Below are 62,573 nucleotides of genomic sequence, written 5' to 3'. Positions count from 1 at the left end.
TTCATTGTATATGCGTGGTTGAGTTTGAGACCCTAACCCCCAAATTATAGGAAGAACACAAAAAAAAAAAAAAACTCATCTCCATAATCAATTTTGCTTTGTTTTTGGGTAAATCCATTTATTATCGATATCCATATTAAAAATACCGGCTTGATTTTAGTTATCCGCGTGAGATCTTCATGCGTTAAAGATTATTATTTCAGCGTTACATGGGTTAATATTAATATACAATGTTTAATTAATAACACAATGACAATACGTGCTATTATCGCTTAGCTCAGTTGGTAGGGATATTGCATATTATATGCAGGGGCCGGGGTTCGAACCCCGGACACTCCACTTCTCCACAATTAAATTGTGTGAGCTCTAGACACTAGGCTACTTGACAAAAAAAAAACAATACGTGCTACATATTATGTATAAAAGCAATGAATTTGCCATTTAATTAATGTTTATATAATAAAAATAAATAGTCGACAATCTAACCCGTGCTTGGCACGGGTGTCCAAACTAGTAATATAAATTTATCACCTATTCCAAGCCTCTTCTCTCCTTTTCTTGACAAGTGTCACTATTTTTAAAGGTTTTAAGGTTTCATTCAAAGAGCGACATGTGGCGCTCTAATTTTCTTCTATTCTAATATTTTATTTATGGAAATGTTATAATTCAATGTTTTTTTTTTGGAAGACCAATTAAGTTGTGTTATTATATGTTATTTTTTTATGGAAATGTTACAATTCAATGTTTTTTTTTTTGAAGACCAATGATATTGTATTATTATATTATTTGTATAATCGTGTAATGTAGTGTTTAGTTATCATATATTTTATAGTTGGTATTAAGGAATGAAATTTTAACGAGATTGTTTTATATAATATGATATTTCAATTATAACATGAAAATACGTGCAGAATAAATAAAAAATATCGTTGAAAATAAAAGGTTAACTCATGCTGATATTTATCCCTGTGCTAAAATAAATGTTAAACCTTCTCTAAAAAAAAATTAGCCTTAAACCAAAAAAAATACAAATTTGAGATTAAATTTTAGAAATCAATCATTTCGAATTCAAAAAATACAAATTTTAATCAAATAATTTAATTTTTTTTAATAAACAAATAATTTAAATTAAAATATTTGAATGCAGAGATTAAAATAAAACAAGTAATGGAATAATTATTTAAATGTTAAAGAGATAAATAATTGATGTATGTCAAATAATAAAAATATGATTTGATAAGAGTGTAACTTTTTAAAATAATTTTAATTAGATTTGGTAATAACCATTAATTTTTTATATAATTTGAATTAACATGTTCTTTTTTAAGATAATATACTTTTGTTTCTATTTTCAAATGTATATTGTATAATAATAATACCGTATAACAGTGTTTATTCAAAACAAAACAAAAATAATGTTATACATTTCTTAATTTTTATTTTTGTAATAATAATAATCATGATGTTGGACAAATTATTTTTTTTACAAATGATGTGAAACAATTGATTTGGTTGTAATTATGTCAAAGATATTTTATTCAAAGTGGCATTAAAACAATTAAACACAATATGATTTGATTTTCCTTAATAATAAGGAAAAACTTCCCCTCAAAAAAAAAAAGGGAAAGACCATATGTAAGAGATGCATATAGAAGTCGACCGAAAAAATAGCAAATCGATTAAAAAGGGCAGGAAAAAAAATAGTAAGACTTATGTTAGAGAATATATGTAACCGAAAATTAAAAACGATCGCGTGTAATTACTCTCATGCCAAATTAGATCCATTTAGTTTACCAAATTACCCTCTGGAAATTACTATAAATTAGACCTATGGCTTCACCAATTTTCACATCACAAATCACAACCTTGCCTCTTTTTCTGTTTGTTTAGTTTTTTCCTTTTTTTTTCGTTGTTCATCTTTTTGTTTGTTTTATTATTTTTTTGATTCAATCGAGTATGATGCTCATTGAATTCGTTGCTGATATATGTCGTTCACATAAAGAAATTTGAAGTATCAATGATCGAATCATGTGGTTGATTTTCTTAGAATTTTTTTTTTGCTTAAATTTGTTGGATTTATTATTTATACCTTAACATAATGTTTACATCGGGAACAAATTTATTATATTTAGTACTTTTAGATTAATTCAATTGTAGCAAACTCCATTTTTATCATAATTGTTCTATTGCCCTATTATATATTATTATTCGTACCTTAAATGTTTTTTTATATAGACTGCAATAGTTGCTCAAAAAAAATATAGACTGTACTAATATAATATATGATATAATCCCATAAAATAGTGCAATTATTTAAGTGCATTAATGAAAGATGGCTGCAAATAAGTAATACTAAGTAGTAATATAAACCGGTAACAAAAAAAAGTACTCTGTCCCATTTTAAATGACATAATTTAAAAATATATATTGTTTACATAATATAATTCGATCATATTTTTGTACTAATATATAAAGACAAAATATAGTATATAAGATGTTGAATTTGTCTCGATTAATATTTTTAAAATATCAATTTTTCATAATTTTTTTAATAGATTATTATAGATATTTACGGATGGAGTAATATAGACTGTTTCATTAAGCAAAAGCCTACAAAATATCTTTGTAATTTATTATCGCCGAATAAAACAAATAAAAGGCTTTAATGACATTTTTTATTTTGTTTTGACATATTAATGACGTTGTTATTACTACATTAAAATCAGTACACCTTCACTACCAAAAAGATCAGTACACCTTTCGTCTCATTTTTTTTATGATATTAAAGCAAGGATGTTAAATTTTACTTGACAACATGAGCTATGTCGTTTTTACAATTAACTAATATTAGTCAAATTATTTTCTACATTCATGAAAAAAAAAGTATACATTTGGTTTTTGAACACATTTACATTTTTTCACACATTTAAATAAGAAAATTAAATAGATATGTACATCATGAGTATTTTTTTTAATAAAGATGTACCTCATGAGTATTTGTTTCCCCTAAATAAATCATGAGTATTTTTTTTCTTTCTAATTTAATCGTACAAATTGTTGATAATTAATGTACCATTTAATTGTCAATTACTACATCCATGAAAAAAAATTTGTGATTGCTTCATACATGTTGGCTATAAATATTGTGTTTGAAGCTCACACTTTTTACACCATTTTAAGTTACAACTCACAATTTTCATATCACTACTATACATTGTGCTTTTTGGTTTTAACATTCTCACTCAATTTTGAGATTCATACTAAAATTTTGAAAATTTTCTCGAGATCATTCTTTAATTTTATTCATTTTTACTTCTTTTTCTCTTTTTTTTTCTTCTTAGATCTAATTCTTAAGACTGGATCAATTTCTAATATTTTTTCATAGGTACAACAATTAAACAAATTTCTCTCTGTTTTTCTTTGTCAATTATTCTTGATCTTTATTCACTTTCTATTTAGTTGTTGCAGAATTGGATCTCAAACGTTGAATGTGATGAAAGAATCAACATATGGTTTGAACTTTGAAGAAATTGGATTAAACACTTTGATTAGAATGGATGTATTTTATTAGTTTTTTAAGCAATGATTATTCTTTTGTACAACTATTCATCTAATTAGTTTTAGAGATATAATCTGTTTTTGTAAATGATAGATATTTCACATTCCAAATAGTAGTTTTTCTATAGATTAATGATTATGTTGTACTTTCAACTTTGATGTGCATCTATGAAAAAATGTTGTAAGAATTGTCATATGTTCATTATGAGTTTTTTCTTAATATTATAATATTGATAAGATCTTATTGTATATTATAGAAATTTGTTATTTGCTTCTTTGTAATTTGTTATTCAAAGAAATTAATGAGCACCAAAATACAATTATAGATCTTCTTTTTAAGAGACATGGAACATCGTGGTTCAAATCTTTCGCCTATGACTTTGTGTGGGACATGAATAGAGACAAACTTTCTAAATCTTTAGAAATGGTTTTAATGAATCAATAAAATTGGCTTGCAGTTTTGATTTTTAATTTTTGAACTTTTTAGTAGTTTACATTAATGGTGATTTATTCATTTTTTTTTGTTAAATTTTAGATTTTTTAATGATTTTCGATTTTAGTTTTTTACTAATACTAGCATGGACACCCGTGCCAAGCACGGGCTAGAATGTCGTTATATTTGATGGAGGGAATATTGTGATGTATCATGTGTTACTTAAAATTTTAGATGGAGTTTTGGTTGTATCATTATCACTTGTGTGATTTCTCTTTATCCAAATTGTCGATCTACATCAACGTAGGCTCCCACAAAAAACCCAACGGTGGTATCACATCCGGGTTCGACGTTGTGGGGGATCGAGAGTTGTTCTTGGTGGTGGACTACAGACACAAAGATCCTAACACTTAATGGAGAGATGTTAATGTCTCAAGTGTGAGTTAAAATTCCGTATTGTATGCAAGAGTAGATGTGAGAAACATATAAGTGAAATGACTCATATACATAATGCCTTAAGACTTTGAAAGAAGATAGGATGTGAATCTCACTTCTGTGATTGATCTTAACTTAATGTGATAATACAATCCATTGTAGGATCCTAGCCTAATGTGATGATTTGTTTCGTTATTTTTTGAGTGTCATTTGTTTAATTTTTCATCTTAAATTTTAGTTATTGAATGTGATTAGCTTTCATATGCACAACAAAAATAACCTTTGTCATTTCAAATTCCTTCACTTATGGTATTTCATGGGATCTTGCAATGGAAAAATGTATATGTATGATGAGTTGACAAAATACATATTCGTTAGACATTTTAAAAAGATGTACATATTTTCAATAAATCTAATATTTTGGTAGCATAATTGCCCAGTAATATTCAACTTCTTCAACAAATCCATAAAATCACCAGCAATTCATTATGTTTCCTATGCTCTCACGAATAAAACGCACACTCCTTATTTTTTTTTTCTCTTTTCATTTCTATCAAGTTCAAATTCATTTTTAATCTTCTTTTCTTTTATAATTTACTTTATCTCTTCTCATGAAAGAAAGAAACAAACACCCCTCTATGAAACTGCCGTCAACCCACTTTTTTTTACCATGTCGTGACTCTGACCTTATGTGATATCTCACCAGATCACATACATAATAGTCTCACACTTAAGGGAGAGATGTTTATGTTTCATATGTGAGTTAAACTTGTGTGCAATAATATACATTGAGTAACATATAAGCAAGAAGAACAATATACCTAATGTCTTAAGATTTTACGCAAAGATGTGATGTCAATCTCACTTGTGGAGTTTCTCATAGTCAAATGTGATGGTCCAACCCATTGTAGACTCCCTCAGAACTCTAAACATTATAGTGAGTTAAACTTGTGTTCAATAATATACATTGAGTAACGTATAAGCCAGAAGAACAATATACCTAATGTCTTAAGATTTTACGCGAAGATGTGCTGTCAATATCACTTGTGGAGTTTCTCATAGTCAAATGTGATGGTCCAACCCATTGTAGACTCCCTCAGAACTCTAAACATTAATTTTTTTTTTTTTTAGTTTTTGAATTTCATTTGTTTAACTTTTTATATCAAGTATAAGTTTTTGGATGTCATTTGCTTTCATACAATTTTTTTATCCAATGAATATTATATCAAATACCTCCATATTTGGTCTTTGGGTGAACGAACATGCGAATGGAAAAATACAAATGTGTTATGCTGAATTGAAAAAGTACATGATTATTAAACATTTTATAAAGATGTGGCGTTTTTTTAACCGAGTCTATTTTTTTGTGGAATATTTACTCTTAAATTTCCAACACTATTTAACTGACCCATAAAATTGTCAGTAACTCGCTATATTTCCGATACTTCCATGGACAAAACACACACTATTTTTTTCCCTTATCATTTCTTTCATGTTCAAATTTCTTTTCATATTCTAATTTAATTTTATTGTTGCTAAATTTATTTCTCTCGTTTCATGAAAGATGGGAACACAAATTTCCCTCCGCAAAAACACCATTAATCCATTTTTTTTAACCATGTTGTGCCTTCGCCTAACCTTATTTGACTATCAACAAATTACAGACGCATTGAGTCTCACACTTTAGAGATATATGTTCATGTGTAAATTGTGACTTAAAGTTCCACATTATTGGATGCCAAAGTAGACGTTGAGAAACATATAAGTAAGATGACCAATACACCTAATGCCTTAAGGTTTTGGATAATGATGTGATGTCAATCACAATTGTGTGGTTTCACTTAGCCTAATGTGATAGTCCAACCTACTGTAGACACCCTTAGAACTCTCAACATTACGATAAACGGTTTCGTTAGTTTTGGGATGCCAATTATTTAATTTTTATATCAAATTTATGTTTTTGGGTGTTGTTCACTTTCATGCAATATTTTTTAATCAATCTCTAAGATATTAAATTCCTTATCCTTTGATCTTTGGTGGAATTTAACCATAGATAAACACTTAAGTGTTATGCTGAGTTTGAGTTCAGTTAATAATAAATTTTGTCAAAAAATAACTGTAATAATAAATTAATAACCATTAGTTATATTTATAAAAAAAGTTCAGTTATTAAAATTCACCTCACAGAATAAATTAAATATGATTCTTTCAAAAAAAAATCATGAACTTTATCCAAACAATTTATAAAATTATATCATTAATCCCTTTAGATAATTATTCGTTTATAAAACATCTTACAAAAATATTTAACATGAAAATTTAAGATTTTTTTTTAAAACATGACTATGAATATAATATTTTTGCATATTATATTTTATTTATTTTGAAATATTTTATTTACTATAATTTAGGATAAAATAATTTTTATTAAAATATAGCTATCAAACACCATTTAACATAAAAAAGTTTTTTAAAATAGATAAGTACAATTTTTCTCACCTTTCAATTATTTTTTTTACCAAACGACTTTAACTTTATTTTTAAAGCTCTTATTTTTAACTTTAAGCTCAAAGAAGCTTTTACGTTAAAAAAAAAGCTGGGCCAAACGCAACCTTAATATAGGATGCGCGACCTTGAACTGAATATATAGATAGGAAACTACTTTGTTCTCAATATTATAAAGGTCTCTGTAAAATAATGAACACATTGTAAACAAAACCGATAAAAGAAATTTCAATAATGTTGAGTTTCCTCCCAATTAGAAGAAACACAACTAAACTGGAAGGAATTAAAGTCGATTAAACTGAGATATACTTTAGTTATAAATCCGATAAGTTCTTTGTAAATTTGAGGAACATTGAGTAGCAATATGGTCATCCGTAAACAAATATATGGGAAAATAAATATGTTACATTAATAGCAAAAGAAATTTAATGAATAAGATCATATCGTTATATGATGAAAATAATGTCTCAAATGAAGCATTTTCAAAAATGATATATGGTAGACAATTATTTGGAACAAAATATAAATCATGAGAGAAGATTCAAGATCCCTTTCGTTTATGCCTTTCTTCAGCTTCAAAATCAATTTCTCAACAAATTATTTGATAACTAACATTCTCCCTCTTATTTTCTCCTGTACAGCTAAAAATCCAATTATTAGCAATAAAATCCTAAACCATGGTCACAAACCATGATGAAGGGGAACAGTCTGATGCAATCAACAATAAAATTTGATGAAATTGTAGGAACTAAAGGTGTTCTTGATCTTCTTACCGTTCTCAAAACCATTTTTGAAAAATAGTAATAGTGATGAGAATAGGATAGGAGATAAATATCTGAGCTATTTTATTTCCTTTTTGTGACAAAAAGAATCATTACTTTTCACTATTTTATTTTGGTTTTAATTTGATTTTAATAGGCGAGAAACAATTCAACGATAGTCTTGAATTAAACCAATTGTCAACATTCTTTTTTAGGACTGTTATAAGTGTTGAATAATTTGAATTTAATTTCATTAATTGGCAGTTGATAGTTTCTTGTTTGATTTTTTTATGGGCAGTTTCTTGTTTGATTTGATATCAGGCAATTAAATTTCCAGATATCATTTTGATCATAATAATAAATCGAATGATTTCTTAAAATAGAGGCAGTATGTGTTGAGACTGAAATAACAGGTGCTAAGCATATACCATGTAATGGAAATTTGAATTTTTCTATCATTAATTAGCCTGACATTAATTAGAATGAGACTATAACATGCCACATGTACTTTTGAATGAAAATGGTTTCACTTGTTTATATTGTAGATGTAGATAAGGATACGGATAGAGATATTGATAGTTTATCCGAGATTGTTGTCTTTTTTTTTAATATAATTTTAAAATAAATAAAAAAATATGGGTATGAAATAAAGGCAAATAAATATTATCGATGTTGATGAGTGACTCAAACAACCATAAGTATGTGTTTTATCATGCAATTTGTAAAAAAATTAACAAAGAAGTTTGAGTATGTGTTGATGGCAGAAATAAATAAATATGGGGAGATAAAAATGGAATGCTTGATTAGGTGATAAAGAGTATTTGATGCATGTGAACTAATTTATCAAATGAAATGAATGGATGGGATTTGATGTTAAAATAATTTATGTGAAATAATATATATCAACGCCATGTTTAGTGAAAATGAGTGATTGACAATAGAAACGAAAAAACTTAATAAATTAAGTCAGTTCTTTTGAATAGGAGCAAATGAAAATAATAAAGAAAATAGTGAGGATTAGATAAAATTCATTGAAAAAAAATAACCAAAATAAATTTTCTACATTTTCGCAGGGGTCGGTCTTGTTCTACAACATACATGAATAGTTTGCACCACAAAAATGTAAGATAAAAATATAATATCTTGAGAACAATCAACTAATATGTTACCAAAAAATACTTGAGAATTCTCTGTTTTTTTAAGGAAGAATTCTCTTTTATATGCACAACTTCAACGTTGGAAGAACAAAACATTGACATGCCTTTCACATATCTCTCATTATTAATAGTGGCAAAAAAATAGTTTTGGAATGAAGAAATCTGATTCAAAACGTCTTTCAATTACTTCGCTTCAAATTAATAGAAAAATAATAAAATTCATTAAAACGTGAAGCAAACTTTTTCAAAAGGTGTAAATATATATGGGGATGAAAACCCTAAAATTAACAGAGCCGACAGCTGAACCTATAAAAGGGAATCAAAATTCGGAAGGAAAAAAAAAGGTGCCTAAATCAATTTGATAATAATGAAATCAATAAAATTGAATTGGTCAGGAGATAGAAATATTTGCATTTCAAATAAATGATATTATAAACAATTTGTATGAAAGGAAGATGCATATACAAATGATGAAAGACAAATTGACTATATATAGAAAAAAAAATCAAGACTGGCTAACTTAATATGATGATGTGTTGATTACAATTTGATTGGATGATAATTAAGAATTATGTATCAACATGTAATTGGTACATATCTTGTCATAAGCCGTTAGAACTCGAGGGTATCATAGGATGAATATGTGAATTTGAACAAAAATACATGGATATATACAACATGTAGTGGAGTAATATCATAAATTGAATCAATTTTTGAAATTAGAGTTATGAAAAAAATTCGTTAAGAAGAAAAGTGTTTCAATAAAATAAAAGAGAGATTTTGAGAATAATTTTAAAATTTTATTATGAATTCTAAATGATGTGAAGATGTTTGAGACGGACAAATAATATTTATAGGAAAAAAGAAGCAAGTAAGTCACATCAATTATGCCATTAATTTAGTAATGAAATTAGTAACACATTAAATAGCAAAAATAATTTGAATAAAATATTCCATTTATTTTTTTGTCATTATAAGCTTTTTAGTCAACTTGCATAATCATGTTAATTACATAAGTCTTGCACAAATCACATAAATGCACCTTTCAATATAAGGATGCCATGTGTACTATCAAAATAAAATAGTGCAAATATATATAATAGAGATTTGACTTTAAAATTGAAAAATGTTCCATCTATAATAAAAATTATCAAGATTGGTTTTTTTTTTCCCATACCATTTTGTTTCATCCGATGGTAATAATCTTCAAAGAAATGAGAAAAATAATATCATTAAAATAAAACAATATAAAATACTATCCTTCAACAAAAAAAGTTATTGAACCGTTTTTTTTGTCAAAAAATGTTATTGAACCGCTTTTTTTTGTCAAAAAGAAGTTATTGAACCGTTTATATTGAACCGTTTTATGTTGATTTTTTTTATAACTCAAGAGCAAAATGAGTTTTATGTTGAAGTAAAATGAACTATCCATTTATGTCGAACTGTTTTATTCATAATGATATTGATAATCCATGTAGGATATATGGTACACGTTAAATGTCCATTTTTTCTCATGGCAGTGCTATCCATTTAGCAATTAAAATATACCCATATAACTTTGCATTTTAAGTTAAATCACAATGAGCACAATTCCTTTAAAAATAATTAAAGCACAATTATTGCATTATTGTTAACCACAACTTTTAAAGCTAATATTTTTTCCAAGGAAATGATTAATAAATATTTACTATTCAATAGACATTATTATTGATCAAAACTTTTAATGCGGTTGAAGTGTTACATATATTTTCAGACACTGTTTTAATTTTAATAAATAAAATAGAAGATGGTATATTTTTTTAAAAAAAAAACGAGATTAAATTTATCATCGACAAAAACCATAGACATTTGTTGTTTGTTATAAGAACCAAATAAACCTCACCCTTTTATATCATAAACGGATTATCCTACGATTCAAAATATTCACCCTTCAAAGTATTTTTTATAATATAAATCCTAAATTAATCGATATATGTACCATTCTAGGTATATATTTTACATTAATATTTTTTTATTAGTTTAATTTTTTTTTCCAAGTACCAAAATTTATAAGGAACCATTGTTTTAATGGACATTTAATGAGGAAATATTCACCATTCAATAGGCATTACCATTGCCATGGTCCTTTAATGAGGAAATATTCACCATTCAATATGCATTACCATTTTATCTGTTGAACAAATATAAATAAAAATACTTTGATTTTTCTAAAATTCAAATCATTTTTAATCTAAGGTACATGGTTAAAATGATTTTGATATTTATTTTTAAATTTGTTAAGATTTTAAATATTATAGTTATATAATTTTTTTTTTCATATTAAAAGAAACCTATGAAGGAAGACAAATATCTAAGAGAATCATAAGCAATTTAAATGATATTATCAAATTGTAATATTTTCAATAAATATTAATTTTAATGAATACTTTCCTTAACGAGTAATGATGTTTTTCAAATAAGGACATTCTCATTATTGTCAAATTTTAATAATTATAATTATAATAATAAATAAAAAATTCAATTTTTTATAACTATAATTATACATTAATAGATTAAAATATTAAGTATTATTAAAATAAAAAGGGAAAACCAGTCCATTTTCATTTTATCACAAGTTGATATAATTTGTTGATTTCTCTTTAATGTCCAAGATCTATCTTTTTACCACCAGACCAAACATTTACAAATGTATTACATTAATATATTAATTGTTGATTTTAAAAAAAAATTATGATATTTTATATCATTCTTATGAGTGTGTGTGTGTCCATGGGCAGATGCACCATGTGGTTTGGTGTGACTATAATCACACCAAATTTTTTCTAAAAATACTTACATGTGAAAGATATCTACAAGATAACTGCAGAATTGCAAGTTTAGAAAATTGGTCAAACCATTTGTGATTATATATACTTGGTGTTTCATACATGTTGTTGCATCCACGCCTATAGGTGTTCACAGGATGGATCGGTTTTCATTGTAATCTATTACCTGATACAATGAAGTTTCATTAGGTTGGATCAATAAATAATTACACAAACTTTTTAAAAAAAAATCTTAAAAAGTTACAAAATATCACAAAAGTATGGATAATATTTAGAGACTTGCATGTTACATATTAATATATTTTTACATTCGGTACGGGTTCGAAGTGTGTATCTATATCTTTAAAGACTTGCTAATCATAATAGGAACATGGGCTACCATAGACCTTATAGGAAAAACCATTTTCAAAAGGTGAATTTGACAATAGTAAATATTTATTTTTTTAAATGTCAATGTAATATATTCTTGGGGTAAATATTATCATGTTGGAGGGATTCAAACAATTGTCCTTTTTCTTATGACAAATGTTAGTAATTAGTTGTTAAATTAATATTTACTCTGTCGTTTGAGTTTGACCCAGTACCTTCAACTCCTTATTCCTTAACTCAAATCATTTGAACTACTCAACCCCCGAAACAATTTATTAGTTAGGATAAAAGTATTAGTTTAAAATATATATATATATATATATATATATATATATATATATATATATATATTTGTAAACTAAAATATATATATATATTTGTAAACTACATATATAAACTTTATATTTGTAAAAGTAAATATCTTAATACAACTATATAATATTTTTTACAAATACTACCAATATTACAAGTTATAGTTTTTGTCAAAAAGCTTTATAATTTATATTAAAGATATTTTAAATTTATATTGATTTATATATCAAATAACTTAAATACTCGCTAACTTTGTGTAAATTAGTTTTGGATTTAAAATAGTATTTTATAAAACATTAATAAATACGTTAATTCCTTGAGTAAAAAAAAAATAAGTACGTTAATTTCCCGTGCTTAGCATGGGTATCACACTAGCTTATCATTGAGAAACATCGATCAGGCCAATGGAATGTGTAATGGTACGAGGCTGACAGTTACACATCTAGGGAAGAGCACGATAGATGCTACAGTAATAACAGGAAAAAGGGCAGGTACCAGGGCATTCATTCCCAGGAATGGATGAATCTTATTCCGAGTGATCCAGGACTACCCTTCAAATTCATGCGCATACAATTTCCATTGACACTTTGTTTTGTAATGACAATAAATAAAAGTCATGGTCAATCTTTATCTCAAGTGGGAGTTTATCTTCCTAACCCGTGTTCATGGATGGACAACTCTATGTCGCTGTCTCTCGAGTTAATTATAGAAAAGGTTTGAAGCTGCTCATCTTGGATGAAAATAATAATGTTTGCAAGGAGACCACAAATGTTGTGTATCGTGAAGTTTTTTCAAAAAGTATGATCATTGATTATGTTTTAGAATTGTTGTTGCTATAATTTAGAAAACTAAAGTTGCGTATTGTTTGGAAGTCATTTTTTTTAATTTCTTTGTAAGGCGTACTGGTCATTACAAGACATGCAATTTCTATATAAGCAGATCCTCCTACCATTGACTTTTAATTGATGCACTTTTTAGGTATAACAATACGCGGAACTTTTTTTTTTTCTACATCGTTGTTACCCTAAAATACAATATTTACTAGACATGGCAACAAACCCAGCCCCCGCCAGACCCAGCCGCCCCCGCCCCGAATTTAACGGGGAAAATCCGATTTAACCGGGTGCGGGTGTGGGGGAAATTTGGAGTTTTAGTACGGGGGCGGGGCCGGGTGCGGGGGATGCTTACACCCCGCCCCGCACCCGCTTTTTAAAAGTTTGTTTATTAAATTTTATAATCTTATTTCCATAAGCACCAACCTATTTTAATATATTATTACTATTTAGAAACATATTTATAATAATTATTTTGCTCTTTTGAAATAAGTTTATTAGATAGAAAATTATTGATATAATTATTGTGTTTTTGTTGTTATGAAAAAATGAAAAAATATGCATTTTTTAAATATTTTATAAAAAATAAAGTTTTCGCGGGTGGGGGTTGGGGCGGGGCCGGGCCGGGCCGGGAGACCCGTCCCCATTGGGGGCGGGGTTGGGTGTTCAATTTTTCCCCCGATATGGTTTGGGGACGGGGACGGGGATACACAAACCCGCCTCCGATCCGCCCCGTTGCCATGTCTAATATTTACATTAGACCATTGGTTTTGTAAAAAATAAAAACAAATAACAATCGGCGTTTCTGTAGCCCAAACTATATTTATACACACCCGTAAAAAAATAACGGGTTCATTCACAGACTAGGTGTATACATCTGACACTGACTACGATATAAAAAATACAAATTTTTTAGTTTTTATGATTAATAAAATACATTATGTCAACAAATAATAATATACAGTACGTCGGTGTATTTTTGCAAAAATATTACATATGCTAATTTTAACAATTAGTACATCTTATACTACAAATAATTAGTATAAGTATAAATCCAAATACTTTAATCGTTATGTGCAATGTTTAGATATTTCAAAATATATACAAAATTAACAAAATTAAGATGATATTTTTTTCCATATCAAATTTGAATTATGGAAAAAAGTTTTAATGAATAGATTTTATAAACAAATAAGTTTTAATGAAAAAATTGTGTAATTTACTTAACTTTAAGATAACATAATATAAAATCTATACATTTGATCAAAAAAGTTTTTTATTTCCCGTGCTTGGCACGGGTCACTATACTAGTTAAGTAAATTACACAATTTTTTCATTAAAACTTATTTGTTTAGATGTTTAACCAGTGCTTCACTGGTTGGCATTTTTCTTCCGAAATAAGATTATCTTTGTGTCATGCCCTTTATAGAATGTGAAGTAGATGCAATTATACGTAGGTTATTAATAGTCAAATCTCAAGTGATACAGAGAGTTGATTTACTTCTGCATGTGCTTCTTACAATAATTATCTGAATCATGTACCGATTATTACGGTCGTCCATTCCTCTGATAACATGATGATTAAGACAAAAATCTTCATATATCATCATTAATACTTACCAAGCTACTTACTGACAAGTCCTCATAGACAGGGTCCACATCCACAAAAGCTCCCTAAGTGGTCAAATAATTATTGTGATTCAAAGAAGATCTCGTGATGAAGATACATAGTTGCTTAAAATTGACACTTTGGTTTGGTAAGAATTTGATGGATAATGAAAGAGGAGGGACACACTTACCTGCTTTGGTCACTACATACACATGAGCACAAAGTTCTTTTTGTTTGCCCTAACTACCTTGAAGAAAATTCTTGTGTATTCTTGCATGTTCTTTGAAGCTCAAATCAGTAAACAAAATGGTCCTAATCCTACCCCTTTTCCATTTGCAGCACTTTCACCACAAAGATGTTGTGGGTCCATTTTCCAACTAGGGTTTAATGCTTGGGCCTTTTCCAGCTCATTCACTTCAAATGATATTTCAACAATCAGCATGCAAAAGGAAATCACAAATTAATGGGAAAAACTGCCACATATATGTTGTGAATATTGTGATCGCATGTTGTGCTGGCTTCCACTATATGATCATGATTTATGGTGGTTTCAATTGTGAAATAAACTGCGTAATAATCGCATTGTTTAATAAACAAAATCAATAAATAATAATATTACATGCACATAATAACAAATCAAATCGATTAAGTCTTGTGTGAACATAAGATCTAGTCGCGGCATAAAACGAGGGAAATGCTAACGGTGTTTTCGGAGCACTGGTTAAAGATAATAACAAAGGAAATTATATAATATTTATTGCATTGAATATTATGTAATTAATCTATAAAAAGTCAAAAAAGTTTCCCCTCTAAAAAAACATATAGGCACACATAAAAAAAAGGTAGAGAGAAATAATTAAATAATATATGTTTTAAAATTATTAAATGATGTTTCCTGAAAAATAAAATATTACATGTGTATTTTATGTTTTTGGCTTTTTATTTGAGGTTATGACAAGTATCTTACTTACTAAAGCTTGTCAGGTCAAGCTAACCCTAACTCTAAAATAAACCTAGAATTTTCCCTCCCATTTCTAACGCATTAATTCCAGGTTTGACCTTCTCACCCTTAATACACACCATAAATACATTTAAATTCAGGTTGTTTGGCAATTCATTTCATTTAAACCCTTAATACACGCCATAAATTCATTTAAATTCAAGTTGTTTGGCAATTCATTTCATTTAAGGACACAGTTGTTTGGAAAATAAAATAATATGGTTGCAACATTTCAATAATAGAACACGGTTGGAAAATAAGATAATATGATTGCAAATTTTCAATAATATGGTTTCAAATAAAAGAAATGCATTAAATAATTTTTTTTAAAAAAATAAACGATATTGCAAATTAAAATAATATAGTTCAAGTCAAATTATCTTTGTTTCTAAAGCTTGTCTGGTCAAGCAATCCCTAACCCTAATTTTTATCTAGCTTTTTCCCTCCCATTTCAACGCAATAAATTCGCAGATTTGACCTCCTCACCCCTTTGTCATGCAATAAATGTCATTCATTTCAAATTCAATTGTTTGAATTTCTCATTTAAATGTCCTTAAAGCATTTCGAATTCTCACATTTGACCTTCTCACTCCTTTGCCATTCATTAAATGCACTTTTACCATTTCATATCAAATCTGAAAATTCTCTCCTCGTTTAAATGCAATTGTTTGACATTCTTATTTAAGATCAATCTTTTAAATGCTCCTTTGTCCTTGTGAGCGTAGCTCAGTTCGTATAGACAATGCATAATATATGCAAAGGTCCGAGGTTCAAACCCCGGCCACCACAAAAAAAAATCTTTTAAATGCTTCATTTACCACATAATAAATTATAACATTTGACCTTCTCACCCCTTTGCCACGCAATGAATTTCATTCACATCGAATACAAAAAATTTATCCTCATTTAAATGCAATTGTTTGACCTTCTTCTTTAAGATCAATCTTTTAAATACTCTTTTACCACACAATAAATTCTAACATTTGACCTTCTAACCCTTTGTCACGCAATGAATGTCATTCATTTGCTCACGTCTATCTCTTATTATTAAAGCTTAACCCCTCAGCAGAAATCATCTTCACCCTCTCACGGGTCAGCATAGTCAAGGAAATGTGTTTTTTTTTTGAGGTATTTTAGATACACCATATTTTCTTTGAGTCAATCCATGTTTTAGAAATTTGTAATTGGGGTTTTTCAAGTTGTAGATAAAATAGAATTTTAATTGTATTACATGAGATTCAGATGTGGTTAGTTCTATGTATTTTCTTATATGTTTTCAAGTTGTTTCTGTTTTTAATCTCAGACTTACCAATGATGATTTAGAGTTGTATTTTTGTTTTATGTTTTCAGTAACGTGTAAGATGTTTCCTTATCCTCAGAAAATCTAATGAATATGTCTTTTTTTGCGTTAAGTTATATGTCCACCTTTATTTTGATGCAGTATAATATAGTGTATTTGCAAATTATTCCATCTAATATAGTGTTAGAAGAAAATATAAAAGACAAAAAAATTTATGCGCTGACATAGCGTAAACAAAATTTAAATAAGTTAAACAAAGTTTGGATACGTCGTTAACACTCAAATTTAAATAAGTTCAACTTATTTTATGATTTTAAGAGATAGAATCAAAGTTATAAGACATCAAACAGGTTGAGATAGAAGCAAAGCTACAAGTTAACAATTATAGGACATCACATAATATATAGTTTAAGCAGGTCACCTACATATAAATTTAGAGGATCTAAAATACTCAAATTTGAACAAGTTCAACTCAGTTTGGATACATTAATAGTACGATCAAGTTTTAAAAAGTTCAACTTATTTTATGATTTTAACATGCATCCATATGGAATTTCAATCCTAAAATGGCCAAGATACTTTTCTATCATTAATTATCCTTTCTTAATGTAAGTTAGTTGGTAATATGGTAAAGCACACCTAACTATGATTGAATGTATATGTTTGAAACCATTTATTTTAAGTAACATAATGTTGAATGAACGTGTAACCTCTCTTAAGCCTTAGAGGTTAGCATCTCTCAAACATCTGACCTCCACTATCTTCATTCTCATTTAGAGTTTATAAAAATCAAAGATAGTTATATATTCTAATGTAGTAAAAATTTGCTTTGTAAATTGTCCATGTAAATCCAAGAACGTGTTTGTATAAATTGTTCATGTCTCTTATTTGTACTTTAATGATGTCATACTCTAACGATGTCAACTTAATACTAATTATGTAATACATCATATTCCTTATGGAACTATTAAATTACAACCCAATTAGACGATATAACTTATTCGTCGCTTTTCTTTGTTGGTTGGACCCGTGCGTCGCACCGGTCGATGTTCTAGTTTTTCAAATTTCATGAATGCGTTGAATGTCAATGAATATATACTTGTCCCTGATTTTATAGAACATTCTCAACGAGCTATAGTCTATGAGATTATGAATATTTAAAAAAATCTCGGACTCTATTTAACTTTCGAAATGGTCATTATATTTGATCACTTACTATCAATTACTAGATTCCTACAATTTAACAACTTACTATCAATTTGATTTCTATATTTAACCACTTACAATCATTTTAATCCCTATCATACTCACAAAAGAACTAATATGCATCAAATTTGATGGAGTAAGATATTTTTTTGAAATATTTATAATCTTAGATACATATTTGAGAGCATTGTACAAAGTCAGATGCTAGTTTGGTGGTTTACTATTCAATCATTATTTACATCTCGATTGTTTAAATTACTTATTTTACTTGTTGAAATTACTTTTCACTTTATTAGAGAAATAAAACTATTTGTCATGTTATTTTTCTAACATGAAATGGATTGTCTCTGCGGTGTAAAAGGCCAAGTTCTCATAATTCCTCTACAATCCAACTAAATCTCAATAGTTGGATTCAGTTGTGGCTCAATTCTCAAAATTTGGCTAAACAAGTTATGGAGAATCCAGATTACACCCTTAGTTACCTTTTTTTTGAGGTTTTTCGTATCTTCTTTTTGTTCTAGATAAAACAAAGACAAAATCATTACCATGGTCTCTTAACTTAATCAGGTTATGGAGAATCCAAATTACACCCTTAGTTACCTTTTTTTGAGGTTTTTCGTATCTTATTTTTGTTCTAGATAAAACAAAGACAAAATCACTACCATCGTCTCTTAACTTAATTTCAGATAACGATTTCATCATTTATCTTTTGTTATGTCATTTTCGTCCTTTTGGTCAATTTTCATATAAATTTTCAAGTTTTAAATCATGATTTTATTTCAATATAAACTCTTAGAGTTCAAATATATGATCTTTCATTCATGTAATGAATGTTATATTTGGTGCTTGAAAATAGATAAGCAAACAGACCAAAAGGGCAAAAATAATATAAAAAAAGATAAAACACAAAATTGTTACCTTAAATTAAGTTAAGGGACGTTGATACTCATTTGACCTAAAACAAATTGTTCAGCTTATGAAGACTTTTCGTAGTTAATTTTTTTAAAGAGTACTATATCTTAGATAAATTTTAAAACATGAATTAATATTCTTAAACATTGCTCACTTTGTCATTTGCACTCAAATGTCACAAAGTTGATTTTTTTTTTTAATGAAAAGTTGATTTTTTTTTTATTTGGGTATTGACCACACATAAATAAATACACACATTAAGAGAGAATAATGTGGTGGCTCGAGCTCGAATCCAGAATTTTACATCAAATATTTTCACATCAAAATCACAAGCATGCAATTAATACAATGGACTCACAAAGTTGATTTTTTTAATGATAATTACTATTAGTAGTTAATTGTTAGATTAAATATGTATTTCTCCGTCCAGGTTTAAACCAGGACATTCAACTCCTAGTTGAGCTACCCAACCTCCCATAAACTTGAATTGTTATTGACTAGTTTTCTCAAGAGTTAATGTTGAATTTGAAAGTATTTATATGCTTAAATTTTGTAAAGGGGTCGTTGGAATTGTGGTTCAACCAATATTCTAGAGCTCAAAATATTACAGAAAAAACTGAGAGACTAGAAGTGAAAATGGAGGATCGAGTCCATAGATTTAAGATGAACATTGACCTACCACATAAATGTGTGCCTTTTATTTTATTTCATTTCATTTGGTATTTGGTTAGTCCGTTAAAGTTTAATTTTCCAAACTACTTAAGTTTTTTTCTTGTACAAAAGAGGTCCAAAGGCCCAAAAGAAAACTAAGAAGTTAACCGAACATTCCTAGGCATAGAAGCGTCAGAGATGTCATCAAAAAGAAGTCTACGGAGCTCACTGGATGAATTCTCTATTCTTATACAATTAAAATAGTCTAGAGAAAAGTTAAAGTTAGTCAACCAATCAGCACATCGATTACCCTCCCTCCAAGTATGACGAAATTGGACTCGCCAATCCAAAGCTAGGAGTTTTCGAATGTGTTGCACCAATATGTGAACTGAGCCACTAAAAAGATTTTAGAATCACTTTCAACAATGAGTTGCAGAATGTGCTCTCGCCAAGCCATCTCCAAACCAAGATACATGCCCCACATTTCAGCATGAAGTGCATCACAAACTCCAATTTTCGAATGTAGCCTTTTAGCCATCTCCCTTCAGAGTAGCGAAAGAGGCCACCACAACCTGAATATTCTCCACCTCCTTTGCAAGCACCATCGTTATTGAGTTTAATCCAACCTTCAAGGGGTTTCTTTCAACCTATGTAGATTGTCTCCTTCATTTGAAAATTACGATGAAGCTGTTGTTTCTCCAAAAGTTGGTAAGGATGCGCTCCTGAACTGCCAACCAAATGAAAGTTTGTATACGGTGTGGTGGTCCTTTCCAACCCCACAATGATTTCCAATCGCCGTCTAGAGCATAGAATGTGAAGTGGGTACAATTATACGTGAGTTAATATGTGTCCACGCGGTTGATGGATCAAAACTTATATCATATTAATAGTCAAATTTTAAATTATAAGAGTATTGACCTACATTTGCATGTGCATCTTACAACAATTATCTGAATCATGTACCGATTATTATTAGCACTTACCCACCTCCTCATTGACACTTAATTGGTTTGGTAAGCATTTGATGGATAATGAAAGAGGGGGGACACACAAACCTTACATGCTTTAGTGCTTTGGTCACTACACATGAGCACGACGTGTTTCTTTGTTTCCTCTAAATACCTTAAAGAATTTTTTTGTGTATTCTTGCATGTCCTTCGAAGCCAAAACTAGAAAACCAAATGGTCCTAATCCTATCCTTTTTACTACATAGATTTGACGGTCCATTTTCCAACTAAAGGCTAATGCTTGTGCCTTTTCAAGCTCATTCACTTCAAATGATAGTATTTTCAACATCTTCCTGCAAAAAAAAAAAAAACGACAAATTAATGGGAAAAACTTGCACGCTTGTATTCACGTCCTCAATTTTGATGCCACATCTATGTTGTGAATATCGTGATCACATGTTGTGCTGGATTCCACTATATCCGATCATGATTTATGTTTTGAGTGTTAAAATTTGACTCATAAGCACATGAATAAAATAACTTTTCATTCATTTCATTGATTTCCATACACTACAAGAATTCCCCAATTTACTAACCAATTCAAAATTGCATTACTGAGGGATTTAGACCCCCAGTAATTACTGACGGTTTAAACCCTCACTAATACACAAAAAAACCCTCAATAATATTACTGGCGGAATAAACCCTCAATAATTCCGAAAATTACTTTACTGACCGATAAATCCCTCAGTACTGCTAATGACCAAACTGTCTTGTATTAGTGGCAGATTTTTTTTGCCAGTATTGATCTTGAACATGCTGCCAGATTAAAAAATCCGGCACTACCCCTTTATTTCCGCCAATAGCCCAATTAATTCAACTTATAATTAAAAAAAAAACAAAATAAGAAAATGAAAACAAGCAGAAACTAAAACCACATGCATTCACACATCTGGGTTTCCATTCAAACATCTCAATCGTTCCTCTCTCTTTTTCCCAATCGAATTTCATTTTTTTGGATCTAGAAGAAGAAGAAGAAGAAGGTTTCGGCATCGGCGATGGCGATGTCGGGTTTGAGAGGACTCTCCGTGTTTATAAGCGACATACGCAATTGCCAAAACAAAGAACAAGAGCGTCTTCGTGTTGATAAAGAACTCGGCAATATTCGTACTCGCTTCAAAAACGAAAAGGTGCGTTAATTCCTCACTTTCATCTTAGGGTTTTTCACTTCAATTCAAGCTTTTTTTTACTCATTCTTATGCTTCAAATTCGAGATTGATTTATGAAAATTGATGGAACTAGCTTACATTTTGACCTTCTTTGATTATGGAAACCGTCAATAGGACTTGAACTCGTATACAATGAGTTAAACTAGCACATGAACCTTCAATTTATGCTGGTATATGAAGGTGAGAAAAACACAAGAAGGGGGGTTGAATTGTGTTTTGAAAAATTCTTCAATTCTTCTAAAAACTGAACACACTGATCAGGAGCTAAGTGAGACAGCTTCTGAAGTGATGGTCAGAATCTAAATGCAGCGGAATAAAACAGAGAGAGAGAGAAGAAGAACGACACAAAGCAATTATACTGGTTCCTTCCACAATCCGGAAGTAGTCCAGTCCCCCTTGCACTTCCAAGGAGATTTCACTAAGAGTAATATCTGATTACAAATGCTCAAGCACACAAGCAAGAGACTTCCTTTGCTCAAGCACACAAGCTAGAGACTTCCTTTGCTCAAGAACACAATCAAGAGACTTCCTGCTCAAGCACAACTGCAAGAGACTTCCTAACTAAACAAAATTACACAGAAAATTGTTTAAGGTTGAACACTTGATATACAATCAGAGGTGCTCACAATATAAATCAGATACAGACTCAAAGGACTTAAGAATTTCTAAGATATGACTTTGAGACACAGAAATTCTAAGTGAATGCAGAACAATTTCAGCAGAGGTTTGGCACTTGTAAAAATGTTGTGAGTCTTTCGTTCAGCGTTCTTGCATTACCAAAACTCTAAGTCTTCACTCCTTTATATAGAGGTGTGAAAGAGACGTTGTGAAATTGCCAGCACACCAAAGAGTCGTTGTTGAAACTTGATCTTTCACCAATGATATTTTGCCTGATTTGGTTGTTGTCCTATGAAGAACAAATTTGAAATCCATTCCTTATCCAAAGGAACATCTATGCAGGCGAAGCCGTATTCTGAAGCTGTTTTCTTGTCTTGTAGCGTGGACACAAAACAGAGTAGTGGAGAAGGTGGTTGTACAGTTTGTACAATAGTACAATGTCAACGCTTTCGTCCAAATTGCAAGCACATGCCTTCAAACACCTTTGAAATGACCGTTGCAAAGTTCCACTAATTTTCTGCTGTGTTTTCAAGTCCAATAAACAGCTTTTGCAGTGTAGATTCTTCAATCTTTGAATCTTCTGCAAATCCAGTTGATCTTCAGCTTCTGGTGAAATGACTTCAGATGAGGCAGCTTCTGATGATGCAGCTTCTGCAGCTTCTGATGATGCAGCTTCTGATGATGCAGCTTCTGATAATGTGGCTTCTGGACCTCTTGTCTTCAGGAGCACTATTTCTTCAGGAGCGCGTTCCACTTTCAGGAGCGTATTGCCTTCAGAATCGTCTAAGCTTCATTTCCATTTGCTCTTTATTTGCTCATTCAGAACCAATTAATGATGTAACTTTAACTATGGTCCTGTACACTTGAACAAATATTAGCTAGTCCAATTTACAATTTTTTAATACCTTGTTATCATCAAAACTCTTCGAGGTTCATTGTTAAACACATTTTGTTCCAACAATCTCCCCCTTTTTGATGATGACAAACAATAGTATTTAAAATTGGTCAATTGTTGTTAATCTAATTAACGAGTTAACTTTGGGGTTTCTGAGGTTTGTAAGCTCAGAGTCTGAGGTTTGTAAGCTCTAACTCCCCCTGAGTCTGATAGTCTTTAAGGTGAGGTTTGTAAGCTCCCCCTAAGTTCTATCCAGGTTAATTAAATTCATTTTTCGCACAATAATATCAGAGCTTTAAAAATTTGAAAGAATTGACTTATAGATAAGAAGAATGGTTCAATTAATTTTATTTGAAATTTGATACTTCACCCTTTTTGATACACCCTTTTAAAGGTAAAACAAAAAGATAGAAATTTTTTTCAAAATTTTCAAATATTATTAATGGGGCTCAGAGCCTTTAAATACTATCACATATACTCCCCCTTTTGTCATTAGCAAAAAGACATAAACAAAAAGAAGAGATGAGAAAAACATACGATTAAAGGTTCAGAGCATAATTCAAATAATTTTAAAGCATATTAACCATCTTCAAAGATTAAATAAACAAGCATAGCAAGCATTATTATCAAAGCAAATAATAACACACAAGGTATGAACAGTTAAAGATTTTCAGAAGCAAGAAGAATTCAGAAGCTTATAATATCAGAAGCGAAAAGAACTAAATCAGAAGCAGAGATGATCAAAGAATATTAAAAGCCTAAAGAGACAAAGAAAATAAGCTAAAAGTGTGCAACTAAGGGTTTGGCTTATTTCTCTAAAATCTTCTTCAGAAGCTCTTGAACATCAGCATACTTCTTGTCCATATCTTTTCTGTAGTTGTCTTCTCTGATCTTGGCTTCTTGCATATCAGCTTCCAATTTTGATATCTTCAGCTTCTGCTCTAGTAGCTCTGTTTCAAGCCTGTCATTTTCTTCTTTGAGCACCTTGTTCTCCTGGGCTAGAGCCAGGTTAGGTGCATCAATCTTCTCCAGGATCTCAGAAGGAATAATCAGATGCAGCTCCTTAGGCAGGTATTCATCAGGTTCTTTGCCTCTGATACTGAGTGGATTCTTCACCCAAGTACCAAGAACTTCAACATCTCCAGTATTCTCTTCTATTCCATTCAACCAATCTTCCAGCTTCTGCTTGGCTTGCTCTTGAGCCTCAATGCAGGAATCATGCAAAGCTGAAATCAGGTTGACGACCCTTTCTTTTATCCTTCTCCATTGCTTCTGATAGCTAACTTGATGACCTAAGTCATTTCTTCCCGCTATCAGTCTGAGAACTTCAGAAGCAATATCTTCCCACACATCTTTTAGTACTTGAGAATCCAGGTAAATGGTGGGAGGTGAAGGTTGTTTAGAGGGTTTTGGAGGGGCTAAGTGTATAATGGGTAGGTTTGATGATGATTGGTCATTTGTTGTTAAGGATTGGCTAGTTGATGGTTGGTCAGGAGTGGGGTCAACTACCATATCAGAGGCATGATCATTTTGATCATCCTCAGAGTCTGTGTCCATATCACATACACCAGTATGATGAGTGATCTTGATAACTTGTACTGGTGAAGGAGTTATGGAAGCAGAGGTTAGCTCAGGAACAATGTGTTCAGGAGCGGCAGTTTCAGGTTCAGGTTCAGGAATGGGTTTAGCAACTGGTTGTTCAGGAACAATATGTTCAGGAACGGTCTTTTGAGGAGTGACTTGTTCAGGAACAGATGGTTCAGGAACAGTTGGGGGTGAAGAAGTTGTAGGGGGTGGAAAGGCTTTTTCTGGTGAAGGTTTTTGTTGAGGGGGGTCTTCTGAAACAACTTTATCAGAAGCAGCTGCTTCTGGAGTTGTCTCAGAGGCTTTCTCTGAGGTTGTGTTAAAGCCAGATTGGGGTAGTTCACCTAGATAATGACTTTCTAGGTGATCTAAAAGAGAAGTGTCTTCAGAAGGAATAGAGGATGTGGTACAAGATGTGTGAGAAACTTGAGGTACCTTAGATAACATTGCAGAGTTATCTACTGCTTCTGAAGTTCCAAGATTCTGAACTTGCTCTTCATTTTCAGCATCAGCTTCATCCACGATTAGCATCCTTTCTCCTTCCTCTTCTCTTCCAAGTTCTTTCAAGGCTTTCACTTCTCGCCTATTAGCTAAAAAGTCATCAGAATGCTCCTTCGCCATTCTCTTCATGACTGGAGTCACTTGAACCATAGAGCTTTTCATATCAAGTGGAGCCTTCTTTCTTTTCAGCTTAGGCTCAGCTTCTTCCTTTTCTATTTCATCCAAGGCTTCATCCAGTTTTTCCTTGTGATAAACTGTTTCAGCTTTTCCCCTCTTTCTTTTAACGTTCTTCTTTTGCTTGCCCTTATCAGTAGCTGCTTCTGATGCAGTAGCACTCTTACCCTTCTTCACTTTAGCAGGAACAGCTTCCTCCTGAGTGCTTGCATCTTCTTCCAAGACATACTCAGCTACTGATTTAGCCAAGATTTCAGGATTACTTTCCTCAAAGATTGAAGGAAAGTTCTTGATAATCTCAGTTTCTTCTGTGGTCATCTCCAACCACTTTTCATCTTCAGGAGCTTTCTTGATAAACTTCATAGAGACTAGGCTCCTGCTACTGATAGTCCTTTCAGCAGTAGATACTTCAAAGCATTTATCAGAAGCACTCCTTGTATTTCTCAAGAAGTTCAGCACTCTTCCTTGATGAAAGATCTCAGACAATAATCTTCCATAAGGTACTTGTTTTCTTCCTTTAGTAGTGCCTTCATTTATAGCCCAGCAGAGATGATCCATTACATATCTTGGGATGTTTATCTTTTCCAGATTGGTCATGAAGTAAATCGCTAGTTTCTGTTGGTTGTTGGGTTGATCAGACCCACCTGCTCTTTGAAAGAAGCAGTCGTTACTGAATTTCACCAACATTCTGTTGTGAATCTCCATTTCAGATGGCTTAGCATCTTTGTTTCCACCCAGAAGAGTGTTGTAGTAGCTTTGCAGCAGGACATCTTCCTTCTTGACTATTTCTTGAAACCTTCCTTCTGCATTCATTCTACAAGCTTTAGCTATAACACCCTCAGTGATGGTTATAGGAATGCCCATCACTTCAGACCTTATTTCTAAGCTGTCAAATGATGTAGGATTCATATTCATGGTCATTTTCCCTTTCTTTGACCCAGCTTGTTTGCTTACAACTTTTGCAGGCTTTTCATTGTACACTTCAGCTTTTAACCAAAAGTCCTTGACCAAGTTCACATATGTTGGCCCATTTAGCATCTTGAAATACTCAAACAGCTTCTGAGTTTCTATCAATCCTTCCATGTTCACTTTATACTTCTTAAGTGAAGCGAAGTCCACCGGTGACTCTACTTGAACTGTTAAGGATTTCCATGGAATATCCATAGTCTTCTGTTTGTAGACGGACCCAGATTCTGGTGCGCTTTGCATGTTTGAGGTAGATTCAGAAACTTTTGAGCTTGATGACGCCATTTTGATGATGATTGAAGAAGATTTAGAGAATATAGGGTTCTAATGTTTTTGCGCTTACTTCGCAAGAGGTTTGAGAGCAAAATGTGTTTGTTGTGAGTGAGTAGTGTGTGAATTGAAAAAGTGTTTAAGAGTAAAAACGTTTGCAATTCAAAAGAGACAAACAAACATAACATTAATGACAAATTGGGGGCGCGTGAAAAGTACTTTCAAAGCTATTAACTCATCATTGCCCTTTTTGTTATACACCAACACATACAGGCCATGTAAGAAGTTCACAGAGTAACTACCAAGTTAGTGGGCCAGAAGTTACTTTTAAAAAGTAACTCCCAACGTTTCCACTAATTCAACTATTCGAAAGCAATAAATCCAGCTTCTGGACTTCAGATGCTGACGTCATCATTATCAGAAGCGAGTTTTCCTCAGAACCTCAATAAAGAGCTTCTGATGGACTACTGCTTCTGAACTAACTTCAGAACCTAAAATCCTATTCAGGAGCAAGCAACCTTTAATCAGACACGTAGTGCATGTTCAAATTTTTCTTTATAAAATCAAATCTTTCAACAGTTAAAGGCTTAGAAAATATATCAGCCCATTGATTTTCAGTATCAATGAATTGTATATCTAAAATTCCTTTTTGAACATAATCTCTGATAAAATGGTGTTTGATTTCAATGTGCTTAGCTCTTGAATGCAAAATTGGATTTTTAGACAAACAAATAGCAGCAGTATTATCACAATAAATGGGAATACTGTTAGCAATTATCTGATAGTCTTCCAACTGATGTTTCATCCAAAGTAGTTGTGTACAACAACTTGCAGCTGAAATGTATTCTGCATATGCTGTAGACATAGCAATAGTTGTTTGTCTTTTGCTAGCCCAGGATATAAGATTATTACCCAGAAATTGACAATTGCCACTGGTTGACTTTCTTTCAATCCTATCACCAGCATAATCAACATCACAGAATCCAATTAGCTTATAATCTAAGGATTTCCTATAAAGGAGTCCAAGATTAGTTATTCCTTTCAAATACCTGAAGATTCTCTTGACAGCAGTCATATGAGATTCTCTAGGATCTGATTGGAATCTTGCACACAAGCATACACTGAATAAAATATCTGGCCTAGATGCAGTAAGGTATAACAAAGAACCAATCATACCTCTATACAGCTTCTGATCTACTTTAGCTCCTTCATCTTCTTTGCTTAAGGTGCACGTAGGGTGCATTGGAGTGTTCATCACTTTACAATCTTCAAGTTTGAACTTCTTCAGAAGCTCTTTTGTGTACTTTGATTGATGAACATAGACTCCATCTTTGCATTTATTGATTTGAATGCCAAGGAAGAACTTCAGCTCTCCCATCATGCTCATTTCAAATTCATCCTGCATCAACTTAGAGAATTTCTTGCAAAGAGATGCATTAGTAGAACCAAATATTATATCATCAACATATATTTGCACAACAAGAATATCTTTCCCAAGGGTCCTTCTGAAGAGTGTTGTATCAACCTGTCCTCTTTTAAAATCATTTTTGATTAAGAAATTACTTAGTCTATCATACCAAGCTCTGGGAGCTTGTTTCAAGCCATATAGTGATTTCTTCAGTTTAAAAACATGGTCAGGATATTTAAGATCCTCAAATCCAGGAGGTTGCTTGACATACACTTCTTCTTCTATGACACCATTTAGAAATGCACTCTTGACATCCATCTGATATAATATTATGCCATGATTAACTGCATAGGAAAGAAGTAACCTGATTGCTTCCAATCTTGCAACTGGAGCAAATGTTTCAGTGTAATCAATGCCTTCTTGTTGACTATACCCTTGTGCAACAAGCCTGGCTTTGTTTCTTGTTACTTCACCTTGCTCATTCAGCTTGTTTCTGAATACCCATTTTGTTCCAATAATGTTCTTGTGCTGAGGTTTGGGTACCAGATCCCACACATCATTTCTTTGAAATTGATTCAACTCTTCTTGCATAGCTAGGATCATCCATCGTCTGAGAGTGCTTCATCAACTGTTGTAGGTTCAGTCATTGAGATTAGTCCAATCATTGACTCTACTTGTCTGAAATGTGATCTTGTTCTTCTTGGACTATCTTTATTTCCAATGATTAGCTCCTCAGGATGTGAAGACTTATGTTTGAATATGTTTCTGGGAGGATCTTCTTGATGTGAGCCATCTTGTGCTTCATCAGAAGCAGTTTCATCTTGTGCTTCTGATGTGGGTTCAGCTTCTGGACTATCTTCAGATTCAGCTATCTGATCAGGTTCTGGAGTAACTTCAGGAACCTGTATCTCTGCAAAACTTTCATCTTGCTTTGAAGTTTTATCTTCAAGCTCTTTGTCATCAAATCTGACGTGCATAGATTCTTCAACACAGAGTGTCTCTGAATTATACACTCTGTATGCCTTTGACCTTTCAGAGTAACCTAAAAAGATTCCTCTTTGGGCCTTGGCATCAAATTTCTTTAGGTAGAGCTTGTTGTTCAGAATGTAACATGTACATCCAAATTGATGAAAGTAAGAGATATTTGGTTTTCTTCCTTTAAAGAGTTCATATGCAGTTTTCTCCAAAATAGGTCTAATATAGATCCTGTTTTGAACATAACATGATGTATTCACTGCTTCTGCCCAAAAATGTTTAGCCAAATTGTTTTCATGGATCATGGTTCTGGCCATTTCTTGTAACGTTCTATTCTTTCTCTCTACAACCCCATTTTGTTGTGGAGTTCTAGGAGAAGAGAATTCATGGATGATTCCATGTTTTTCACAAAAAGCTTCAAATGGCTCATTTTCAAATTCTCCACCATGATCACTTCTGATTTTCAAAATTTTTGACTCTTTTTCAGTTTGAATTTGTGTGCAGAAGTTACTGAATACCTCATATGCATAATCCTTACTTTTCAGGAATTTCACCCAAGTCCATCTGCTGTAATCATCAACAATGACTAATCCATATTTACTTCCATATAAGGATGCAGTACTCACTGGTCCAAATAAATCAATATGGAGTAATTCTAAAGGTCTTGAGGTTGAAACAATGTCTTTGGTTTTAAAAGATGATTTCACAATTTTCCCTCTCTGACATGCACCACAGAGTGCATCTGAATGATAGTCAATGTCTGGTAGCCCTTTCACAAGTTGTAACTTACTAAGCTTAGAGATTAACCTCCAGTTAGCATGTCCCAAACTTCTGTGCCACATCCATTTCTTATCATTCACTGATAGTAGGCAAATCACCTTCTGATCAGCCAGTTCAGAAAAATTGATTTTATAGACATTGTCAACTCTCTTTCCTTTGAACACAATGGATTTGTCTTCCTTGTTGATTACTGTACAGTTGGGTTTTTCAAAAAGCACATCATAACCATTATCACAAAATTGACTAATGCTCAAAAGGTTATGTTCAAGACCATCTACCAACCATACATTATTAATTGAGGTAGAGGAATTACCAATAGGCTGAGGAACATGGACTTGTCTCCTGTCATGTGTCTTGAGCAACCGCTGTCTAGGTACCATGATCTTTGCTTTGGCACTGCTCTTAGACATACCTGCATCATTGACATTTTTAGATTTAGGTACCCATTGTCCTATGGGTCCTGGAAGGTTAGTACTTAAGGCTTTACTCTTCACTTCTTGTACCTTGTGTTGTGAGTTGGGTTGCTTCTGATTAACCATCACCTTAGGTCTTGGTACTTCAGAAGCAGTAACTGTCTTCTTCTGAAACTTAGACTTCAGAACCCCAGATTTTGGTTTCACCAGACTCTGAGGAATAGGTTCTGATCTTTTCAGGATCCTAACCTTTGAAGTCTTGGAATCAGATTTGATCATAGCCTTTGACTTAGAGTTCTTTGGCTTTGAAGTAATCTTAGCCTTAGAACTAGAAGCTTCAGGTTCTGATTGAACAACAGTTTCCAACTCAGCCCCTTCTGGTACAAAGAAGGTTTTCAGACCTTCCTTGATGCATTCACAACAAGATTTTAGATTGGTTTTCTCAAGTTTCACTTCTGGAAAACCAATTCCTCTGCCATTGTTCTTGTAAATGCTATAAATCATAGAAGCTACTCTGCTTCTGTCAATGCCAGATATAATAAAATCTCCAAGAGCAATTTCATGGTTACTTAAAGGTTTTTCATTACACTTTTCTTGTAGCTTCTGACATAAGACCCTGAGCTGATCTTCATATGTTTTACACATGAAGTCAAAGCCCCTAAGTCCTTGTTCAGAAGCTTTCAGATCCAATAGAGTTGATTTTTGCTGTTGTACCAAATCAGCATATTTTTCTTTTAAATCCTTCAACTCATTGGTTCTTACTTCAAAGTGCGTAAGAAGTTCTTTAAGTGACTCAACAAGTTCATCTCTGGGAATTTTGGAATATACCTCGTTTTCATCTTCTGAGTCTGAATCTGATCCAGCTTCTGAAGTTGCTGTTGCTACTAACCCAACAGCTACCTTTGCATCTTCATCAGCTTCCTCTTTATCAGATCCAGATTCACTACCCAAATCATCCCAGGTTGCCATTAAACTCTGCTTAATCTGCTTTTTGAATTTGCTTGGTTTGAATGTAGACCTCTTTGACTTGTCCTTTGACTTTTCTCTTTGAAGATCAGGGCATTCAGCAATGAAGTGTCCCGGCTTCTTACAGTTGAAGCATCCCTTCTGATCTTCTTTCCTTGAGCTTCTGGAGTTACCCCTTCTGGAGAGAAACTTTCTGTTCTTCTTGGCCAGATATTGAAGTCTGTTTGAGAGCATGGCCATTTCAGCAGCATCTGGTTCAGAATCTGAACTTGACTGTTCTTCCTCTTCAGATTCAACCACTTTGAGAGCTTTTGATGACTTGCCTTTGGATGAAAGAGCTATTGATTTACTCTTCTTAGTAGACTCATGTTCATTAAGACTTAACTCATGAACTTTGAGAGAACTAACAAGATCTTCGACACTTAAAGTGTTTAAATCTTTAGCTTCCTCAATGGCAGTCACCTTTGGTCTCCATCTGGCAGGTAAGCTTCTGAGTATCTTGCTTACATGATCAGAAGCAACATAGCTCTTCTTTAGAATCTGTAGACCAGAAACTAAGGTTTGAAACCTTGAGTACATCTCCTCAATAGTTTCATCATCCTTCATCTTGAATAACTCATACTGATGTACAAGCAGGAGAGCCTTTGCTTCTTTGACCTTCTTGCTCCCTTCATAATTTGAACAGAGAGAAGCAAACATAGCTTTCACAGTGGATTTGTCACTCATCTTCATGTATTCTGCTTTGGGTATGGCAGTGACAAGGGCTCCTCTGATAATATGATGCTTCTTGTAGAGTTTCCTCAGTTCTGGAGTATGTTTCTTTCTATCCACAGCAGCTCCTTCTTCATCAAGGACTAAATCACCAACACCATCTTCCAGAATATCCCATAATTCTTCATCTAGGCTCATGATGTAACTGTAAAAGTTGGTCTTCCACCAAGAGAATTCTTCAGCATCTCCATTGAATTTTGGAATCTTCCCAACACTGGATTTCTTACTATCACTATAATCATGTGAGACATTTTTATAGATAGTATCACTAGAACCAGTAGGAGGAGGAGTAGACATGTTTTTCTCAGATCTTTGACTGTTACACGGTTAAGTGTTACACAACAGACCAAGGCTCTAGATACCAATTGAAGGTGAGAAAAACACAAGAAGGGGGGTTGAATTGTGTTTTGAAAAATTCTTCAATTCTCCTAAAAACTGAACACACTGATCAGAAGCTAAGTGAGACAGCTTCTGAAGTGATGGTCAGAATCTAAATGCAGCGGAATAAAACAGAGAGAGAGAAGAAGAACGACACAAAGCAATTATACTGGTTCCTTCCACAATCCGGAAGTAGTCCAGTCCCCCTTGCACTTCCAAGGAGATTTCACTAAGAGTAATATCTGATTACAAATGCTCAAGCACACAAGCAAGAGACTTCCTTTGCTCAAGCACACAAGCTAGAGACTTCCTTTGCTCAAGAACACAATCAAGAGACTTCCTGCTCAAGCACAACTGCAAGAGACTTCCTAACTAAACAAAATTACACAGAAAATTGTTTAAGGTTGAACACTTGATATACAATCAGAGGTGCTCACAATACAAATAAGATACAGACTCAATGGACTTAAGAATTTCTAAGATATGACTTTGAGACACAGAAATTCTAAGTGAATGCAGAACAATTTCAGCAGAGATTTGGCACTTGTAAAAATGTTATGAGTCTTTCGTTCAGCGTTCATGCATTACCAAAACTCTAGGTCTTCACTCCTTTATATAGAGGTGTGAAAGAGACGTTGTGAAATTGCCAGCACACCAAAGAGTCGTTGTTGAAGCTTGATCTTTCACCAATGATATTTTGCCTGATTTGGTTGTTGTCCTATGAAGAACAAATTTGAAATCCATTCCTTATCCAAAGGAACATCTATGCAGGCGAAGCCGTATTCTGAAGCTGTTTTCTTGTCTTGTAGCGTGGACACAAAACAGAGTAGTGGAGAAGGTGGTTGTACAGTTCGTACAATAGTACAATGTCAACGCTTTCGTCCAAATTGCAAGCACATGCCTTCAAACACCTTTGAAATGACCGTTGCAAAGTTCCACTAATTTTCTGCTGTGTTTTCAAGTCCAATAAACAGCTTTTGCAGTGTAGATTCTTCAATCTTTGAATCTTCTGCAAATCCAGTTGATCTTCAGCTTCTGGTGAAATGACTTCTGATGAGGCAGCTTCTGATGATGCAGCTTCTGCAGCTTCTGATGATGCAACTTCTGATGATGCAGCTTCTGATAATGTGGCTTCTGGACCTCTTGTCTTCAGGAGCACTATTTCTTCAGGAGCGCGTTCCACTTTCAGGAGCGTATTGCCTTCAGAATCGTCTAAGCTTCATTTCCATTTGCTCTTTATTTGCTCATTCAGAACCAATTAATGATGTAACTTTAACTATGGTCCTGTACACTTGAACAAATATTAGCTAGTCCAATTTACAATTTTTTAATACCTTGTTATCATTAAAACTCTTTGAGGTTCATTGTTAAACACATTTTGTTCCAACAGTATATTGTGATGAGGGGAAAAAACACAAGCTAAATCGTGATAATTTGTGTATTCATGATTCTGTGGAAGAAGCTTTGGCTGAATTGATTTCAGAGGGGTTTAGAGGAGGCATTTTTAGTAGCATAGTTTTGATTTTCTCCAAAGCTTATTGAACTTATTAGTTTCAACAGATTCAGTAGATTTAAATTAAATGCATTGCAAGTGACATGGTTTTGTTCTGGAGATAGATTCAAGTGATCGTATTTCATCTCATTTTATAGGTTTGCTCATTTGTACCTCTCATTTTGCTTTCATCTCATTTCTTAATTGTTTGTTGTTACATGTGTTGATTTTAGTTAGCAATAACCTTATTGGAGTGTTGTGCTGGTTTGTGCCAGGTGGTGCTGTGATTTGTTCTGTGCCTGTTTTTGCTACTGGTGTGTGATGTGTTTTGTTTTGACAGCAGGGGTGTTTTGTTTTCACGCACACAAATAGTATGAGAACATAACCGATGTTCTTCATAATCTTTGTGTACATTTGGGTTGTTGGTCAAATGAGGCGACCTCGAGAAACTAAGACATAGTAGCTGAAAGTTCCACGAATAGTAGCTGAAGGCACTTATTTGGTTTATCATAATCTGTAAGTGATAGTATTGTTGGTATGTTCTTGGTCCAATGTAAAAAGATTGTTCTTTTATGTCAAGGAAAATGAGGTAATGTGGCTCTGCTGTGGCTGCTTTTTACTAACACCGCTTTCATCATTTGTGGGTTTGAAAATCTGAGCCTTTCATCATGTTGTCTAATCAATAATTTCCATGTGTTGATGATTTCTCGAAAGTACTGTTTATTTGGCTGCTTCTAATTAATCTGGTTCTTGTAAATATTAAATGATTTGTGTATGCATTGCTTTTATATATATATATATATATATATATATATATATTCTACAATCGACACCCCCACATAATTTACAAAGATTCTGAACATTTTCCTATATGTTAACTGAAGCTTGATTTTCACTGTCATCCAGATTATAAAACGCCATCAACAAGAATATGAACTTCAATGGCGCGTTTTTGTAGACTTCTTTTGCAATCCAGAACGGTTGCTGATCCAAGTTAGTGAACTAACTGCAAGGGTCAGAGCTTTGCAAATTTCCTAGCAATCATAAGTACTCTTTATTTTCCATCCTCTTTTTCTTTTTCCTTTAAAGTTGTTTTTCCAACCAAGAGAGGCATCTATTTGAATTTGAACACTGCAATCAACTGTATGTATGATTTTATTAGTTTCTATCGATGATCTAAATCTGATACCTTTTGGACAGGAACATGACGTGAAAAGGCGGGAGAAGGGTGTGCCCCTTATTATGTTCAGGTGAAAAATTTAGTGCTATTTTCAAGTCAAATTTATGCCCAATTTGTTTGCGTAGTTTACAAATCCTTGGATGCCTTTTAAGACGTCATTTGGGGCTACCTCGAAGGAGAACAAGTGCAGAAGAAGAAGAATAAGAGAAAGTCAATCCCCCACCACCACCACTACTTTATGCTAGTTCAGCTGATGGTGTTATTTTACCTGCCTCTCTGCCTCCCCCACCTCCAAATCCCACTGTTGTGATGCTTCTATCATTACCACCGCGTCCACCTCTTGGCGCTCCATCTAAATAGCTAGTAGTAAATAGGCCTCTATCATTTCCGTTATGATTTTGTACAAAAACTATTTATAGATTGTAAGAATATTATGATTATATGTCATTTAATTAATTTGTCTTATTAAATTAAATTTATTTCTTTAATTTATTTGTGTCTAATTAATTTTATTTCTTTTATTAAAATAAAAAAATTGGAAAGGATCACAAAAAAAAAAAAATAAACATGTGAAGTACATTACTGGCGGAAATTTCCGACAGTAATGTAAATCTGCATAATCATTACTGGCGGATTTTTATCCGTCACTAATATTGGAACACATCTGATGGTGCATTACTGAGGGATTTATTCTGTCAGTAATTACTGGCGGAATATTACTGAGGGAATAATCCCTCAGTATGCTTTGTCAGAACTGCCTCTTCATCACTGAGGGAAAATTTCGTCAGTAACATTACTGACGCCAGTATTACTGAGGGGCACTAATCCACCACTAATGTGTGTTATTGAGGGATATATTGCATTACTGGGGGTTTATTTCCCCCAGTAAAACCCAAAATTCTTGTAGTGATAGTGTGTCAAAGACACTATATATAGGAAGAATAATGAATAATAACCCTAATGGGCCTAAAGACTAAAGACTCAACTTAAAGGTCCAACTAACAACAACTTAAAGGAAAGACAACCAATATAATTTTACTCTTAAACTAAATAGCTAAATTATTCATTTGAGTCTAATATCACTCTCTAACAGCATTAAATGTCGATCAATATCTACTTTTTTTTAGGAGTCATCAATCGTTAATTACTTATCGATAGTTTAAATTTAGTTAACAGGTGCTCTAGGACACTGGTTAAGGATATTTAAAAAAAGAAACATTTTTGACATTTTATGGTTTGATTACACAATTTCAATGTAATAAATACTATATAATTTCATTTTTTAGTAGGATTTTTCGAATGCACCTTTTTTTTTTCTCTTTCTCATTAACTTTTATAGTTTTTCCTCTGTCATATTAATTAACATTTTTTAATGGATGATAGAAACAGATTACAACCTATTCTCCAGAAAATTGAAAGAAAACGAGAAAATGGAGAATCGGTCCATCATGATTCTTCCAATTCCTTTAAAAAAAATCTATTCTTTCAATCAAAAATAAAACCTTGATCGCATTAAATCTTGTGTCGTTGGTGATTCAATCTGATATGGCATTAAATAAGGTTTTTCCAAAAAATGTAACATCACAATCCAATTCGAAACCGACGCCGGAAACACTCCCACACGTTTTCAGCCGCCTGTTAGGAACTTCTTTCATTCGTCGATGTGGTCGAGGAGATGTATGATTGTTTCCGGTTATCGGATTCATGAGAATTGTTCTAAATTGTCGCTTAATCAGTTAGAGATTGATATGTAGAGGCTCCGGTTATCGGATTCGATGTTGCTGAAGCTTGCCAGTTCGGCGTTTGTGCATGGGGTGATTGTTATGGTGTTCAAGGGGCATGGTCCTCAAAATATGGGTGGTGGTAAACTTGTGCGGTGATGGTGATTATGATTGCAAATTTGCAATGATGAAGATGGTGAAAGTTTATTTTTTTTGAAAGTTCTTTTGTTAACACCTATATGAAATATATGTTTCTATCTCCATTTAAAAAAATAATAATTGCTAATTAACATGATAGAGAAAAAGGTTATAAATGTTAATGAGAGACAGGTTATAAAAACCCTTTTTAATATCTTTAATCACAGTCTTGGAAGTAGCGATTAACATTTCCCTTTAAATTTTACCATCCACAATCTATAAAGACTTGTCCAATCAGCTCAATAAGTTGTAGTAGTGTTTATTTTAAACCATTTTCTATGTAATGGTCAGTAGGGATGAGAATAGGTCAGGCCGGCCTACAGGGGTCTACGGCCTAGCGTATGATAGGTCAGGTCAGGCCAGATTTTTTTCTTAAATAGTAAAGGCCTAGGCTTTTCTAGAAGCCTGTTTAGCTTAAAAGGCCAGGCCACATGCCTTTCAAAAAGTCTCTTAAGCCTATTAGGCCAACCTATTTAAGTAAATATAAATACTATTATTTATTATTATAAACTAGAATTGAAATATGATATAATATATAGTCAAATTTCCTAAAACCTCATGTTGATTATCATAAGAGAGGTTAATCTAATTGATTTATTAGTTCGCTAGTCTATTTAAAGTTAGATCACATTGCTTATTTAAAGATGTTCATAACATATAGGCTTTTAAACAGGCTAGCAGGCCGTATCAGGCTTTCTGAAGGCCAGGCTCAGGCCTAAAAAGTAGGCCTATGACAGGTCGCAGGCCAGACTTAGGTTTTAAACAAAATTGGCAGGACATGCTTAGGCCTTACAAAATCTAGCTCGGCCTAGCCTATTCCCATCCCTAATGATCAGGCTAAAAAAAGGTACTTTTTTATTTGCATAATAAAGGAACTTCCATTAAGACTATGATATCTATGTTTGAATAAACAATTTGATTAAGCGCTCTTAGCATATAATGTACTTTGATAATATTAGTGCTTATATATAAATCATTCATGTAACAAAAAATAAAATAAAATAAAATAATTTTCATATAAACTATAAGAAACTATGTTCATAAGGAATGAGTCAATAAGTCATTACTAAGGACAAACTTAGTTTAAACATTGCAGGTTAAAGTGATGTAATAATGATTTGATATCCATAATTCACAAGTTTTTTTTTTTAGCAAAAAAAAAGAGTGGGAGAGGTGCAACACAAACAAGTTAACAACTTTAAAAGCATTGACATGGACCTTTTTTTATTCTTCTGCTATGTCATAAAATATGAACTATATACTAAATTATATTGCCATTTAAGTGAGTATTTTTTTTAAAATTTGTGGTTTGTTTGGTTTAGTTTGAGTGGCAAAACAAAAATTGCAAACCGAATCAAACTGCGTAGTTGAGTAAAAAAATGATCGGAACACATCCAATCCAAACACTTTTTTTGTGGTTTTAGTTTTGAGTTAGTTTGGTTCGTGATTTTTCTATTGGGTTGCTTCGGTTTTGAACACTCATATTTTCTATAGTAGCTTGAAATTGGTGTCAAGAACAAATCAATTCAATGTATGTAGCACTTGCAACTCCTTCTATTTAAGTTGTTAGCTCTGGCTCTAGTTTCGGGTTTAGAAATTTGCAATACCCAAGGGCTTAAGACTTTCTTAATGACTTCAGTTCTTATATTTTAATTATTGTTTTGTATGTTTAATGGTTTTGATTGATGTCAAATCATGTGTATAAGATGATACATTTATTATTGCAACATGCAACTGTAACTCGAACCAACTCGTTATATACTTTAAAACATAATGATCCCAAACAATACAATTGTTGCTCCACATTGCACCTATTGTATTGTATTTGTATTTCACACAAAATAGTGTCTTGTATATTGTAGGATCTAATTCACATGCCAAAAAGCATTTTATAACTAACATAAATTTTTAATCTTTGCATTTTATAATAGGTGATCTAGGGAGTAAAACATGTATCGTTTTTTTAATGAATTCTTTAATTTATGCAATATCACAATTTATACTTGAAATTCTATCTTGATACCTTGTACTTATATATTTGGCTATGTTATCAATAATCTAAGATATGAAAATCATTGACAATGTAGCATCAAACCATTAGTCACTGATTGTATACAAATATATACTCTTTTTCCCCTAAAAAAAACTATATACTCTTTAAAAAAAAACTATAATATATTAGAATTTTGTTATCATGTTGAGTATGATACCTAATATCTAATTATTTAATATCATGTTTTGTCATTTTTTTTATATTCAATTATTTCAAAGTAAATTTAAAATTTGAATTTATTATTGATATAGAGTACTTGTATACAACAAAACTCTAAGATTTGTTGGAATAAATTAATATCTATTGAATTTATTTTAGCTTAAAAAAATTGAGTTTTGTTGAATATACGGCCCAACATACAATCATTTAATGTCATCTGATTTTTTATATTTAATTATTTTAAAATAAATCAATTTTTTCATACTTATTTTATTTAATAAAAATAAATGAAAAGATATTAATTGGTATAATTTTAATATATCTTGTATATTTTTTAAGAGAAATGTAACCTTATATATGGATAGTTAATTTTATTTTAAAAAAATATGGATACTTAATTCAAAAGGCACTTTCAATATTTACTTACTTTGTCCTTTTATATCTATGTTTCTATATGTGTGTAACACAAACATGGCCTAGAGTAATGTTAACCATTATAACATTTATGTTATAATAAATTATATAGACATAATTATTATAGTTGAAATATAGACATAATTATTATAGTTGAAATATCTATCCAAATTGTCAACTTACAATAGTAAGTGATAATTACCTATTACCTAGGTAAATGTCAAATTAGAATAGTGAAACAAATAATTTCACACATGTAATAGTGGTAAATTTAGTAGTATAAATACCACACTTTGGTTTATGTAAAAATACACCATTTTTTGAGAAATCAAAATATATCATCCTACTTCTTTCTCTCTTGATTATAAAGTAGTAACTTATATCATCTTATTAGTTCACTAATATCATAAAATAAGTATTTAAATATCTAAATCTTTAACACGTTATCAGCACGATCGTTTCTACCAGAAGATTACACTACTACTAGGTATGTTATCTATACTAATCACTTTAATATCATTACTTAATATTGTTATGTATATCATTTATCTTTATCATCTTAATATTATTATTATCTGCCCCGGTTATAGAAAACTGGCAATCTGTCAAGTGATTTATAACTAGAGTGGCTATTATTATTATTATTATTATTATTATTATTATGGAGGTCTAAAAACCCCATATAATCTAATTTTTACTTTCATGCTTAATGGAGGTCTAAAAACCCCATCTAATCTAATTTTTACTTTCATGCTTAATGGAGGTCTAAAAACCCCATGTAATCTAATTTTACTTTCATGCTTAATGGAGATCTAAAACCCCATCTAACTTTTATATTTAATGGAGGTCTAAAACCCCATTTATAAAACCCCATTTAATCTAATTTTACTTTTATGCTTAATGGAGGTCTGAAAACCCCATCTAATATAATTTTACTTTTATGCTTAATGGAGGTCTTAAAAAAAAACCCCATGTAATCTAATTTTACTTTCATGCTTAATGGAGGTCTAAAACCCCATCTAACTTTTATATTTAATGGAGGTCTAAAACCCCATTTATAATATTGATTCATGAGACATTATTGAAAATAAATAAATAAAATTTAATATGATTATCATATATATTCATTTACCATATATGTTGTCTTGAGATTTTCTATACTACTCATGTGTCCTAACTTAGATGATATTTAAACATTTAAAATATTTTTCTCATTATCCAACGTTAATGAATAGTAAAAACAACGGTCATGAACATTGAAATCAACGGTCATGAACAATGATTTCAACGGCTATGAACAGTGTATTTAACGGTAACAGTAACGGTCATTTTTACAAAACTCATTCTATAAATACATCACCTTCATTCATAATTTTTACATCTCAAAATATTTACCCATACTTACAAAATGGCTAAAATCCTTTTACTATGCATCACTCTACTTGTGGTTATTGTGTTCTTCTTCTTTTTCACCCATATTGAAGAATTAGGAAAAGATTTTGTAGGATTAGCTATAATTAGCGTTTTACCATTATTAGTCTTAGCTTGTGTGATTACTTTTTGTTTTCGTGGAGGCTTAGATTAAAATATTATCATGTTCTTGTAATCGTTGCCATTAAATAAAATGATATTTCTATTTTCGTCATAATATATATATTAAATGTTGATTATGTTCTTCTGTATTTTAGATATAATCATGTCAAACGTTAAGCACCAATTCAAAATTTTAAACATAACTAGAGACAACTACATAACCTGGAACAACAACTTAATTGAGTATCTTGCATGTGAGGGACTCGACAAGATTCTTGAGGGAGACGATTTGGGAGATGTCCCAGAGGAATTGGCAAAGAAAAAATCAAAAGTAAATCGTATAATCAAGCACCACATTGATGATGGATTACAAACAGAGTATTCGAATGCAAAAGATCCCAAGATTTTATGGGACAAAATTAAGGCAAGATTTGGGCATCAGAAGAAAGTCTTATTGCCCTCATTAATGGATCAATGGAACAAATTAAGGTTCCAAGATTATAAAACTGTTGTTGCATATAACTCTGCTATGCATCAAATTATTGCACAATTAGAATTTTGTGGCAAAACTATAACTGAAAAGGAAAAGTTGGAGAAAACATTCTCAACTTTCCATGCATCTCAAGTGATATTGCAACAACAATATAGAATGAGGGAATTTACTGAATACTCTGATTTGGTTACAGCTCTTCTAGTGGCTGAACAAAATAATGAGCTGCTCATTAAAAACCACCAATTGCGTCCTACAGGAACAATGGCATATCCTGAAATAAACGCCACAACTTTTAATCAAGGGCATGGTGGTTATAATCGCCAAAGAGGACGTGGTGGCTATGCTCGTTTTGGTGGTCGTGGTCGAGGCAGAAGTCATGGTCGAAACCATTTTCGTGGTGGAGGCCGTGGAAGAGGTTATATGAATTATAGGCCTCTCAAATATGACCAAACCAACAAGAATCATCAAGGTAAAGGTAAAAACATCCAGGAAGGTCCCTCTAGAAATCATGATGATCGTTGTTATAGATGTGGAAAGAAAGGTCATGTTGGAACAAAATGTGTTTAACAATGAACCTTAAAGAGTTTTGATGATAACAAGGTATTAAAAAATTGTAAATTGGACTAGCTAATATTTGTTCAAGTGTACAGGACCATAATTATAAAGTTACATCATCATTGGTTCTGAATGAGCAAATAAAGAGCAAAGGAAATGAAGCTTAGATGATTCTGAAGGCAAAGCGCTCCTGAAGTCAAGCTGCTCCTGAAGAAATACCGCTCCTGAAGAATAGTGCTTCTGAAGACAAGAGGTCCAGAAGCCACATCATCAGAAGCTGCACCATCAGAAGCTGCAGAAGTTGCTTCATCAGAAGCTGCATCATCAGAAGCTGCATCATCAGAAGCTGCCTCATCAGAAGTCATTTCACCAGAAGCTGAAGATCAACTGGATTTGCAAAACATTCAAAGATTGAAGGATCTACATTGCAAAAGCTGTCTATTGGATTCGAAAACATAGCAGAAAATTAGTGGAACATTGCAACGGTCATTTCAAAGGTGTTTGAAGGCTTGTGCTTGCAATTTGGACGAAAGCGTTGACATTGTACTTTGTACGAATTGTACAACCACGTTCTCCACCACTCTGTTTTGTGTCCACGCTACAAGACAAGAAAACAGCTCCAGAATACGGTCTCGCCTGCATATATGTTCCTTTGGATAAGGAATGGATTTCAAATTGGTTCTTCGTAGGACAACAACCAAATCAGGCAAAAGATCATTGGTGAAAGATCAAGCTTCAACAACGACTCTTTGGTGTGCTGGCAATTTCACAACGTCTCTTTCACACCTCTATATAAAGGAGTGAAGACCTAGAGTTTTGGTAATGCATGAACGCTGAACGAAAGACTCATAACATTTTTACAAGTGCCAAATCTCTGCTGAAATTGTTCTGCATTCACTTAGAATTTCTGTGTCTCAAAGTCATATCTTAGAAATTCTTAAGTCCATTGAGTCTGTATCTGATTTGTATTGTGAGCACCTCTGATTGTATATCAAGTGTTCAACCTTAAACAATTTTCTGTGTAATTTTGTTTAGTTAGGAAGTCTCTTGCAGTTGTGCTTGAGCAGGAAGTCTCTTGATTGTGTTCTTGAGCAAAGGAAGTCTCTAGCTTGTGTGCTTGAGCAAAGGAAGTCTCTTGCTTGTGTGCTTGAGCATTTGTAATCAGATATTACTCATAGTGAAATCTCCTTGGAAGTGCAAGGGGGACTGGACTACTTCCGGATTGTGGAAGGAACCAGTATAATTGCTTTGTGTCGTTCTTCTTCTCTCTCTCTGTTTTATTCCGCTGCATTTAGATTCTGATTATCACTTCAGAAGCTGTCTCACTTAGCTTCTGATCAGTGTGTTCAGTTTTTAGGAGAAACGAAGAATTTTTCAAAACACAATTCAACCCCCCCTTCTTGTGTTTTTTCTCACCTTCAATTGGTATCTAGAGCCTTGGTCTGTTGTGTAACATTTAACCGTGCAACAGTCAAAGATCTGAGAAAAACATGTCTACTCCTCCTCCTACTGGTCCTAGTGATACTAGCTATAAACATGTCTCACATGATTATAGTGATAGTAAGAAAACCAGTGTTGGAAAAGTTCCAAAGTTCAATGGAGATGCTGAAGAGTTCTCTTGGTGGAAGACCAACTTTTACAGTTACATCATGAGCCTAGATAAAGAATTATGGGATATTCTGGAAGATGGTGTTGGTGATTTAGTCCTTGATGAAGAAGGAGCTGCTGTGGATAGAAAGAAACATACTCCAGAACTGAGGAAACTCTACAAGAAGCATCATATTATCAGAGGAGCTCTTGTCACTGCCATACCCAAAGCAGAGTATATGAAGATGAGTGACAAATCCACTGCTAAAGCTATGTTTGCTTCTCTCTGTTCAAATTATGAAGGGAGCAAGAAGGTCAAAGAAGCAAAGGCTCTCCTACTTGTACATCAGTATGAGTTATTCAAGATGAAGGATGATGAAACCATTGAGGAGATGTACTCAAGGTTTCAAACCTTAGTTTCTGGGCTACAGATTCTAAAGAAGAGCTATGTTGCTTCTGATCATGTAAGCAAGATACTCAGAAGCTTACCTGCCAGATGGAGACCAAAGGTGACTGCCATTGAGGAAGCTAAAGATTTAAACACTTTAAGTGTCGAAGATCTTGTTAGTTCTCTCAAAGTTCATGAGTTAAGTCTTAATGAACATGAGTCTACTAAGAAGAGTAAATCAATAGCTCTTCCATCCAAAGGCAAGTCATCAAAAGCTCTCAAAGTAGTTGAATCTGAAGAGGAAGAACAGTCAAGTTCAGATTCTGAACCAGATGCTGCTGAAATGGCCATGCTCTCAAACAGACTTCAATATCTGGCCAAGAAGAACAGAAAGTTTCTCTCCAGAAGGGGTAACTCCAGAAGCTCAAAGAAAGAAGATCAGAAGGGATGCTTCAACTGTAAGAAGCCTGGACACTTCATTGCTGAATGCCCTGATCTTCAAAGAGAAAAGTCAAAGGACAAGTCAAAGAGGTCTACATTCAAACCAAGCAAACTCAAGAAGCAGATTAAGCAGAGTTTAATGGCAACCTGGGATGATTTGGGTAGTGAATCTGGATCTGATAAAGAGGAAGCTGATGAAGATGCAAAGGTAGTTGTTGGGTTGGTAGCAACAGCAACTTCAGAAGCTGGATCAGATTCAAACTCAGAAGATGAAAACGAGGTATATTCCAAAATTCCCAGAGATGAACTTGTTGAGTCACTTAAAGAACTTCTTACACATTTTGAAGTAAGAACCAATGAGTTGAAGGATTTAAAAGAAAAATATGCTGATTTGGTACAACAGCAAAAATCAACTCTATTGGATCTGAAAGCTTCTGAACAAGGACTTAGGGGCTTTGACTTCATGTGTAAAACATATGAAGATCAGCTCAGGTTCTTATGTCAGAAGCTACAAGATAAGTGTAATGAAAAACCTTTAAGTAACCATGAAATTGCTCTTGAAGATTTTATTATATCTGGCATTGACAGAAGCAGAGTAGCTTCTATGATTTATAGCATTTACAAGAACAATGGCAGAGGAATTGGTTTTCCAGAAGTGAAACTTGAGAAAACCAATCTAAAATCTTGTTGTGAATGCATCAAGGAAGGTCTGAAAACATTCTTTGTACCAGAAGGGGCTGAGTTGGAAACTGTTGTTCAATCAGAACCTGAAGCTTCTAGTCCTAAGGCTAAGATTACTTTAAAGCCAAAGAACTCTAAGTCAAAGGCTATGATCAAATCTGATTCCAAGACTTCAAAGGTCAGGATCCTGAAAAGATTAGAACCTATTCCTCAGAGTCTGGTGAAACCAAAATCTGGGGTTCTGAAGTCTAAGTTTCAGAAGAAGACAGTTACTGCTTCTGAAGTACCAAAACCTAAGGTGATGGTTAATCAGAAGCAACCCAACTCACAGCACAAGGTACAAGAAGTGAAGAGTAAAGCCTTAAGTACTAACCTTCCAGGACCCATAGAACAATGGGTACCTAAATCTAAAAATGTCAATGATGCAGGTATGTCTAAGAGCAGTGCCAAAGCAAAGATCATGGTACCTAGACAGCGGTTGCTCAAGACACATGACAGGAGACAAGTCCATGTTCCTCAGCCTAACAATGAAAGAGGGAGGAAATGTGAAATTTGGAGGCAACCAGTCAGGCAAGATCATAGGTACAGGAACTATTGGTAATTCCTCTACCTCAATTAATAATGTATGGTTGGTAGATGGTCTTGAACATAACCTTTTGAGCATTAGTCAATTTTGTGATAATGGTTATGATGTGCTTTTTGAAAAACCCAACTGTACAGTAATCAACAAGGAAGACAAATCCATTGTGTTCAAGGGAAAGAGAGTTGACAATGTCTATAAAATCAATTTTTCTGAACTAGCTGATCAGAAGGTGGTTTGCCTACTATCAGTGAATGATAAGAAATGGATGTGGCACAGAAGGTTGGGACATGCTAACTGGAGGTTAATCTCTAAGCTTAGTAAGTTACAACTTGTGAAAGGGCTACCAGACATTGACTATCATTCAGATGCACTCTGTGGTGCATGTCAGAGAGGGAAAATTGTGAAATCATCTTTTAAAACCAAAGACATTGTTTCAACCTCAAGACCTTTAGAATTACTCCATATTGATTTATTTGGACCAGTGAGTACTGCATCCTTATATGGAAGTAAATATGGATTAGTCATTGTTGATGATTACAGCAGATGGACTTGGGTGAAATTCATAAAGAGTAAAGATGTTGCGTGTGATGTATTCAGTAGCTTCTGCACTCAAATTCAATCTGAAAAAGAATCAAAAATTTTGAAAGTCAGAAGTGATCATGGTGGAGAATTTGAAAATGAGCCATTTGAAGCTTTTTGTGAAAAACATGGAATTTTCCATGAATTCTCTTCTCCTAGAACACCACAACAAAATGGGGTTGTAGAGAGAAAGAATAGAACTTTACAAGAAATGGCCAGAACCATGATTCATGAAAACAATTTACCAAAACATTTTTGGGCAGAAGCAGTGAATACAGCATGCTATGTTCAAAACAGGATCTATATTAGACCTATTTTGGAGAAAACAGCATATGAACTCTTTAAAGGAAGAAAACCCAATATCTCTTACTTTCATCAATTTGGATGTACATGTTACATTCTGAACAACAAGCTCTACCTAAAGAAATTTGATGCCAATGCCCAAAGAGGAATCTTTTTAGGTTACTCTGAAAGGTCAAAGGCATACAGAGTGTATAATTCAGAAACACTCTGTGTTGAAGAATCTATGCACGTTAAATTTGATGACAAGGAGCTTGAAGATAAAACTTCAAAGCAAGGTGAAAGTTTTGCAGAGATGCAGGTTCCTGAAGCTACTCCAGAACCTGATCAGATAGCTGAGTCTGAAGATAGTCCAGAAGCTGAACCCACATCAGAAGCGCAAGATGAAACTGCTTCTGATGAAGCACAAGATGGCTCACATCAAGCAGATCCTCCCAGAAACACATTCAAACACAAGTCTTCACATCCTGAGGAGCTAATCATTGGAAACAAAGATAGTCCAAGAAGAACAAGATCACATTTCAGACAAGAAGAGTCAATGATTGGACTAATCTCAATGATTGAACCTACAACAGTTGATGAAGCACTTTCAGATGATGGATGGATCCTAGCTATGCAAGAAGAGTTGAATCAATTTCAAAGAAATGATGTGTGGGATCTGGTACCCAAACCTCAGCACAAGAACATTATTGGAACAAAATGGGTATTCAGAAACAAGCTGAATGAGCAAGGTGAAGTAACAAGAAACAAAGCCAGGCTTGTTGCACAAGGGTATAGTCAACAAGAAGGCATTGATTACACTGAAACATTTGCTCCAGTTGCAAGATTGGAAGCAATCAGGTTACTTCTTTCCTATGCAGTTAATCATGGCATAATATTATATCAAATGGATGTCAAGAGTGCATTTCTAAATGGTGTCATAGAAGAAGAAGTGTATGTCAAGCAACCTCCTGGATTTGAGGATATTAAATATCCTGACCATGTTTTTAAACTGAAGAAATCACTATATGGCTTGAAACAAGCTCCCAGAGCTTGGTATGATAGACTAAGTAATTTCTTAATCAAGAATGATTTTAAAAGAGGACAGGTTGATACTACACTCTTCAGAAGGACCCTTGGGAAAGATATTCTTGTTGTGCAAATATATGTTGATGATATAATATTTGGTTCTACTAATGCATCTCTTTGCAAGGAATTTTCTGAGTTAATGCAGGATGAATTTGAAATGAGCATGATGGGAGAGCTGAAGTTCTTCCTTGGCATTCAAATCAATCAATGCAAAGATGGAGTCTATGTTCATCAATCAAAGTACACAAAGGAGCTTCTGAAGAAGTTCAAACTTGAAGATTGTAAAGTGATGAACACTCCAATGCACCCTACGTGCACCTTAAGCAAAGAAGATGAAGGAGCTAAAGTGGATCAGAAGCTGTATAGAGGTATGATTGATTCTTTGTTATACCTCACTGCATCTAGGCCAGATATTTTATTCAGTGTATGCTTGTGTGCAAGATTCCAATCAGATCCTAGAAAATCTCATATGACAGCTGTCAAGAGAATCTTCAGGTATTTGAAAGGAACAACTAATCTTGGACTCCTTTATAGGAAATCCTTAGATTATAAGCTAATTGGATTCTGTGATGCTGATTATGCTGGTGATAGGATTGAAAGAAAGTCAACCAGTGGCAATTGTCAATTTCTGGGTGATAATCTTATATCCTGGGCTAGCAAAAGACAAACAACTATTGCTATGTCTACAGCAGAAGCAGAATACATTTCAGCTGCAAGTTGTTGTACACAACTACTTTGGATGAAACATCAGTTGGAAGATTATCAGATAACTGCTAACAGTATTCCCATTTATTGTGATAATACTGCTGCTATTTGTTTGTCTAAAAATCCAATTTTCCATTCAAGAGCCAAGCACATTGAAATCAAACACCATTTTATCAGAGATTATGTTCAAAAAGGAATTTTAGATATACAATTCATTGATACTGAAAATCAATGGGCTGATATATTTACTATGCCTTTAACTGTTGAAAGATTTGATTTTATAAAGAAAAATTTGAACATGCATTACGTGTCTGATTAGATGTTTGCTTGCTCCTGAATAGGATTTTAGGTTCTGAAGTTAGTTCAGAAGCAGTAGTCCATCAGAAGCTCTTTATTGAGGTTCTGAGGAAAACTCGCTTCTGATGACGTCAGCATCTGAAGTCCAGAAGCTGGATTTATTGCTTCTGAATAGTTGAATTAGTGGAAACGTTGGGAGTTACTTTTTAAAAGTAACTTCTGGCCCACTAATTTGGTAGTTACTCTGTGAACTTCTTACGTGGCCTGTATGTGTTGGTGTATAACTAAAAAGGGCAATGATGATTTAAAAGCTTTGAAAGTACTTTTCACGCGCCCCCAATTTTGTCATTAATGTTATGTTTGTTTGTCTCTTTTGAATTGCAATCGTTTTACTTTTAACACTTTGACAATTCACACACTCACAACAAACACATTTGCTCTCAAACCTCTTGCGAAGTAAGCGCATTCTCTCAACCTTAGAACCCTAAAATCTTCATCTTCTTCAAATCTTCGTCAATCATCATCAAATGGCATCATCAAGCTCAAAAGTTTCAGAATCTACATCAAACAAGCAAAGCGTATCAGAATCTGGGTCCATCTACAAAGAGAAGACTATGGATATTCCATGGAAATCCTTAATCGTCCAAGTAGAATCACCAGTGGACTTCACTTCACTCAAGAAGTACGAAGTGGACATGGAAGGCTATGTAGAAACTCAGAAACTGTCTGGATACTTCAACATGCTAAATGGGCCAACTTATGTGAACTTGGTCAAAGATTTCTGGTTAAGGGCTGAAATCGTCAATGGAAAGCCTGTGAAGATAGCAGATAAACCAGCTGGGTCGAAGAAAGGAAAGAAGGAGATTGAGTTGAATCCCACTTCCTTCAGTAGCCTTGAGATAAGGTCTGAAGTGATGGGTATTCCCGTTATCATCACAGAGGAGATAATTGCTAAAGCTTGTAGAATGGATGCAGAAGGAAGATTTCAAGAAATAGTTAAAAAGGATGATGTCCTGCTGCAAAACTACTACAACACTCTTCTGGGTGGTAACAAAGATGCTAAGCCTTCTGAAATGGAGATTCACAACAGAATGTTGGTGAAATTCAGTAACGATTGCTTCTTTCAAAGAGCAGGTGGGTCTGATCAACCCAACAACCAACAGAAGCTAGCAATCTATTTCATGACCAATCTGGAAAAGATAAACTTTCCAAGATATGTATTGGATCATCTCTGCTGGGCTATTAATGAAGGCACAGTCAAAGGAAGGAAACAAGTGCCCTATGGAAGATTGCTCTCTGAGATCTTTTATCAAGGGAGGGTGCTGGATTTATTGAGAAGAACAAGGGATGCTTCTGATAAATGCTTCGAAATTTCTACTGCAGAAAAGACTATCAGTAGCAAGACTTTGCATTCAATGCACTTTTTCAAGACAGCTCCTAAAGATGAAAAGTGGTTGGAGATGACCACAGAAGAATCTGAGATTATCAGGGACTTTCCTTCCTTAGTTAAGGAAAGTAATTCTGAACACTTAGCTAGATTAGTAGCTGAGTACGTCTTGGAGGATGATGCAAGTTCTCAGGAGGAAGCTGTTCTTGCAAAAGGGAAAGGCAAGAAGGCCAAAGCAGTTGCTGTGTCAGAAGCTGCTGTTTCTGATGCACCTAAAGGGAAGAGGGCCAGAACTAGTTCAGAATCTGATGCTGCTCCTACTAAAGGAAAGAAGGCCAGAACTAGTACTGAGTCAGAAGCTGCTATTGCTAAATCTGAAAAGCAAAAAGTTGCTAAGTCTGTAGCTAAACCTGTCTCTATCAAGGATAAAGGAAAGATGCAGAAAGTTGGTGCTGCTTCTATTCCTCAGAAAAGAAGAAAAGGCAAGGCAGATTTAGTAATCACTGAAGAGCAGCTGCAGGAAGCTCTTGAAAAAATAGAGAAAGAAGAGGCTGATCCCAAGCTAAAGAAGAAGAAGGCTCCCCTTCAACTTGTGAGTCCTATGGTTGAGATGACTCCAATAAGGAAAAGGATGGCAGATGAACGTGCTTCTGATCTTATTTCAGACAAAAAGAATCTAAAAGCACAATACACTCATCAAAGAGATGAAAAGCTCAAGGCTTTGGGTTTGGATGACTGTGATAGGTTCTTCAAAGAGAAATTGGCTGAAGTAAGAGCCATTGCTGGTAAGACTACTGAAGACAGCGAGGGAGATGAAATGATGATTACTATGGAGGATGCTCCAGGAGATGGAACTTCAGAAGTAGTTCCTCAAGCTGCTGGTCCACAGAAGATCTCTTCTGAAGCTGGCCCTGCAGTTCAGGTAATCCAGATTCCAGTCACCTCTACCCTCATTTCACCTTCTTCACCATCAGTACCTGAACCAATAGAAGACACTTCTGTCTTAGACAATCTTGCTCTCCACTATTCAGGTGAGTTACCTATAGACAAATTTACCTCAGAAAAAGCCTCTGAAACAACTCCAGAAACAGCTGCTTCTGATAATGTTGTTTCAGAAAACCCCCATCAACAAACACCTGAACCACATAAACCCACAACACCCCCACAATCACCAATAGCTACCATTGACCCCCAACTCAACACTCAAACATCAACTTCACCACAACAACCACCAACTGAAATTGAACACTCCCCACAACCAACTCCCATGGATATTGACAACTCTCAAGTCAATGTCCAAGACCTAACCGCACACATTGCTTCTGACCAGCCTTCATCTTCAAACACACAAACACACTTTACCATTCCAGTTCCTAACCCTGTTCAAGATTTGGAAATCAGTGATTCTGATCTTGAAACCCTTGAACAACCACCCACAAACATCCTGGAATCTGGATATATTAATTCTGAGCTTCTGACAATCCTTAGTCAATTGCATAATTTGGTGGATCAAAGAAGGACAATTGATCTCACAAGTGCATATGAAGACTCCTGGGCATCTCTTCAGAACCGGGCAGCTGAGCTTATTGAAGATATCAAGGCTAAATGCATCAGAGTCAAGCAAGCTTCAGTCAGAAGGCTAATGGAGCATTTGAATCAGAGTCTCAGAGTAAGAAGTTCTACACTGCTCCTGGCAAACCAGCCTTTCTTCTTAGAAACGGACTACTTGACCAGAGAAGCAAGGTTGTGTAAGCTTCTAAAGAAACAGATGGCACAGCAGCAGCAAGAAGCTAGAGAAAGGGAACAAGCTCTTCTCCAGAGGCAACAACAGCTTGAAGAACTGTTGCAAAAGAAAATTGAAGAAATGGAGGAGATGAAGAAACAACAACAAACCAACCCTTAGTTGCACACCTTTGTGTTATTTTTGTTTGTTGTTTGTTTTAAAATTCTTAGTCCTTGCTTCTGAAACCATCTTGTTTTATTTTTATGCTTCTGAATGCTTACTGCTTCTGACTGCTTAGCTGCTTCTGATAATTGGATATTCATGCTCATATATTTTGATCTGATTGAATTAATTAATTTCTTGTATACTCTCTCTTGTTTGAGTTTTTCTCAAATCTTTTTGTCTTTTATGCTTATTTTTTTTTATTATTATTTTTTTTTGATAATGACAAAAGGGGGAGTATATGTGACGAGTATTTAAAGGCTCTGAGCCCCATTAATGGCATTTGAAATTTTTGAAAAACTTCTATCATTTTTTTTTACCTTATTGGTATAAGCTATGAACGAACGAAGAAGTATCAAAATTCAAGTAAAATTAATTGAACCATTCTTCTTATCTATAAGTTAATTCTTTCAATGATTCAATTTTTTTTAAAGCTCTGATATTTTTATTGTGCGAAAAATGAATTTAATTAACCTGGATAGAACTTAGGGGGAGCTTACAAACCTCACCTTAAAGACTATCAGACTCAGGGGGAGTTTGAGCTTACAAACCTCAGACTCTGAGCTTACAAACCTCAGAACCCCAAAGTCAACTTGTTAATTAGATTAACAACAATTGATCAATTTTAAATACTTTTGTTTGTCATCATCAAAAAGGGGGAGATTGTTGGAACAAAATGTGTTTAACAATGAACCTTAAAGAGTTTTGATGATAACAAGGTATTAAAAAATTGTAAATTGGACTAGCTAATATTTGTTCAAGTGTACATGACCATAATTATAAAGTTACATCATCATTGGTTCTGAATGAGCAAATAAAGAGCAAAGGAAATGAAGCTTAGATGATTCTGAAGGCAAAGCGCTCCTGAAGTCAAGCTGCTCCTGAAGAAATACCGCTCCTGAAGAATAGTGCTTCTGAAGACAAGAGGTCCAGAAGCCACATCATCAGAAGCTGCACCATCAGAAGCTGCAGAAGTTGCTTCATCAGAAGCTGCATCATCAGAAGCTGCATCATCAGAAGCTGCCTCATCAGAAGTCATTTCACCAGAAGCTGAAGATCAACTGGATTTGCAAAACATTCAAAGATTGAAGGATCTACATTGCAAAAGCTGTCTATTGGATTCGAAAACATAGCAGAAAATTAGTGGAACATTGCAACGGTCATTTCAAAGGTGTTTGAAGGCTTGTGCTTGCAATTTGGACGAAAGCGTTGACATTGTACTTTGTACGAATTGTACAACCACGTTCTCCACCACTCTGTTTTGTGTCCACGCTACAAGACAAGAAAACAGCTCCAGAATACGGTCTCGCCTGCATATATGTTCCTTTGGATAAGGAATGGATTTCAAATTGGTTCTTCGTAGGACAACAACCAAATCAGGCAAAAGATCATTGGTGAAAGATCAAGCTTCAACAACGACTCTTTGGTGTGCTGGCAATTTCACAACGTCTCTTTCACACCTCTATATAAAGGAGTGAAGACCTAGAGTTTTGGTAATGCATGAACGCTGAACGAAAGACTCATAACATTTTTACAAGTGCCAAATCTCTGCTGAAATTGTTCTGCATTCACTTAGAATTTCTGTGTCTCAAAGTCATATCTTAGAAATTCTTAAGTCCATTGAGTCTGTATCTGATTTGTATTGTGAGCACCTCTGATTGTATATCAAGTGTTCAACCTTAAACAATTTTCTGTGTAATTTTGTTTAGTTAGGAAGTCTCTTGCAGTTGTGCTTGAGCAGGAAGTCTCTTGATTGTGTTCTTGAGCAAAGGAAGTCTCTAGCTTGTGTGCTTGAGCAAAGGAAGTCTCTTGCTTGTGTGCTTGAGCATTTGTAATCAGATATTACTCATAGTGAAATCTCCTTGGAAGTGCAAGGGGGACTGGACTACTTCCGGATTGTGGAAGGAACCAGTATAATTGCTTTGTGTCGTTCTTCTTCTCTCTCTCTGTTTTATTCCGCTGCATTTAGATTCTGATTATCACTTCAGAAGCTGTCTCACTTAGCTTCTGATCAGTGTGTTCAGTTTTTAGGAGAAACGAAGAATTTTTCAAAACACAATTCAACCCCCCCTTCTTGTGTTTTTTCTCACCTTCAGGTCATTGGTCTAAAGCATGTAGGACACCAGAGTATCTGTGTAAAAGATACAAAGAATCTGTTGATGGAAAGGAAAAGGAAGTTAATTTTAATGAAATTGAACCCAAGAATGATACTACCTGTCTTGAGGCTGCTGATTTCATAGGAGAAGATATTAATATGGATTAACTAATGAATTAATATATATATATATATATATATATATATATATATATATATATATATATATATGTAATGTGTAATGTGTATATTTTTAAGAATTTGCATGTTGTGTGACTAGGTAATATTTTCATGATCTAAATAAAATAATATTGTTGAATATGTTGTATTATCTTACCCTCTCTTTTATTTAATCTTATTTTTATTTTAAGAAGGATAGAAATGGATCATGACAAAGACATTTGCATTCCAGACAGTGGAACAACCCATACGATCCTCAAAAGTAAGAAATATTTCACCAAAATATTTCCTACTAAAGGTGTAATAAACACAATCTCAGGTCCAGCAGATTTAATTGAAGGAACAGGTAATGCTATGTTCATATTACCAAATGGGACGAAGTTTGTCATTAATAATGCTCTATACTCTCCGAAATCAAAGAGAAATTTGTTGAGTTTTAATGACATATATAGTCAAGGATATGATACTGAAACTACAACCGAAGGTAATATGAAATACATTAATATTACTACTAATATTTTGGGAAAGAAGAAAATTTTAGAAAAACTACCAAAATTACCTTCTGGATTACATTATACATATATACATGAAATTGAATGTAATTTAATGGTAAAAGAAGATCCCAAAACTATGACTTTATGGCATGACCGCTTAGGTCACCCTAGCTCAACAATGATGCGTAAAATAGTTGAAAGTACTCATGGTCATTCATTGAAAGGTTTAAAGCTTACAAAAGAAGATAGACCATGTGAAGCTTGTTCTCTTGGAAAATTAATAACAAAACATTCGCCAGGCAAGATTCAGACATAATCACCCGCATTTCTTGAAAGAATCCAAGGAGATATATGTGGACCCATCCATCCACCATCGGGACCATTCAGGTACTTTATGGTATTAATTGATGCATCTAGTAGATGGTCACATGTCTGTTTACTGTCAAGTCGTGATATGGCATTTGCAAAATTTCTTGCACAAATAATTAAATTAAGGGAACAATTTCCTGATTATACTATAAAGAAAATTAGACTTGACAATGCCGGTGAATTTTCATCTGAATCATTTAATAATTATTGCATGTCAATTGGAATTACTGTTGAGCATCCCGTTCCTCATGTACATACACAAAATGGTTTAGCTGAGTCATTAATCAAACGTCTTCAATATATTGCTAGACCTTTAATAATGAGAACTAAGCTACCAGTTACAGTTTGGGGTCATGCAATTTTACATGCTGCAGCACTCATACGTCTAAGGCCAAGTGCTGATCATAAACATACCCCTTATCAACTTACAATTGGTAAAGAACCAAATATCTCTCATTTAAGAATTTTTGGTTGTGCAGTATATGTACCAATAGCTCCACCACAAAGAACAAAAATGGGACCTCAAAGAAGGTTAGGAATATATGTGTGGTATGAATCACCATCGATTATTAGATATCTTGAACCTTTAACAGCTGATGTTTTTCAGGCAAGATTTGTTGATTGTCATTTTGACGAAACAAATTTTCCAACACTAGGAGGAGAAAATAAACCATTGGTAAATGAAATAACATGGCATGTACCACATTTATTACATCTGGACCCATATAATAAATCATGCGAAGAAAATGTAAAGAAAATAGTACAATTACAAAATTTAGCAAATCAACTACCAAATTCATTTACTGATTTAAAAAGGGTGACAAAGTCACATGTACCAGCTGTAAATGTCCCATCTCGGATTGATATATCAAAACTAAATGATGTAGCAAGTACATCTAAGGCACCTTGAAAAGACACTAGATAGTGATAAATCTGACAATGAAAAGTGTGCTCTCGAAAAAGCACAAGATGATGATAATGAGATCATTGATAATGAAACTGAAAATCAGAATGATCTCGAGATTTCAATTAATTATGTTAATACGGGAAATTTGTGGAGCCGAAAAGACATAAATATTGATGAAATTTTTTCATTTTCCATTGCATGTGAAATTACAAATGAAAATGATGATCCCGAACCCAGATCTGTCAATGAATGTCAAAATAGACATGATTGGAAAAACTGGAAAGATGCAATAGATACTGAATTAAAGTCTCTTAAAAATCGAAAAGTATTTGGACCTATTGTGGCTATACCTGAATGTATGAAACCTATCGGGTATAAGTGGGTTTTTGTAAGAAAACGAAATGAGAAAAATGAAATTGTAAGATACAAGGCCCGTCTTGTTGCACAAGGTTTTTCCCAACGACCAGGTATTGATTATGAGGTAACATATTCTCCTGTTATGGATACCATTACTTTTCGTTATTTTAATAATCTTGATATGTATCTTATGGATGTTGTTACTGCTTATTTATATGGCTCACTTGATAATGATATATACATGAAAATACCAGAAGGACTTAAGATACATGATACATCAAAACCAAGAGAAATGTATGCAATTAAGTTGCAAAGATCATTATATGGATTAAAACAATCCGGGCGTATGTGGTACAATAGGCTAAGTGAATATTTGCTTAAAGAAGGATACAAGAATAATCCAATTTGCCCTTGTGTTTTTATAAGAAAAACAATATCCGGTTTTGTAATAATTGCTGTTTATGTTGATGATTTAAATATCATTGGAACTACTAAAGAAATTAAAGAAGCAAGAGAGTACTTAAAGAAAGAATTTGAAATGAAAGATATGGGGAAAACTAGGTTCTGCCTTGGTTTACAAATTGAGTATACTAAAAATGGTATATTGGTACGTCAATCAAATTATACAGAAAGAGTGTTAAAAAGGTTTAACATGGACAAGTCAAACCCTTTGAGTACTCCAATGATGGGAAGAACACTTAACATAGAAAAGGATCCTTTTAGACCTAAGGAAGATAATGAAAAGGATCTTGGCTCTGAAGTGCCATATCTAAGTGCCATTGGGGCACTCATGTACCTTGCTAACTGTACAAGACCTGATATAGCTTTTGCAGTAAATTTACTGGCGAGATTCAGTTCATGTCCTACAAATAGACATTGGAAAGGAATAAAACATATATTTCGATATATACGAGGTACATCTAATCTTGGTTTGTTTTATTCTAACAATACAAAACCAGTTTTGCTTGGCTATGCAGATGCAGGATATTTGTCAGATCCACATAATGCTAAATCACAAACAGGATATGTGTTCACATATGGTGGCACTGCAATATCATGGAGATCTCAAAAGCAAACGCTTGTAGCAACTTCTTCAAATCATGCTGAAGTAATAGCCCTTCATGAAGCAAGCAAAGAGTGTAGATGGTTACGTTCGGTTTTGCAACATATCCAAGGAGCGTCTGGTTTAACAGTTGATAAAAATCCAACAATCTTGTATGAAGACAATGCTGCATGTGTTACTCAAATAAAAGAAGGTTACATCAAAAGTGATAGAACCAAACATATCCCTCCTAAGTTCTTCTCATTCACACAAGAACTTGAAAGAAACAAAGAAGTGGATATTCAATATATTCGTTCGAGTGATAATGTGGCAGACCTCTTCACAAAGGCGCTCCCTACATCAATTTTCAAGAAGCACATACGAAATATTGGAATGCGTCATCTTCGAGTTCTTTAAAAAGGAACAACATGTGTTTAGTTGAGGGGGAGCATACTGTTGTACTCTTTTTCCCTTATTAAGGTTTTTATCCCAATGGGTTTTTCCTAATAAGGTTTTTAACGAGGCAACATATGTTTCAATCAAATTATCCTCAACAAGACTTCAATGGAGCACCATGATAGATATTTCAAAGGGGGAGTGTTATAATAAATTATATAGACATAATTATTATAGTTGAAATATCTATCCAAATTGTCAACTTACAATAGTAAGTGATAATTACCTATTACCTAGGTAAATGTCAAATTAGAATAGTGAAACAAATAATTTCACACATGTAATAGTGGTAAATTTAGTAGTATAAATACCACACTTTGGTTTATGTAAAAATACACAATTTTTTGAGAAATCAAAATATATCATCCTACTTCTTTCTCTCTTGATTATAAAGTAGTAACTTATATCATCTTATTAGTTCACTAATATCATAAAATAAGTATTTAAATATCTAAATCTTTAACAATTTATACTTTTCACTCTCAATCTTTTTGTTTTGTCTCTATGTACTATAACATGTCTAAAGAATTGTCTCGTATCCGCATCTTCTCAATCTTTTTCATTTTTACTCTTAATCCTTTTGTTTTGGTTTACCTCAATCATTTTTACCATTATCATTTTGTTAGGTTGCACTTTGGTTTCTACTATGGTTGACATTCAGAGTATAGCGTTTGCAACAAATCCTATTCTTGCATTAACCATCTAAAATTTCACGAGTAGTGTGCCATCTACTGGATCCGCAATAAATCTTATTCATGTTCTATTAATAAAAAAATTCAAGAGAATTGGTGCCATACAATTGATTCTTACTTTAGTTTTTCTAAGTATCCACATCATCTTAATCCTTTTCATTCTGACTCTCATTCCCTTTATTTTGTCTTATTCTTAATCAATTTATTTGTTTACATTTTAACTCGTAATATGATTGTTTTTTGAATCATCATTTGCAACAATCCATCATTTGTTCGATTAAAATTTTAGCTAACAATATATTATACTAATACGAAAATTCAACAGTAATGATTGATCCTTTGAAAAATATTTTGCTTTCATTTTCTTATTTTACAAAGTTTAACAACAGATTCTTTTCTGTTACTCTATAACATTAACTAAACAGAAACGATAACCAAATACAACACCATGGGTAATTTCGACATTTCAACATTTAAGCAGAGGGTAATTTTGTAAAAGCTCATCCTACACTATTCCTTCTTCCTTATCCCTTATCTTTCTTTACATTTTCTCTCTCAGACCAGCAACAGTGTTTCTCTCTTTCCTCTCTGGTCTGCTCTGTCAGCCACCGGCCACCACTGTAACACCCCGTTTTCCCAACATAAAAATTTCATTTAAAATCAGAGTATTTAATTCATAACGGAATGTCACACACTACTTTAACACCTCAAAACAGATAATAATAATTATCCTTCAAATTCAACATCATGAAAATCTTAAACTGTTGCAGCGGAAAATAGTTCAACATTTAAAAGTCTTGGCACGCAGGCCTTATTGGAAAATCTCATAAATTAGTTCATAAAAGAGACACGTAAGGAATAGAAGTAAAAGCAAGCCCCCATCCCGTTATGTATCAGAGCACCTAGACACCAAGTGAAGAGTCCACTCATGAACGCCTCTAATCTTTATTACCTGCACATTACCCACGGTCGAGGCAACATATACGCAGAAGGGGTGAGATTTCATAATCAATACATTAAGCATATAATCTAATAAAATGCATTTAACAACTTAAACATTAATAACATATCAACAATTAACAATTAGCATATTTTTCATTTCATAACAAATACAATCATCAAATACCATTACTAATTTTCATCGCAATCATAATCAACTTAACACTCAATTTGACGACACAACTCATCTTTGACCATGCAACTCTATCAACTCAACAACAACTTGACAACACAACTTATCTTTGACCATGCAACTCTATCAACTCAACAACAACTTGACAACTTAAACAACATGAAACTTCTTGATATGCAAATGCATGTGGTACCATTCAACAACAAAATGAGCATAATAGGCTCTTCAACGTGTGAGCACAAAGGCTGCCGGGCCTAAAGCCCCCAACTTTAATGAGCACAAAGGCTGCCGGGCCTAAAGCCCCCAACTTTAATGAGTATGCAATGAACTCAAACTTCCAACAACTTAGACAACAACATGAACAACTCAAACGACTCATAATCATGGACAACTTCTTAAATTCCAACAACATAGACCGACTCATGCAACATCAAGACACTAACAGTCAATAGCAGGAAACAGCAGCAAGATACAACATTTAATAACACTTGAATGCGTTAACATCATCTAAGGAATGAATTACATCCACATAAGTATCATAAAGCATCATAATAACATTCATGCAACAACACTACTAATCTCAGTCACCTAACAGACTTCTGGAGCTTATGAAAGTATCCTAAACAGCTCTCTTACTTACTTCTAAGGTCAACTCAAGACTACAAGTGCGAACGGATCGCATCGGGACAATTTTGGACGACTAACAGCCTAACTCGCAGTGGCGAGTAACTTTGCTCGCAATGGCGAGCAAAACGTGCATTCTGGGTTCCTAAGTCCTTACTCGCAGTGGCGAGTTATTCTGCTCGCAATGGCGAGCTTACTGGTCACTCGCAGTTGCAAGTTGCATTGCTCGCAGCTGCGAGCTCTGGGTTCTAGCTCGCAGTTGCGAGTGTTCTTGCTCGCAGATGCGAGCGATGAATGTCAGGACGGCCAGAAACCTAAAAATCACAACTTTTCACCTATATTCATGATTCATTCATCCAAATAGCATCTAATTGTTGGAGTAAGCCCTAAAAGCCAATCTATATTGATTGGGTTTGGCTTTGTATCATGATATTGATATAAATATATATATATATATATATATATATATATTGTGAAAATATAAATTATAAGGCGTTTCTTTATTGATTTTGTTTTGTTTCAAAATAATAAAGTCCCTAGAATAGTTAGTCCGTTTAATGGAACATTAAGTATAACTTAATTGTGAGACCCCGTTAAACATAAGGAAACTATTCTAAAAGAATCCGTAGTCAAGCTTTATTGAGAAGTGGGATATCATTAAAGCATAGAGACTATTATGTGGGTAGACTGATGATCACATCTCACAGATCATGGATAAAGAGTTATCAAGTCTTCACATAGATATAAATATTAGGAGTAATATTTATATTGGATTGACCCACCGTGAGAATAATACATAGTAGGTTATGCAATTGTCATAAGATATACTCACAATGATAATAGTGTATATCGCTCTTAGACCTGAAACCACTATGATCCCTAGATGTGAACTCAAGTGCTTTGTTGCCATTCTAACGTTGTCTGTAAAAGGATAACCATAACGTTGGTTGATGGGTACTTGATGAAGCATGCTGAGGGACATGAGTGTCCTAGATGGGATTTGTCCCTCCTCATAAACGGGAGATATATCTTTAGGCCTCTTGATGAAATATGACTGTAAAACTGCATGGCCATGCCGAACTAAGTCAATATAAGATATTTGACTTATTCGTTATTCAGTATATTTCGGAATCAAGGAATATAAAAATTGATCTATACAAGGGTGACAATATCTATGCCTTGGGATCAATAAAGATATCGAGACAAAGGAGTAAGTGTACACATGAGTATTATCATGGAAAGGTTTCGTCAGATCACTTGACATTCTTGTCACTTGGGTAGCAATGATGTGTTGCTAGATACCGCTCATTGTTTATAATATTAAATATTAGATTTAATATTATTGCCAACGTGACTAGAACCTATAGGGTCACACACAAAGAACAGTCAAAAGAGAAATATATAAGTATGACTTATATAAGGGGTGCGTTTAGTAAATAACACTAATTAGTTAGCAAAATTACTAAACTCGTTGTTGGGCTTACTGAAGCCCAATAGTGACTTATGACTTGCAGAGCACACTAGAAGTTCTATAAATAGAACACTGGTGCTGAAGTTTTTGGTTACACGTTTTGAAGCAACCCCTTTCTTCTCTGCACTTCCAATTCATTGGCTAGCACCGAGTTTTGGAGGAGCACTGTTCGTGTGGACTTGCTAGAGGCTTTGCTGCTTGCTTGGCTGTGATCGAGATTCCAGTTTCCAGTTCCAGCTTTCAGATTCCACAGT

General features: G+C 33.3%; 2 protein-coding genes across 11 annotated transcripts; both read left to right on the top strand.

The window, feature by feature from the left end:
• The first annotated feature begins 21,430 nt into the window (after positions 1-21,430).
• On the top strand, positions 21,431-35,901 carry LOC146896397 (uncharacterized). Of its 10 annotated transcripts, XR_015022844.1 has the most exons (5): positions 21,487-22,003; positions 34,302-34,391; positions 34,509-34,749; positions 35,140-35,280; positions 35,434-35,901. XR_015022844.1 is itself a non-coding variant. In XM_085735742.1 (4 exons), exons 1-4 carry the CDS (start codon positions 21,872-21,874, stop codon positions 35,615-35,617), a joined length of 342 nt encoding a protein of 113 aa, XP_085591868.1. In that variant the 5' UTR covers positions 21,431-21,871; the 3' UTR covers positions 35,618-35,901. The 10 variants fall into 10 exon arrangements, 1 of the variants encoding a protein (XP_085591868.1); XM_085735742.1 differs by lacking the exons at positions 34,302-34,391; positions 34,509-34,749 and having other exon boundaries at positions 21,431-22,003; positions 35,140-35,247; positions 35,434-35,483; positions 35,566-35,901; XR_015022848.1 differs by lacking the exon at positions 34,302-34,391 and having other exon boundaries at positions 21,471-22,003; positions 34,577-34,749.
• A 5,753-nt stretch (positions 35,902-41,654) lies between these two features.
• On the top strand, positions 41,655-42,551 carry LOC146896396 (uncharacterized). Its single transcript, XM_085733223.1, has one exon. It carries the CDS (start codon positions 41,655-41,657, stop codon positions 42,549-42,551), a length of 897 nt encoding a protein of 298 aa, XP_085589349.1.
• Positions 42,552-62,573: the final 20,022 nt, after the last annotated feature.

This window comes from Medicago sativa, chromosome 8 (genome assembly GCF_051527215.1).
Source record: "Medicago sativa cultivar Bolivia chromosome 8, Bolivia_mono, whole genome shotgun sequence".
In the NCBI taxonomy this organism is placed as follows: Eukaryota; Viridiplantae; Streptophyta; class Magnoliopsida; order Fabales; family Fabaceae; genus Medicago; species Medicago sativa.
Note: the sequence above shows the minus strand (reverse complement) of the source record. Positions and strands in the feature narration are given on the sequence as shown.

What these genes read in the sequence shown, in the direction of transcription:
- LOC146896396 (XM_085733223.1), top strand. Translation starts at nt 41,655, where the DNA reads ATGTCAAACGTTAAGCACCAATTCAAAATTTTAAACATAACTAGAGAC.
- LOC146896397 (XM_085735742.1), top strand. Translation starts at nt 21,872, where the DNA reads ATGGCGATGTCGGGTTTGAGAGGACTCTCCGTGTTTATAAGCGACATA. An exon ending in CTCGCTTCAAAAACGAAAAG is followed by an intron (nt 22,004 to 35,139) that starts GTGCGTTAATTC and finishes ACTGTCATCCAG; the next exon opens with ATTATAAAACGCCATCAACA. An exon ending in TTAGTGAACTAACTGCAAGG is followed by an intron (nt 35,248 to 35,433) that starts GTCAGAGCTTTG and finishes CCTTTTGGACAG; the next exon opens with GAACATGACGTGAAAAGGCG.